This window comes from Musa acuminata, chromosome BXJ3-1 (genome assembly GCF_036884655.1).
Source record: "Musa acuminata AAA Group cultivar baxijiao chromosome BXJ3-1, Cavendish_Baxijiao_AAA, whole genome shotgun sequence".
Classification (NCBI taxonomy): domain Eukaryota; kingdom Viridiplantae; phylum Streptophyta; class Magnoliopsida; order Zingiberales; family Musaceae; genus Musa; species Musa acuminata.
In genome coordinates, this window is record NC_088349.1 from 15,860,910 (window position 1) to 15,930,909 (window position 70,000).

Here is a 70,000-nt window from a genome sequence, read left to right on the forward strand (position 1 = left end):
GCCTCGGACTCCCGTTACAACGACCGACGCATAGCTTCTTTTCGGGGGGGAATATGATGAGGATAGTAATTATGATAAGACTCGGTTGACGTCAGCCGACGCCTCACGCCTCGATCGGCGCAACTGCACTCGATCAACCGAACCGGAACACCGGCTGAGGTGCATTAACGCCTACTCAGGCTCGGTTCTTCACGCCACGCCAACGCCCATGTCAGACGCTATCAGCCTGCCTCCTGCAGGCGGGCACATCAAACAACAGTAAGCTTCCCTATAAATACCCTCTCATTCATCAGATGAGAGAGAGGAGACACAAAACACTTCTTCATCTGAAACCCCCTCCACATCAACTAACTTGATCGTCGGAGGGGTCGGGTCGAGCTTCCCGAATTGACCTTTGTGCAGGTGCGAAGCCGAGGGTCCCCATCGGACGCGCGAACGAGGAGTTCCTGCCCAGAGGAAACGGCGACCCCGTCGCGATCAGACCATCGCACCAGACCGATCCCGCGGGCTCAAGGAACGTCCCGGAGAGATCCCCGTCGTCCGGACTCGAACCGAGCCGCGTCGGCCCCAAGGCCACGGCTCCCAGGTTGTTTACACCAACAAAAGTATTGAGATCTCTATACAATATTAAAAATCAATAAAGAGAAAAGTTTTGTAGAAGCAACGAGATCAAATATTTCATTTTCGTATATATAGAAATCTCAATCTAGAAAAGGTAACTAGAGAAGGTAACTAGACCTGACTATAAAGGATAATCGATAATTAGACATAGATGATAAAGACTCGTGTTGAATGTAATCGAAAAGCTTTGGCTTTCTGTTGGGAAGAAACCTGTTAATGCGGAATAATTCTTTTCCCTCTTTGTGTATCAAAATAGGTTCCTCATCAAAATACCAACTTGATATCAAAATGCTAATATCAATCAGCACAGCATAAACAATAGAGCAATAAATCAATCACACAGTGAGACCAAATCTTTTTAACGTGGAAAACCCAATGTGGGAAAAACCACGGGACCGTAGTCCACCTCAAACTTCCACTATCAATAATAATGATAACAGGTTTACAGTAGGCCTTCTCTAGAATAACTAGAGGATCAGAATAACATCAAGATCACAGGAAAGTACCTTAGAGAGGGTAAACTGTAGATCAACACCGTTAGGATTGTAGAGTTTGCTGCAAGGATTCTCCACATAAAATTTGGGCCGAAACTGATAACGTTTGGCCACCGATCGTCAAGCAGAAAACTCAGAAACCTAATCTTTCTCTCTCTATTTCTCTCTCCTCTTCTATCTGCACGCCGCAAGCTGCACGCTGCAGACTGCACGCTGTACGCTCACTGTGCACGTTGCCCTCTCACTCTTAATTACTGATTTGGGCTCAATAGGCCCAATTGTCCAAGCCTACATATGAGCTGGACCAAACAATTCTCCCCCTCCAGCTCATATGGTGGGCTGTATCAAGCCCGCTCTTCGCCTACATGCTTCAAGCTTCTCCTTAGGCAAAGACTTTGTCAACATATCTGAACCATTCTCATTGGTATGCACCTTTTCCAATTGTAATTCTTTCATCTCAAGCACATCACGAATCCAATGATATCTCACATCAATATGCTTGGATCTAGAATGATATGTTGAATTCTTGGAGAGGTGAATGACACTCTGACTGTCACAGTAAACAGTATATACTTCCTGTTTCAAGCCCAATTCCAGTAGAAACTTTTTCATCCATAAAGCTTCCTTGCAGGCTTCAGTAATTGCTATGTATTCTGCTTCTGTGGTTGATAGAGCAACACACTTCTGTAACTTAGATTGCCAAGAGACTGCTCCTCCTGCAAATGTCATCAAGAATCCCGAAGTGGACTTCCTGGAATCAGTATCACCTGCCATGTCTGCATCTGTGTAGCCTTCTAACACAGGTTCATCACTGCCAAAACATAAACACAACCTGGAAGTACCTCTTAGATATCTTAATATCCATTTCACTGCTGCCCAATGTTCCTTTCCAGGATTTGAGAGAAATCGGCTAACAACTCCAACTGCATGAGCTATATCTAGCCTAGTACAAACCATAGCATACATCAAACTGCCTACTGCAGATGAGTAAGGCACTCTGGACATTTCTTCTTTTTCTTTCTCACTTGTAGGACATTGTTTCGAACTCAGTTTGAAATGACCTGCAAGTGGAGAACAAACTGCTTTGGCTTTACTCATATTGAATCTTTCAAGAACCTTTTCAATGTAGGTCTCCTGAGATAGCCAAATCTTCATTTTCTTCCTATCACGAAGAATCTTCATGTCAAGTATTTGTTTCACCGATCCTAAGTCTTTCATGGCAAAAGACTTACTTAGCTCTCTTTTAAGCTTTCCAATTTTTCCAACATCATGGCCAACAATCAGCATATCATCAACATATAGCAGTAAAATAATAAAATCATCATCTGAAAATTTCTTCATAAACACACAATGATCAGATGTGGTTCTATCATACCCTTGGCTCATCATAAAGGAATCAAACTTCTTATACCACTGTCTAGGTGCCTGTTTGAGTCCATATAAGCTTTTCTTAAGCTTACATACCAGATTTTCTTTTCCCTTGACTTTGAAACCTTCTGGTTGCTCCATGTAAATTTCTTCTTCTAAATCACCATGAAGAAATGCTGTTTTTACATCAAGTTGCTCAACTTCTAAATTCAAGCGGGCAGCCAAACCAAGAACAACTCTGATAGAGGACATTTTCACAACCGGAGAAAATATTTCTTCAAAGTCAATACCTTTCTTCTGACTGAATCCTTTCACAACTAGTCGTGCCTTATATCTTTGTTGTGAGCTATTATTTTCAGTCTTCAATTTATAAACCCACTTATTCTTGAGAGCTTTCTTCTCTTTCGGCAGCTTTACCAAGTCATAGGTGTGGTTCTCAAGCAGGGATCTTATCTCTTCTTGCATGGCTTTAACCCACTCATTCTTATTCTCATGTAGAATAGCTTCTTGGTAAGTTTCTGGCTCTCCCCCGTCAGTAAGCATAACATACTCATGTGGAGGATATCTGGTACAGGGTTGTCGCTCTCTAGTGGATCTTCTCAATGGAATCTCAACTGGTGGTGGAGGTGCCTGTTCAGTTGGTTCAGCATCATCAACTGTAGGTGTATCATCACTAGTATTCTCACCATGATCTTCTTGTTCATCTCCCCCATGATCATCATGAACTACAGGTGAAGGAACTGGACCCAAACTCCAAGGAATATAAACAGAGGTTTCTGGCTTCTCAACATTATCACCATCATCAAACAATTGGACTTCAAGAAACACAACATCTCTGCTTCTAATAATCTTCTTGTTCACTGGATCCCATAATCTGTACCCAAACTCTTCATGACCATATCCCAAGAAGATACATGCTTTTGCCTTATTATCAAGCTTGGACCTCTCATCTTTGGGAATATGAACAAATGCTTTACACCCAAAGACTCTCAAATGATTATAAGATATATCTTTTCCTCTCCATACTCTCTCTGGAACATCACCTTGCAGAGGAACTGATGGAGAAAGATTTATCAGGTCAACTGTAGTTCTCATAGCCTCCCCCCAAAATGACTTTGGTAACTTGGCGTGGGAAAGCATACACCTAATCCTTTCTTCAATGGTTCTGTTCATCCTTTCTGCCACACCGTTCTGCTGAGGAGTTTTAGGAACTGTTTTCTCAAGCCTGATACCATGGAACCTGCAATAATTCTCAAAAGGACCCCTGTACTCGCCACCATTATCTGATCGAACACACTTTAGCTTTCTACCAGTTTCTCTTTCAACATTGACATGAAACTCCTTGAAAGCATCGAGTACCTGGTCTTTGGATTTCAAAGCAAAAGCTCACACTTTTCTAGAATGGTCATCAATAAAAGTAACAAAATAAAGAGCACCTCCAAGAGTTCTAGTTTGCATAGTACAAACATCAGTATGAACTAAATCAATAACATCAGATCTTCTAGATGATGGGTATGTCTGAAATGTAACTCTATGTGTTTTTCCAGCTAAGCAATGATCACAAGATTTAAGAGATGTACCTTGCAACTCTGGTAAGAACTGCTTTCTAGCAAGAGTTTGAAGTCCCTTCTCGCTGATATGTCCAAGCCTCTTATGCCAAAGATCTATACTTTCACCTTTTCGAATTGCATTAATCTCTCCTTTGTGTAGCTTAGCTTCCATGACATAAAAAGAGTTAATCTTCTTTCCTTTTGCCACAATTAGAGAACCTTTAGTGAGTTTCCATTTACTTTCACCAAAATAATGTGCAAAGCCCTCATCATCAAGTCTTCCTGTAGATATCAAGTTAAGACGAATATCTGGAACATGCCTTACATCTTTGAGTATTAATTTGCTCCCAATACTGGTCTCCAAGCAAATATCTCCAATACCCACAATCTTAGATGTACCATTGTTTCCCATTCTGACATTACCAAAATCACCAGCATTGTAAGATCTAAAGAAATCACCATGAGAAGTAACATGAAATGAAGCACCAGAGTCAATTACCCAATTACTGTCCTGAGCTACAAGGCTAACACAACCTTCATCACAGACAATAGTGATATTACCTTCAGTAGCAACTGTATTGATCTCTTTCTCATTTTTCTTCATTTCATTCTGTTCTCTCTTCCAAAACCTACACTCTTTCTTCATGTGACCTGGCCTATTACAGTGAAAACATTTGATATCTCTTCTAGACTTGGATCTTCCTCTATAACCATATGGATTTCTGCTATGACTTCTTCCACGTCTTTCTTGTTTTTCAGTAACAAATGCCCTAGAAGAAGATTCACTCTGTTCTTTCCTTCTGGCATCTTCATTTAGCAAACTATCTTTAACCATATTTATAGTTAGAGTCCCCTCTGGCGTGGAGTTACAAATAGTCACTACATACGTTTCCCAACTTTCTGGTAAAGAGCTGAGAAGTAATAATCCCTGCATCTCATCATCTATATTCATTTTCATAGCAACCAACTTGTTTGCAAGACTCTGAAATAGGCTTATGTGTTCAACAATGTTACCACCACCATCTTTATACTTCAAATTTACAAGCCTTTTGAGGAGAGAAATTATATTTCCCACAGTCTTTTTCGCAAAAAGGTTTTCTAACCTTTGCCATACAACATCAGCTCTGGTTTCATCTGAAATATGCTCATGCAAGTTTATATCCATCCATCTTCTAATATAGGCAATAGCTTTTCTATGTTGAACTTCCCATTCTTCATCGTCCATAGTAGAAGGTTTATCTTTAACCTTGATAGGCTTATATAAATCTTTGCAATAGAGCAAATCTTCCATCAGACGCCTCCAAGTGGAATAATTTGATGAGTTCAATTTAATCATACCATCTGACTCCATTTTAATCATACAAGAAAACTAGCACCAAACAACCTGTTGCTCTGATACCACTTGTTGGGAAGAAACCTGTTAATGCGGAATAATTCTTTTCCCTCTTTGTGTATCAAAATAGGTTCCTCATCAAAATACCAACTTGATATCAAAATGCTAATATTAATCAGCACAGCATAAACAATAGAGCAATAAATCAATCACACAGTGAGACCAAATCTTTTTAACGTGGAAAACCCAATGTGGGAAAAACCATGGGACCGTAGTCCACCTCAAACTTCCACTATCAATAATAATGATAACAGGTTTACAGTAGGTCTTCTCTAGAATAACTAGAGGATCAGAATAACATCAAGATCATAGATCTTGCCTCAAGCATAGCATATCTTCATCTAGGATGGATCTCCTCAAAAGATAATTCTGGATCTCACAGAGTAAATATCGCAGGAAAGTACCTTAGAAAGGGTAAACTATAGATCAACACCGTTAGGATTGTAGAGTTTGCTGCAAGGATTCTCCACATAAAATTTGGGCCGAAACTGATAACGTTTGACCACCGATCGTCAAGTAGAAAACTCAAAAACCTAATCTTTCTCTCTCTCTCTCTCTCTCCTCTTCTATATGCACGCCGCAAGCTGCACGCTGTACGCTCACTGTGCACGCTGCCCTCTCACTCTTAATACGCTGTACGCTTACTGTGCACGCTGCCCTCTCACTCTTAATTATTGATTTAGGTTTAATAGGTCCAATTATCCAACCCTACATATGCACTCATGTAGGCTTTACATAGTGTGTTATTTTTGCAAATAGAGATAGATTATTTTTGTGACTTAATGCTTAATAGCAACTTCTTTTGTAACTTTAAACTTATCTTCTTAAAGAAATACTTCGGTAATTTAACCGATTAAATACGAATTATTTGTTTAAGTGAAGGCATGAGAAAACGGAACAAAAAATCATCTAAATAAGAAAATGGCAGGATGAGACATGAAAGAAATATAGACTTGAAGAGATACAAACAAATCGACTCATTATATTTCGTGCATAAGTATTTGCCCATTGGAATCGGAGGTTCGGATGGAGTTTCTTCACATGCATGCACCTCGCAGGAATGAACAGTAACGATTATAATAAGAATGCAGTCACTGTTTGAAACCACTCGAACAAATCTTGTTAACATGAACACAACTTTGCTTGCTTGTACTTGGAACATTTTGTGGTTGATTGAGAAGCCAAAGTTGATGAATTGATTAATGTTCTACTTGTGTTTGCGTGTGGAGTCTCTGTCTCCACTGTAGAATTATCACCATATCTTGCTTTCATATCAATATGGTATTAGACATTCGTTCCATCCTGGCATCATCCGGTTGCATCGTATGATAGTGATGCAGTCAGTTTAAGCAACACCAACACTTTTCATAAGCTTTTTGCAGAAAGTTCCGATCTATGTGTTTGATAAGCAACACCAACACCACTGCATTCACAGAAAGAGAGAGAAAGAAGAAGACGATCTGTATCACACTGCACCGAGGAGTACTGGTGGTGGAAGAGTGGGGTTCACAGGCAGATAGATGGAGACAAGAAACATTCCACAAGGAGCCCAGAGGAAAGGGCTCCCTCCCCCACGCCACCGCCAACTTGCATCAGAGCCGAGTAGCCAACCTCCAAACTCCAGAGCATAGGCTGCCGTGACGACCTGTACCGATATTTATACGCCCAGTTATGTGCGAAGGTAACGTACATACATGTGCAGGGAACCCTGACATTGGCCTCGGCTCCCTCCCTCTCGTTCTTTACGTCGCCGACACACTTGTGGGTCAAACCCCTCAGGCCATTCCATTATAATTAATGTCACCCTCTCCACAACTGCAGATTTCCATGATATAGACCGCACAGGGAGAGAGAGAGAGAGAGAGAGAGAGAGAGAGAGAGAGAGAGGAGATTCCATTCCAATCTTAGGCTACGCTCTGTAGGTTCTAATGCAATGCCAACATACCTTATTGGATAGCATATTGCATTTATTGCAGGGAATAATTGTTCCTTTAAGGTTGTATATATAATTCCTCAGGCTGGTTCGGGAAGCTCAGTGGCTTTTGTGTGCCTTCTGCTGCCTTGAAAGAAATGGAGCTCGACGAGCATGGCTTCTTGGAGGAGCTTATGTCCCTGAGGAGAGACGCGTGGGACTCGTTTCCGGCTGCAATGGGGGAGTTCTTCTCGTGCGACGGGAGCTTAGACTGCTTCCAGCAGACCCCTGGGTTGGTCCCTCCCAGTTTCACGGCATTCGACGCCGGCGTCGCCATGCCGGTGGAGCCTAATTACGACTTCTTGAGCGAAGTGTACTGTCCGCTCGGCGGCGTCTACTCGGCGACTGCGGCGGCGCCGGAGATCCAGTCCTCGTCGGTGCGGTCGACGCTGGATGACGGTGACCATGGGCAGAGTGCTTGCAAAGTGGAGATGGGCCAGTCTGCGGAGGCGTCGGTGATGTTTGGACCGGGTGGCGATGTGGAGAGGAAGAAGAAGAAGAAGCTGGAAGGCATGCCTTCCAAGAATCTAATGGCGGAGCGGCGGCGGAGGAAAAGGCTCAATGACAGGCTCTCTATGCTGAGATCCGTCGTTCCAAAGATCAGCAAGGTATGTGGATGATTCCTTAGGTTCATTCGACCTCCAGATTGCACTGACACAAATCTGCGTCCACAAGATGGACAGGACGTCCATTCTCGGGGACACCATCGATTACATGAAGGAGCTCCTGGAGAGGATCAAGCACCTGCAGGAGGAGATCGAGGTCGGCCCGGAGCAGGCGAATCTGTTGAGCATCATCAAGGAGTTGAACTCCGATGAGGTGTTGGTGAGGAACTCCCCCAAGGTAGGTAACATTTGCCGGTCTCGTGCTTGGCTGAAGCCACACCTCACTGACCGACTCTGAATCGACCTCGTAGTTCGACGTGGAGAGAAGGGAGAACGACACTCGAATAGAGATCTGCTGCGCGGCCAAGTCCGGTCTGCTGCTTTCCACGGTGAACACCCTGGAGGCGCTGGGGATGGAGATCCAACAATGCGTCATCAGCTGCTTCAACGACTTCGGCATGCAGGCCTCTTGCTCCGAGCTGGTAAAGATCAGTGGCCCTCGCTCTTCTCTTGATCTTTGCGACGATTTAGCTGCTAAAATCTTGAACTGCTGCTGGCGGCGGCGCAGGACATGGATCCGAGGACGGTGGTGAGCGCCGAGGACATAAAGCAAGCACTGTTCAGGAACGCAGGATACGGAGGGAGGTGTTTGTAAGGAGGAGATGACGCCGGGTCTCGTGTACATGATCTCTCCATTACTGTAATGGTTTAGTACTACTGGTACGGAAGGTGACTACCAATGTGAAGGGTGTTTGTGTAGCTACTTCGCATTGTGACGGCAGATAAGATTGCTTTGGTGTGAGAGGATTTGTGCTTAGAAGATGTGTGTTGTTGGCACCGATCTGTATCCTGATGACTGCTTTAGTCTCCATTTTCACTGAGACATTCATATTCAATCTAAGCAAATAAATGTGTACATATATATATATATAATGAGAATATTCATACATGATAATGGTTAAAAAAAATTAAAGAATGGTTTAATATTGTTAAGAATTATCCATAATTTAGAAAGGTTAATTTCTTGATTGAATTGGCGTCCTATATCATGATCAATTTGACCATTTGCATTGGTTTGACCTATTTAGTACGATGTTCGGTATAATGATGCATTAATCAATCAGATGTATCTACGAGGAAGAACAGATTGATGCGTTAACCGTGTGAGCTTAGGGCTTACGTGCTTTAGAATCGGGAAAGATGAGATAAGTACTAGTAGATGAAGGATCGGGAAAGGCTGCATGTATGGATGTATGTAACAATGTATGTTACATGGCATATTTAAGCTTTCGCATGTTGTGATTGAGATGCGAAATATGTTAGACTCAATCTTTATGTTATATCTCATGTGCCAAGGGGGGGGACCACGGCAAAGTAGTAATATCATATCAACTTTATAGACGGTCAAGATTGAGGCAATCAGGGAAACTGGAACTGTTGTCTTTTCCGTTGGCCTTTGCGAGAAGCTGTCGGAGACTCTTACCATATCGCAAACGCTGCAGAATTGAGAGTAATCTTTCTTCGCCTCCCACCCCCGTGAGGCTCAAAAGTGAAGGGGAGTTGCGACCCCCCTGTTTGAGATCACTTGGAACTATTGCTATATCCAACGGCGCGGTTTCAAAGGATTGAAGTGATGTCCATCTCGTGAGTGCCGTACAATCCGACATCTGAATACGTAGCTACAGCTTTATGACGCTAGCAATGGATATGTTCCTCTGCCAAAAGAGAAAAGATACAATGGCAAATTTTCTACATTTTTTTTTTTGCAAGATCATCTTTTTGGTATATTTTTTTTATTTTTTTAAATAATATTACTCTTGTCGTTCGTGCCATCATGGCCATCTCCATCTCTAGTCTTGTCCTCATATGTCGTCTCCTTTTTCGTAATTCATCCATTAACGCCTTGGCCTCCTCATGAGAGTCTCGTTCAATTCAACAATAATAAAATAATAAATTAAAAAAATACTATTACAAGAATTAAGACATTTTGAAGGGAATTTTTTTTTAATTTTTTTTTTAATTTACCCAAGAAACAACAGGATTAATCTGATCCGATCCTCATCAGAGTCTAATCAATCCAATTTGATATACACCAGAAAGCCAACGATTTAATTCAAATCCAAGCCATGTCACATGACGTTTCCAAGCCTGCAAAACTGACATTGATTGCCATATGTTTTCCGTGACATAAAGTCGGTTGAATTGACCGCTACGTATATGATTCTCTGCGAATCTAATTTCAATATATATATACCCTCAAGTTGTTATCATATGATACAGCATAGCTCTAAAAAGATGTTCTACATAAATACAATGATCACAAGCGAGAACCAAAATGCCTGTGAAAAATGTAATCTCCAGAAAACCACATGACTTCAATGATCATCACGAGAAAGAACCAAAAAACGTGTGAAAAATCTACCATGGCCCTGTCATGACCCTGCTCTAGTTCCCACTTACGGTGACGATGCTGCAGACACATTTGTCCATTCACCGAGCAGGAGCACGCGTAATACAAAAGGCAAACAAGCAAATATCGACAGCAAGGCTACCAAGCAACTCTTAGAACCAAGCCATCCACCATATATACATCTTTCCGAGGTTTTTGAGTGAGATAGCCTCATCGATTAGGCGTTGAGCCTGTCCTTCTACAGCCAAGGGCAAAGAGGGTGCTGCTCCAACCCCGACCACTATTCCTTGAAGACGTGCCTTGATATTGCTGATGGCCCTCTGAAATTTTTGCACATACAGAATCATTAGACAACCTAGTAGTGGTTACAAGTCTGCTCGTCAAGTAATGGTGGATAAAATATAAAGATATATATAGTATATAACAAACCTGTGCATGAGGATTTTGAACTTCCACTCCGCTTGATTTGTGAGATTTGGTCCATTCCACTAAGGGATCATGCAGGAAAGTTTCCAAAACACTCATCAAAGTCTCTCTGTGTGTTCGTAGAACTGAAAGTGTGATCTCGCAGACCTTCAAAAAGACACCTTTGTATCCAGTAATGCCCAGACCATCGATCATGTTCTGCACAAAAGCATGTGAGCAGCGGAAGGAAAAAGAGGCAAAAATAAATACCATAAAGAATTTACCTGGGTTAGCCTGAAAGGCACCAGCTCAGGCTTATCCAGTAGTAAACCTTTGTCAAATAAGCAACTAAAATCAACATGAATGCAGTCACCAGTAGTTGAGTCAAATAGAATGTTCTCACCATGCCTGTCACCTAGACCGACAATGTGCCCAACCATGGACCAAACAGCACAGGTATGTGCATAAGCCACCCTTGCTCGAAACCAAGCAGCTGGCTCAGAGAATGTGGTCAAGAACCATTTGTGGAAAACAGGAGGGAACATGGGAAGGATTTGTGATTTCAACATCTCCTCTTCAGATGTCTTGCACTGATCATATATGTTCTTGACTTTAGGATTTGTCTTCTGTCTGTCAAACTTTCCACAAGTTATGTAGATGTCCTGAAGAATGTGACGGAGGCCACGAGTATGCGGGACCCACTCCACCATCCCGCAATCCTCAGTAAGAGGGATCACAGCAAAGGTTCGTATGTACAGCTTTCTTCTGCGGCTCTCAGGAAATTTGGATAACAGACGATTAATCATTGTAGTGAATTCCATCATCCGTGCATCTTTCCGCAAGTCATCCTTTGGCTTGCAGAGGAACGGACGCTGAACACCATCACTTCCAAGAAAAACCACCTGAAATTCCAAATTTATCATCCCACCAAAATTGGATTATCATGGAACATACATGCAACTCAATGAGAAACATATCTCTTATTAGCACGCTTTTCCCTCAACAGTCAGAATACCAGGATTAGTTAAATGTGATGTATTTGTCATTGACAAGTAACTTTTAAGTGCATAAAGGAAATGGTCATGAAACCATGTGAAAATATTTTGCCTGACGTGCTGTGTATGTTGCTCTAGAATTTACTTTTATAAGAATCAAGAAAAAAAAAGGCATCAAATCAAGGATAGGACGGATATGCCCCTAGTAGCCATATAAGTTTGTACAAAAAAAAATCCTTAGACACCACAAAATTGCGAGAGCCTAAAACTTCTATCTTTCTCGCCGATCATTTGACAATAACTAACAAAATCATTTTCTTAATTCCATCATCTTATTTTCTTATAAATTATTTTTACTTTAAAATAGAAAATACGTTGACTTGACTATATATCTTGAAGAAATAAGCAATAAAAGGAGATGATAATCACGTTAATAAATCGTATTTGAAGTTTACATTATGCAAATGGGTTTCAGATTATCATAAGTTCAACTTGTGCAAGAAGTCCCATCTAAATACTTATACTAAATTTTGTGATCTCAGTTGTTCTCCACCCACAATATAGGGACACCTTACAATGTATCTATCTTGTCGGCCGCACGTTGGAAAACCAATAAGTATGATTGGTACCTTTTTCGGTCGCTGAAGAGAGGAAAGGATTTCGGCCTCATCTCCTATGCCAGATATCATAGCATGATTAGAGGCTGAAAATACATCAAAGCTAGGAGAATCCATAAGACTTGCATCATAAGTCGGTAAAGTGACAGTAAGAGCCTGCTGGACTGGTAATATGATTCCTAGAGGCATCATTCTCTTCAAGGTACTGAACTCAGTTGAGATATTAATTGTTTTTGCCTTTGGCTGTCCAGGATGAAAGCACAACTTAATCAGGTGATCAATCAGGCTGGCAAATTGAATAAATAGGCCACTAATTTCACTCCCAATTCGAGATCTTCTTGCAGCTTGTATTATCTCAGCAGCAGCGTCACGCCTTGCAGCAACTGTTGACTTTGAAACTGCAGCCATCATCCAAAGTGCTTGCTGTGGAAATTCTTGTAGAACTAATGTAATTATATGTTTGACAATTCGAACTATTTCTTGACTCTGGTGGCAGATGCGAGAAACCAATTGAGATAGTACTGTTAGCCATTGATATGTCGGCAGATCCTTTAGACAACCCCGCAAAATGCTCAAGATCTGACAAAACAGAAAATGAGCATCGCAGCAATTAGAAAATAAAAAAAACACTGAAATATGCAAGAACAAATTTTGTTTACCCTTGTGAAAACAGTTTTCATAAGTTTATCAGATGAAGAACAATCTCTGTAATATATGCTTCCAAACTCAAACCAGAGTGTTAGCAATCTTGGCAGTGCTTGAAAAAGGTTCTTGTGTCCTTTGTGAAGTCCTTTCGCATAAAACAACAACACGTCAGGTAGGTAAGACCACCATGGTTTTTCCTCCGTTGATGGATTCAAAGAGCTACCAGCAATACAGGACTGCATTGCAAGATTATCTTCTTGGCGCTTCCTAGCATCAACAAGAAGATCATCACAATATTTTGCCATGAAAAAGTATCCCTTTTCCCACTTGGGTTGCAAGTCCCTCACTCTAGAATAATTCTTCAAAATCTCTTCCTTCTGCTTTTGACCTGTATAGTGGATCCATCTAGTATAGAGGAGAATGATTTTAGCCAAATCTCGATTCTCCTTCGACGCTTGTGTGGTAATAGGAATGTCTGGATCTGGGACAAATGGCTGCAATTCAGCTATAGCATGATCAGACTTTCTAATAGTCCAGAGAAGTTTAGCCTTCTCCATGTGAACATTTGGAGCACCTGAAGCATGTGCCTCTAATATAGCCCGTTGAGCAGTCTCATGGTGACCAGCAGAACGACAAAGCTTCGCATATTGAAGCCAGCAGGTTCCAACTTGAGCACCCAAATTATTCGTTCTGAAAACTAACCTGCGAAGAGCTAACAGTGGCTCTCTCGCACGCAGCGATGGTTGTGTGATCCTCAAACGATTTTCCCAGTCCTTAGTCACCTTTAAAAATTTTGGATCATCCAATGTGAAAGTTGTTCCAAGAAATGAATCTTCCCCAAGAAGAGCACTGTAATCTTCCAACTCACATAGCATGTGAAGTTTCACTATGTATGGATATGCACGCACATATGAGTCCATACCAGCTGCTGCTAATGGAGCAAGTAATGCTTGTTTAGACTGTGCAATTCTCTCAGCAACCAAGAATTGGTCTTTATTCATCATTGCCTGGATTATCTTGGCGAGGCCCATGTCAAATGAAGCATTGCTCTCAGAGTTACTACAGACTAGACCTTCTTTTTCTGCAGCAGAAAGATATTCATCCATCAGATCCCATCTACCCAACCTCCATGCTGCCTGTACACCTTGCATGCACCATGTTTTCTCATACTGAGGTAACCTAGATTTCAGACCATCTACATGTGTTACCATAGCCTGAAGGTGGCACATGTTAAGCATGCAATTGAGAACATCTGAATGTCTTTGAACTGAAGAAGGCTCCATCTGCAAGGCCTGTTCACATAATGTCAATACTTCTGCCCAATTTCCTGCTTTCTCATTTATTAGAAGTTGATCTTGCAGTTTTGATACTTTCCGCAGATTTGCCAAACCAGAAAGGCCATCAGGCTCATCTAAACCACTGTATATCTCCATCAAAAACGAAATGTCTTCAACAGAAAAGAGATCGTCTAAATTGCTTCTTGCACCAGCTGGATCCAAGGAACCTAACTTCCCAGGCTTGTTTAAAGATTCTAAACCACTTGTGGCAGCTGGATTGAAGGAACCTGATGTCTCCCGAACATATGACTCAAAATACATCAATGCACGAGCATGAGCTTGACATCTGAAGGAGGCCTTAGCAAGGGTAACTTTAGGAATGGAAGATAACAGCTCAACTACATTACCTATAGCCTCATTTTCAACTTTCAATCCCAGTGCTTTCTTTGAGGCTGTAGTGTGAAAAGTCTGGGACAGAACAGTTTCTTGTCTGAGATCATCAACCCATTGCCCCAGATTATCAAGAAGAGTAAAAACAGCCTGTATGCACACTTCACTCTGTCCACCAGCAGCTCCATGCACTGCAGCTCCACTGTTCCCTGAAGCTGCAGCATTAAGAACAGTTAAGATTTCCTCGGTTATGCTGTTCCTCGCCTCAACTGTGCCATGGCAAACAACATTCAGTACTAAATAAGGAAGCAAATAGGCAGCTGTCTGCATGTCATGTCGTACTATTCCACGGCATGCACTGAAAATACTGTAGCGTGTACCAGTTGAATATGCAGTTAATTTCCTGATCCAAAAGAAAATCCACCTCCGGAATGACATGGAAGGACGATAAACAGGGCCAATACCTGCTGAATCAGTTACAATTGGAAGTTGGAACCTTGAAGTTAAACATGGTGCAATAATTTCCTTAACATAATTAGAAAAGCGATCCCACAATCTTTGACCCCTGGTATTCACCTCACTACCACCAGCAACCCTATCCTCAGATGTACGTAGATTTTCATTGCCTATATTCTCACTAAGTGATGCTTGACAGCCTGCTAGCTTGAGAAGCTCCTGTATAGCCAAGGCAGCTGAATCCTGGACAATGGTATCAGAAGCAGATCTGAATGTCCTTGCTAGATGCTTGTGAATTAATTCAAAAATTAGATCATCGTCAGAGCATTCAATCTTAAATCGCTCAGAAGCTATTCCTTTAAATTTAGCTGGGTCTACAGCACCAAGGGCACCTAAGCAATCTGCACAGACTAACTTCAACCGTTGGCCGACTGCTGTCCTTGATTCCTCTGCGCACCCTCTTAATAACGATGAAATCAAGGAGCTTATGACATCCAAATCTACAATTGACTCATCAGCAATCAGTGCAGTAACTTCTTCTCTTCTCAAAATCAACAGTTTGCTTAACTCACATGCCATCATATATCTTACATTTAGACTCTCATGATTAAGGCCATCAACAGCATCTTGCAATTGATCATGCAGAGACGTTGATCCCCTTGCCTCTTGTATGACTTTGTTCACTTCAGATAAAGCTGGAATGGTGGGCAACAGAGGAAGCTCCCTTATATGTTGCCTTAGTAACAGCCGATTCTCAACAACAAGATCTTCCAAAATACAAACAATTTTCTTTAAATTAATAGAAGGGTTTTCTTTGCATCTTTCCAAGCATGGAATAAAGGCAGCTACAATCTGTGAGATAACATGTTTGGTGCTGGAAGGTGAAAGTTTAGCCAGCTGCTTAATAAAAAAATGCAACACACTGAGACCTTCAGCTTGAAGTGCTTCTTTATCAATGGCATACATTAAAAGGACCATAATTTTGGGAAGATGTGTACTGAGGTAAGGACCCATCATCTCAGTCAACTTTTCTATCCGCATCAAGGCTTGTTTCTGAAACCAGATATCTTCAGAATGAAGCATTTTCCTGTCAATGCTATTAAGGAGACCAACAAAATGATTCTTGAGAAATCCTGGAAGGTCATTTGAACATGTCAGGATTTTGGCTATTTCTTCAACCATCATAGGAATTCGAGAGGTCCTGAAAGACAACAAAAATAACAAGAACTTAGAATGAACGGAGCATTATCTAATGCCTAATGCATGAAGTAGAAATGTTAAATTTATCACCTCCTCTCGGTCTCATCCATATCCCCTTCCCCAGAAAAGCATAAAAGTTCATCCAAAAGTGCTGGTAAAGCAGCTGCAAATAATTCTTTGTTACCAGATCCTGTTTGAACATGATAAAATTCCAATACAGAGGATAGCTCCTTCCCATCTGCATGGAGAAGAGCAAAAGCAAGCACTTTGGGCAGCCAATTGACAATCAATGGTACAACATCTGTATTTAAGTGGATCGCTAGTTCATGCAAAGTGATAATTGCTTGATCATTATCCTTGTGTGAAACAATAAGCTTTGGTATGACAAAAGGGACCATTTTCCCAATAAATTCCTCAATCTTTATACCAAGAACAGCCCCTGCAAATTCTCTAATCATGGCTGGGCGACTCACAAGTCTTGAAGAGAAATATTCATAAAGCTCATCACGAATGCAAGAAAACTTGGAAATGACTGATTCAAATCCTCCTTTACAAGAGAAATGGGGGGACTTTTGTATAAATCTTGATGCAGTCATTCTAATTATTTGATTACAGTTGTCAAGCTGCTCGATAAACAAAATAAGCGAGTAAAAGAACATGGGGCCACGGATGTCACTAGAATTCATAATGGCAGCTGTTGATTCCAAAAGTGTCATTAGGACCTCAGCATCTTCAGCAGCTGCCAAAGAATGTTTTAGTTTGTCCATAAATCTTTGTTCATTGGTATTGTCACTTCCTTCCACATCATTAAACAATGGCTCCAAAATATTATTCTCTAGGAAGCAACTTATCTCCATGCAAAAGGCTTCCCTCACGGCCTTTACCTTGTGGAGGAGTAAGTAATCAATACACTCACTCCACTTCGTTCTTGTACTTAGAAGAGTATCTTGAGATGAATGCCTTAGAATTCTTGGTAATATTTGAACACATGCAACATAGAATTCTTCTGATGAATCATCATATAGAAACTCAAAGAACAGTGTCTGAAATCTAACAAAACCAGTGTCACAATCAGATTTTATGCTTTGCTGATTAGGCATAGATATAGTGTTAGAAGATAGCCCTTTATTGTGCATTACTCCCATGTCACAATGAGGGCACCGAAATCCTCTCAGAAGATCCATTGTTTTTGTCTGCCTTTCATAGTGATCACCTAGAAATAATTTGCAAGGACTTCTATTCTGATAGTCAAAGGTATCTGAAGAGCTATGCAAACATGACATATAGCCAAGTGAAAAGAGAATACTTTTACCAATTTCGACACTTCTATATCGACCCACTGACCTGTAGCATTAAGCGGCTATTCATCATATCTTGAATTCAATAAGATGACATTTATATAACATACTGGAAGAATTAAAAGGTCTGTTGATCATGCATTTCAATATTGATTGTGTTAGTACCTTTGTGCTGTTACAAGATCTAATTACCAAATACCTTTCCAGTAAAGCATCGTCAGTCTACTAAGTAGTGAATCAACAAAACAAAAAACCCCTTCTATAGGAATGTTCACAACACAATTAAAAAATGATATGATTTTTTTTATGGTACATCTAATTACAACCATTTTATCAACAAAGAAGCATAAACCACTTATAAGGTATCAGGTCTTCGAGTTTACTGATTATCAAGTTGGATCAGATCTACATAAGTTGGCATCGGCTGCTACCCAGTCCTGCATATACTTGCAAAGTAGACATAGTCATGATGTTGGTCATATCTAACAAAGTTTAAACCCATTTCTGTTTGAGATGTTATTATCAAGTCAAGCTAAATTAGGTAACTACCAATCAACTCTAAAGTCAGCTTTCCACTGACAAACATGGTGATGAATTTGAAACTGATTGACAATCTTAAAATATCTAACCCAAAAGGAGGAAGTTACTACTGCAGAACAAAAAGAATATAACATGAAACAAAATCAGACATCAGAAAATAATGAGTAGACCTCAATAGAAGAAGACAAACAGCAATGGTAAAGCATGTCAAGCGTACATCTACTCACTCTAGTTTTCTTAACATGCTTCCCAGAAAAATCTGACCAGAAAATAATATGATCACTGGCATTGATGTAATAGCTTCAATACAGACTTCTTCACTTTCATCATGCATAGCCAAGTCCAGCACTTCAAGATCACTTTCATCTTTTAGTTTAATGCCAATCTTGGAGAGAGATTGTACGCACAGACATTTTACTTTCCTGACTAGAAAAGCTTCAGCAATGAAAGAATTATTGGTCCAAGGCAGTTTCAAGAATTCCAGAAGATCAGCATATTGTGGATAACTACAGCTCCCGCTGTCTGCATCAATTGAGTCATCATCCTGGAACAACTTCATCTGTGACTGCAGAACACCTGAATGATTGACAATAGGATGATGCAATTTGGTATTGGGATGTGCAAGTACTTAACATTGTAGTCTTACAGTTTAAAAGTAAAAGCAAATCTTTAAGAAACTATATCATGCTCAGATTGCTATATTAGTATAAATATTTCGCCCAAAAACTGGATATATTAGGCAGTAAAGGAATATGGAGCCTCCACGTAATTCGAAAGCACTAAGTTGACGAACTTACACATAGACCCCAAATTCTTATAGTGCATACATGGATAGCATGCCATAACCAAACAACTGAGCTTGATATATATCAAACACATGGTGCCATGAATCATACATCACCACACATGCATATGGCCACAAGCAAGGACAAATGTTTACTAGCTGAAAATATGACTTTGAAGTTCAAGATTATCCCATGTACAGGACACTGTACAGGATCAGAAAAGTAATGGGTTAAACCAACAATCTCTCATCTTTTAACAGTTCTTACTCCATGGGTACCGCCATACAGGACACCAACCATCTTTGTTGTACCCAGATGCAACAACATACACAACAAGGTCAAAATTAAGGTGTAACAGTCTTTCACCAGCTTCTCGATTAGCAATCAGAACCTTAGTGAGAACATTTTTTCATTTAGCATGGTAGAAACATATAATATGGAGACCAAGGTGAAGGGATCCTATAATCTTTGCAATCTTAGGTTACCAATGTGAACTGAAGAGAGAAGAGAGTAAGAATGCTGATGATCATAGGCTGGTGCTGGATCCTTGAAATGAAAGGTGAAAAATATTCTCAGAGGAAACACGACAAAAGTGGAGGATATATATGACCTCTGAAATATGGAAGATAAAAGTTAGACATGCAAGGTGTTGCTCTTTTTTTCCCCCTTATTTCTTACTTTGTTCCCATTTTCATTTTGTTGTTTTTGTCTTCTTTTTTCTCCTTTAAACTTTTGTGTAAAACTTTTTGTAAATAAATTCTTTCTGGATGGTTTCCCACAGTTGGTTCTTTAAAAAATTTTTGAAAATATTGAAAAAGAAAGAAAGGTCACAGTGCTGTACATTTGTTATTATTCACCAAAAGAACTTCCTAAAAAACTATGCTAAAATGAATGCATAACTGAATCATCCACTTGGTAAACAATTTAAGCAAAAGAAGTGTATCAGCATCATAAAAACAGCAACATAAGAGTCAGCTTAAAGAAAATGAACACCACCATCTATCTAAACAGCATTATATTATGTACCATTGCAATGGTGTCACAATCTACAGTTCATTACTGGCAAGTTCTATGGCTTGCATTAACTGATCGCCTATAAGTTCGTGGTAAACAAGCATTTGCAGGAAACTAAAGGCATAATTATCCCATGAATGAACTGAGTTGATTATTCCTCCAATCTAATGAAAAGGATGACAGAATATTTAGGACCGCACCTTGAAGACACAATATGCTGTGAACTGCTTGTAAATAGGTAGGCAAATCAAATGAAAGTAAGCTTGAATTCTTTGCCTGTATCATAAAATCTTCAATTAGGCCAAAGAGTTAACAAAGAAAAATGAAAATAAATGCTAAGCCATTAGTTTGCAACACTTTTGTCTGATTATTATCGGCGAACCTGCTTACATATCCAAGGCATCCAGGAAAACAATTGATGGAAAATTCTAGAAGACAAACTGTCATTAGGATAAGCAGAAAAGACGAGGCTGAGAATGCTAAGAGCTCTTATTGTTGTTTCTGGTTTTAGTGCAGAAGTTTTCGTATGAACAGGTTTTGATAATTCAAGAAACACAGAAATTGATCTCCACAGCTCATTTGCAAATTCTTTCTTGCGTTCATTCACCAAAGAAGAATTACATTCAACATCTACAGCAAAATCTGAAGCATCCAGTGTGTTTGCTTCTGCTGCCTTTTGACGCTTACACTGAACTTTGACAACAGTGTCAGACAATCTTTTCTCACCAACTTTAGGCAAATGAGATTTCTTAAGACTGGCCAATGACATGCCAAAGTTATGATCATCTTCAACCTCGGAAACATTGTTGGAACAAAGAATATCAATTGCCACCCGGATACACTCAATCAGTGGTACACAAGGTCTTGGCAAGCATAGCATCTTAACAAGGTTTACAGGCTCCCAAATTTGCAGAGGGCAGCTTTTAACAATTCGTATATAAGCACTGCAGATTGCTACCTGATAGAATTAAGTCAGTACCATCTTGGGAATCCAAAAGACAATTAAACAATACCAAAAATGTATATAGATTGACCTGAAGTTCAGGGCTTTCAGTGCTCTCTAAGGATCTAGAGAAAACATTAACAACGTCACCAGCTGTCGATTCAAGAATGTCATGCTGACAAGACAAATGCAGTACATGAAGGCATGCACCCATAGAAGAATCATATGCAGTGTTTCTGCAAAGTGATAGTGTATCACAAGAGGGGAAAAAAACTTTAGAAAAGAAACAGAAAAGTTATAGACTTGACAGTTATGTAGATTTAAGAACAAGGAAATTCTAGATAACAAAATTCCCATAGGCAATTTTTGGGGATATAAATTGATCATGTACAGATGCAGCTATAACTTAACCAGAAAATATAAAGAGCATTGCAAAATATCCTGTTAATGTGAGTTCGAATATACCATGCCACAAACGATTATTTCAGAAAGGGGCCTCCTCCTCTGGGAGGCCCTGGAATCCATAAAACATCTGTGCAGCAGATACGGTGCACGTATCAGACAGGTATAAATTATACCATGTCACGAGTAAATATTTCAGAAATGAGCCTCCTCATCTGGGAGGCGCCAGAATCCATAAAATATCTGAGCAGCAGATTGGGTGTACATATCAGGTTGAAGTTACATATTTGCATTGTAGTGCCACCCTTAACGGGAACTGCTTCTGGGTTCTTCACTTTGCAAATTAAGAATAAACAAAGAAAGTATTGCACATTGCAATTATGTATTTATGGTCAAGGATTAAGTTAGTGCCATTACTAAATGATTAGTATACAAAAACAAGGCTTCTCGATAAAATAAGAGATAATAGGATGTAAGGAAGGCCTAAGCTAGACCCTTTAATATAAATAATATTTACTTGGAATATAGAATGATAGAGTTCACTTATGCAATTTAAACAAACATATCTAACATGGTAGCCTAAGTGGTACACATATAAAAGCAGATTTCTGAAGGAAACATAATAATCACTGACCCAGGCCAATGTGATAAGTAGTTCAAGTTCTTGAGGAAAAAAACATCCATAAGTAATAATCATAGTATCTGGGTTAGTTTTTAAGGCTTAACAATTTAAAGGTCAACAAAGTTATGTAAAATTCATGTGAGTAGCTAGCATATGACTTCAGAGAACATTGTATGACTTCTGAAAATCAGTGCTTAAATTTTTCTCGGACTATGAGTTCTTATATAGTATCATGACTTCATTTTATTTGTATCATGCCTAAAACTCCACTTTCTTCATTGTTCGTCAGAAGGTTATTTCCTTGTAATAGTCTAGATCATCGGCTAAAATCAGCATCATTATCCATGCAAAATGAGAGAGATTGTTATGAAAATATAGCTTCTTATCAGGCCTTGCTTTATTCTGCACCAAATGACGTTTTACTAAAAGAAATATTGCCAAGAAAAAGCATGCCACTGATTACTCTCCAATAACACTCGTCTTATATACATCCTTAAAGAATCAAATTGTAGCTATCAACTTCCAAGTTCTGACAATTGAAGCAAATCCAAACATAAGCCTATGAAACTTAAGTACTAGCAAGAAACAAACTTGGCATACCTGAACGCCACAAATTCCTTGCCATCTTGACCCAATATGCATGCTATTGAACGGATGATATTTTCGACAGGAATTATATCTGCATCTATTACTGTTGCTGCTAAACGTGCAAAATCAAAACAAGCCTGTTTGCACAACAACAAATCACCATGGCGTACATAAAAACAAGTTGAACAACATGAATACAGAATTCTATTGACAGATCTAATCGAGAAGAACTGACCTACCATGTGCAAAGTTGCATCCCCATAGCACAGAAGAGAGCAGACTGCATAAGCAAATGAGACATTGACGAGCCCTTCCACATAGAGTGTTCCTTCCATTAGACACTTGTTAACAAGTCTAATATTCCACGCTGCAAATGGTTGCCATCTTGTTATGTCAGTCAGATCAACTAGTACACCCGGGCCATCCAGAGGTCGGCAACAAGCTGGAAGCTCACTAAAAAGTGCAGGCGAGTTGGAAATCAGAGCAAAAGACTCGTTGAAACACTTCAGTGATACTCCATCAGAAAATGCTCTTGATTTCTTTACATAACTCGATGCAATATAAACAACATCTGTGTAGTTAACCCAAGAAAATATGAAAAAGAACGGACATTTGGTACAGAAATGTGGAAATTAGTAGCACGAATTAACGAACTGTACCTTGAACGACCACCATGGCATCCAAAAAGAATATGCGATAGGCTTCACGGTCTCCAGTACGGAGCAGCGAGAGAAGAGAGGCTATAGCCTCAAAGATGACTCCATGGCGAGAACTGTGAAAGTAGAACGACCCCGCTTAGGGTTGTGATACTCACAAGGCAAAAATGATGGAGCATAAATTGATCTTTTCGTTCTAGGGTTGCGAGTGGGACCGAAAGGCAGGTTCCGCAAGAAATGGGAGTACGCGACCGATGACGGGAAGGACGGCGGCGGCTCGGCCGTGGTAGAACACACCGGGGAAGTTGCGAGCGGTGTGGGACAGCAGCTTGAGGACCGCGGTGACCTCCCTCTCGTTGGCTGCCGGAGACCTGGTTAACTTGACGATCAAAGAGGAGGAGGCAGAGAGAGAGGGGGGTTCCGGTACCTGTAGAAGAGGGAACGACATAGGCATGGAGGAGATTGGGCAGGACGGTGCGGAACTTGGTCTCGAGGGGGTCTTCTCCCGAGGATGAGGAGGAGGGGGCGGATGCTGAGGCGGCGATCCGCTCCCGCAGCTCGTGGATGAGGTTGGAGAGGTTGGCCATCCTCTCTTTCCTCCTCCTCCTCCTTCTCCTCTTTTATGCCCGAGATTTCTCCCACCCTTTTGAGAGGGAATGGGTTGAGGACGTTTCCCTCGACTGAACGATCCGGGATGGGCCGTTGGGCGTCGACCCATATTGGTATGTTCCAATTGAAGCCCTGTTCTAACCAACCCATTCGTGAGCCTAATTGATACCAAATAATACGGATTGAGCCTAATTGATACCAAATAATATGCAATCGTAGCCCTGTCCTGACCCACCCAATTGAAACCAAATAATATGGATTGGACCTAATTGATAGGAATAGAATGGACTTGCCCTAATTAACATTTCTTCCCCTTCGCTCATTATTGCTTTACTGGAAATAGAACACTTCCACAGGTTCATCTCTTGCTTTGAGGCCGATGTCCACCCTTGCAGAACCTGTGCAGTGATACAAGCCGAAGACAAACCTTGTGCTTCAACTCTGTCAGATGATAACGAAGTATACTGTATAAATTAGATGCTATTGGATAAGCTTGTGGATCCAAATAGCTTTTCTGCTTCAATGCTCCGTCATCCTTCCCATTGTCATTGACTGGTCCCCGTTATCTGCTACGATGTGTCTCACCAATAATGTTATTCCTTGTCCATGGAATCAATCACTATATATCTATTATATGCACATATAGACACTTCTCTCATGATTCAATCTAGCGGTGTTTATAGATCTTTCTTCGGATATAAGATGAATTTATTAATGTATTGACTTCCTGGATAAGCTAAACAAATGAGCAGAGTCGAGGTATAAGAAATATCATCTGTAGCTAGCAGAAGACAAACTCGAATCTCTTGAACCTGAATTGGATTGACTCATTCCAATCAACTACATTTTTGTCAACGCTTACCGATCGCCATGTCACGATCTGATATCCCAGAGCGAGAGAGGAGAGGGGGGGGGGCGCAGGAAGCAGCCATGGATAAGGCCTGCACGTATGGTTGCATCGTCGCGGTGATATCATTCTTCTTCTTCGATGGGTTGACAACAAGGTTTGGACGGTGGTTGAAACCCGCGGTTGCCGGCCGCCGCGGCTCGAGTAAAGTGACCAGGCTGGAACGGCACGTGCCGCGCAGGAGCTCTGTCGGTGGCCCTTCGCCGCCACCAAGAGCCGTCCTTTCCACGTACTCACCCTGACGACGACAATACTTATGAACGCTCATGTCTCCCTCCTCGGTTTCGCATCAGATCGAAGGAAAACGGAGGAAGTAAAAGGATTCTGAAGAGCGCACGCACTCATCGAATCGCCGCGGTCGTCTCTGCAAAACACCCACGTTTCTTAGACATTAATCTCAGCTGGATCGGGGGCGTTTATCAAACTCTTGTCATCAGGTCTCCTTGAGATTATCCAGTTCTTGTCTCTCTCCAACATCAACCAGCTGAAGTCCGTTTACTTTTATCTTTTATTTATGCGAATTAATGCCATCTTATGTGATCGCATGTAGATGATTCGAGCAAAAGAAAGAAGAAAAATGAAACACTAATAATCCTGAGACGTTCACTTTGACCAGATCTTAGGGAGGGTTGCAGTCAAATTGGTTAGAGTCTCGAATCAATAGAATGAGACCTCTTTATACTCGAAGTTAGTAGACATTCAAGGTTAATGTAAAATATTAAGTATACATAAATTGCATTTGGAGAGACATCTATTTATACTATAATATAGCTAAAATTAAAGGTATACTCTTAGAATTTGGTACTGTGACTATACTAAAGTGATTATCTATACTTTCATGAGATGCTACATATATTTATCGGGTTTCGATTTAATATATTATAAATAATAAGTGATTGTTTGATTTAATATATTCATTTATAAATGATAAGTGATAAACATAGTATTTGATCCTAAACCTTGCGATGAATCGATAAATTTTTTCGAGTCGAACTCAAATTTAGGATAAGAATTATATTTTAAATCCTCCCCTAAGGTAAATTTAGAATACACTATCACGAAGATAATAATTGATTAGGAGAAAATATATATAAACTGTTCTTGCTATACTAAGCTCAAGTAGTTCAGAATTCCATATAATGAAATGACCACACACATCAACATCAAAATGATGCTGCACAATCCTAATAGCGTGTTTAACTGCATTGTAATTAGAGCTGCATTGACTTTTGGCGTGGGAGATCAGGATCAACTGTGATCAAAGATCAACGACCTAGCCGAAATCTTAGCCGTCCACTTCATAAATATCATTATCTCCAACAAAATCCAGCGGCTAATCACGTTACACGTTTGGTTTAATCCTGTGCAAGCTAATGATTGGAATATTCCTCTAAACATTCCGTACTTAGTGGTCTGCCCTTAGGAAGGGAAGCTTCGTACCAATGCACGACACTTATGACACCGCTGGATGATGATGATAATAATTATTATTATTATAATGGAGGATGCGTTGGCTTCCTTATCCTGCAAAAAGATATATGCACAACGACATGGTTGGTCTATGTCAAATTCGTTCATCAATTCAATTTGCTCATTAAAATATATATTATCAAGCTCTAGAAGGAAAGATTGATGCAAAGTGATTAGCTAAGGCATGCTAACTCAAGGCTTGAAAAGAGAATATCGACATTTAAATTAGAGAGATGATGTGAGGTTAGAAAATGAGTGTTTTAATCAATGAGCGAGAGAGTGTCTGGGTAATATTCTATTTTAATTTAACTATATTTTTAGGAATGGATTTCCTTATTTGATTTGTTAGGAGAATATTTTTTATGGATAACTTAGATTATATCTTAGTAAATTTAGGATTTATTAGGATTGATAAATATTTTAAGCATCATAATTAAATTCAAATTACTCGAAGGACTAAAATCAAGAACTCAATCATTAAAAAAAAATATCTTATTAAATTAGGGGTTTGTTTTAGTGAATTTAGAAATGATCGAGATAAGAGTTTTGTATGCTTATATGAGGTATATAAGAAGATTTCGAGAATGAATTTAAGTTAACAAAAGAGAAAATTATTCTTGGTATTTAGCATTTTTTTTCTTACCAAAATTTTGATTTATTTCTTGATTATTGATGACTTGATTTCTCTTTTTGATTTCAAAATTGATGTGAAATATTCGACTTCATATTGTTAGTGCTAAATGAAAGAAGACTCGTAATAATGGCAAAATACTAAAAGCCAAGAAAGAGAGCCCCATGTACATGTAAAGCAAGGGAACAAAAAGCACAGAGTCGTCCACCACCTGGATAATGCCACCGCCATCCTCATCACATCCGAATCGGACATTGTTCGCAGACGGAAGGTCACAAGAGGCATCACCATTTTAGACATGTAAGGAGAGAGAGAGAGAGACGAGTTTTAAGTCAGTGATGATGCTGACTCATGGCTCATTATCTGGCGTGGGTCAGAGCTTCTACTTGAGAATGTTGGAGCTTTTTCTCTAACTTGCTTCACCTAACTCGTCTCTTATCAACGTTATTATATTATAAAAGTAGTTCAGATGTCATCCTCAGCTTTATTTTTCTTTACTCTCTCTCTCTCTTAATTGTTTACCCATATTTGTATATGAACCCTATTTCTTTTTCTTTTGTTATAAGTTGCAACTTGGGGTGAGATTTAAACCGGATTACTTATAGATTACATCTTGTAATTAATTAAATTTAACATCATAATTTTTATATTTTTAAAAATTATATTAGAATCTCTATAATTATAAAAACAAAATATTAATATCCCTAATTTTATAAGATTATTTTTTTTAAAAAAAAATTAATTGGAGTAATGGATTAAATGTTTCTTTTTTTTTGTAAGTATAAGGATTTCAATGTAATGTTTAAAAATATAAAAATTAAAATATTAAAAATAACTAATTATATGGATGATATGCAATTAGCCTACTCAAATCATTGACTTTATATAATGCACCTTAACCAATTGAATGTTTCACCAAAGATAATACATAACATTCATTTAATCTTTTTATTTGGAACGCCTTACACTTGTGGGGATGTTAGAGCACAAATATAATGTTGCTTTATAGAAATTAATAATTTATTTTCAGATGCCTTGTTATTTTCTTTTTAAAATTCTAATTATTTATATATAAAGAAATAAAAAACTTAGAAATACAATTTCACTTATTAAAATTTTGAAATTTTTCTTTTTTTTTGGTTTTTTGGAGATAGGAAGGAAAAGAAAAATAAAGTTTATTGAACCTATCAAAAAATTGATAGATTGAAGAACATAAATGAAAATATGAATACAGTTGGGTCGACCTAATGGAATTTTGGATTGCAATTGATGATTTGATTATTAGCCAATCTCCAATATCTACTCTTAGCGAAATTAATTATAATTTTTTTTTTATTTATATTGCTATTTTTAATTCAAAAAAATTATATATATAAACCGATTATAATTAATTAAATTAGGTTTTCCGACGAATAAATACTAAAGGAATTAAATAATGTAGAGGCTTTTAATTTCAATTTTGGAGGGATGTATGCCATATGGAATGTTATTTGCATATGGTGCAAGGATATATATGTAAAACAACCATTTTAAAGCTAATCCCTTCTTCCTTCTCCTATCCCACTCGCCTCGTCTCACGTGGATCATGGGCGATCGCCACCCCAATCTCCGTTTCGATCCATCCATCGCCTAAGCAGAACCTTTGGACGAGAAGAGAGCATTAACCAGCGGAAGTTCGAACTTTTTTGTGGGTTTCCCTGGGTTTCTTTGGGGGGTTTGGATTCGTGAATGGCGATGGAGGACACGACGGAGAGCTGCAGCAGCTGGGCTGCGGTGGATTCGTCCCAGGCCCACACCAGGCAGCAGCAGCAGCGACACAAGTTGGACGTCTACAACGAGGTCCTCTGCCGCCTGAGGGAGGACGGTCGGCCGGAGGTGCAGTCCCCGTCGTTCGAGGACGGGTTGTGGAACCACTTCAATCGTCTCCCGGCTCGGTAGATCTCACGTTGCGTCCGCTTCTGTGGGTTTATCTTATTTCTTCTCGTTCTTGGATCATTAGTGATGGTGTCGTCGATTTGTTGACCTTTTGATCTTTTTCGTCGGTCGGGGCCCTGAAATATAGTTCTCCGTTCGCCTTTCTCGAAAGGGTTCTGTTCCTGGTTGTTTCTAGTCCGAATAATCCACGCATTGGTGATACTTGCTGGCGTACATTCTTTATCCACTTGTTCTTAGGATGTGACCAGTCCAATTCGAATTCTCGATTGAGTTTTAATGTCCTGTTGGTTATATGGCATCATTGTTTGACAAGAGTGTACAACCGAAGTCGCCGATACACTTTACCTGTATTGGTCGAACTTGTTGCCGTGCTTTTCCCTCGAATCAAATGTTGATCTGTTGGCCTTTTCCTTTTGCAGTTACGCATTGGATGTAAACGTAGAGAGGGCAGAAGATGTCTTGACTCACAAAAAATTGCTGGAACTGGCTAAAGAACCTGCAAATAGGCCTGTCTTTGCTGTACGCTTGGTGCAGGTAAAAGCTTCAGCAGCTGTTCCTTCATCTGGATGTTGCTTTTACTTTTAAGACTCTACTCAACGAAGGATGAATGTAGTTCCGATGGATTCTAAACAACTGGTATAGCACTTTCGTCGCCCTCTCCTTCAAATTATCGAGCATGAGTTACTCAGAACCATCCAGGGCTTGAGTGGCTGAAACAAACATTGTTTATGTAAACAGAATGAGAAACAACAAGCAACAGTCCCTTTGCATGATTTTTCGGTTGAAATCTTGTATATAGAGGGCTAGTATATGTCACATGATAGGAGGAAAGAAATTTTTGCATATTTTGGTTAACATGATAGTAGCAGATGTATTAGTTTCTATCTTTCACCTTGTGAATTGAGGTTGATGTTATCACCAAATAATATGTTTGTAATACTTTTGATGGAAGCTTGTATCGAGCAGTTATCCTTTAGCAATTGGTTTTGCTTCTGTTTTCAATTTAAAATTTTTCTAGCGTTTCTGATATCAATTGTTAAGTTTTTTTATACTTTTCTTTTAATATATTCATTATGCTATAGGTGGATCATGTTGCCACCATAACTTCGGTGCACGGTTTTGTCATTTGTGGTGTGTACATATCATTTGTCTGTTTTGCTGAATAATTAGCTGTTATTAGCTTTATTTATTTCCAAAGAGTTGATATACTTCACATGCAGTTTATGATGTAATGGTGGCTATATATCTTTGTATTGGTTAATTTGTGACTAAGCCGTGTCTAATTTGGCTTATATTGTTATTGTTCTATGATCTTTCATGCATTTACTATGTTGGTTTTAGGAACTTTTGAAAACTTATTGGTTTTCAGGTATTTATTCATCGGTTACTTCATATTTATCTGAGTGGGGAAATGATATGGGTTCTCTAGCGATTTTCTTTTCTTTTCAAAATTTCATTCATTAGTTCTTCCTTTGAGAAATGTCATCTCAGTTAATTTACTGAGTGACGCAGGACGGAAACGAAAATAAAAAATTACTACTAGAAAAGATTCTAACAACTGACCTGATGAGGAAAAACAACTCCTTATGGTGGAGAAACCTTCACAATACTTGAAGATATTACTTTTTGATGATTTCATAGGCTTAGAGGAGGTCTTTATTTATACTAATTCTAGGTCTTGAAAACTAACTAACTAATAATGTGAGACTATTGAAAGAAATATAAAACATAAAATTAACAATATGGGATAAATAAAATTGATAAGTGGCAACTTTAGGCTCCTTAAGAATAGTCTTCTTCTGCTTGTTCTGCATTAATCCCCTCCACTTGAGAAAAACTCACTCTCGAGTTTATGTCTAGATATAATGGATTCTCACTTGCAAAGTAGTTAAATAAGTCTGTAACATTGAAGGTCTTTGAGCCTCCCCAATCATCTAGTAAATCAATCATATAGGCATTATTATGATTTTCTTTAAGACCTTGTAGGGACTATATTTCTTCATGTTCAATTTGTTGCAAGTGCCTATGTGGAATATCTCTTTTTGCACGTACACCATACCATATCTCCTTCCTTGAATACATTCTCTCTCCTATGCTTATGAGTTACTTATGTGTACCTAGCATTAGTAGCTTTCAACTTTTTGGGTGTCAACAAAGCCAGAATTGCACATGGGCTCATACTTTCTCGAATATATATCCCTTCGGTATCAACTCTTTTACATTCTCTCTCAATATTTCATTCTCTTTTCGGTTCATCTGGTAGTGAGATAAATTTGGTAGCCTTGCTCCTGGAGCCAAATCAATTTGGTGCTGAATATCTCTCATGGGTGGAAGTCCATCTGGCTCTTCAGGGGTAATCTCTTTGAATTCTTTCAATATCGATCTTAGTTCGTTTGGAATCTTTGCTTTAGGTGGTTTTTCTTCCTTTACAATAAGAGCATACCATACTCTTATTTCTTTAAAATTGACAATGAATTCTTGAACAAAGTTAGAAATAGATAAGTGAGACTTCCCCTCCACTTTGGAAGTGTTGGTTTCATCTCCCTTTTTGTTAATCGGTAGAATGAGAATCTTCTTTCCGTTCTACCAGAATATATAGATATTTTTTCTTCCAAGGTGGGTTGTATTCACATCATACTGCCATTGTCTTCCAAGTAGTACATGGCATGCATCCATGTCAATTACCTCACATATAACTTTCTCCTTGTAGCTTTTCCCAATTGAGAGAGAAACTCTACATATCTCAGTTACAATGACAGTTGGGCCTTCTTTAATCTACCCTAGCTTGTATGGTGTTGGATGAGCTTCTATGTGCAATTTTAAATGCCTCATCAATGATTTGGATACAATATTGTCATAGCTTCCGTTGTCTATAATCATGCACACACTTTGTTATTAACACTGTATTGAGAATGAAAAATTTTCTTACGCTGAGATGGATCTTCTTGCCTTGGGGTGAGTAATAATCTTTTCACAACACATTCATCGTGTTCCCCTTCTTTCTATGCTATTTTAGCATTGTCAATATCATCAATCGTATCATCTTGAGCATCTCCTTCAAAGTTATCTTTGTGATCTGTAAGGTTGACAGTCTTACGAGCACGACACTCGTTGGAACGATGACTAGGCTCCCCACATTTGAAACACTTCCCAACCAGGGGTCGAGCATATGGATTATTTGTGATAGTCGGGATATGCTTAGCTTGCCTTGTTGCTCCTCCGGTATTTGTGCCTTGAGTTGTAGGTTGCATTGATTCAGTCATAAATTGCTCCTCTTTGTCAAGAACATGTGGTGTTGTCAGAGTAGAGAATTGCTAGGTTGCAATTGGAGGTCGAGTCAACAACATTTCAACCTTTAATGCCATATTGTGTGCTTCATCTACTGTCCTTATCGGAATTAAAGACATCCTATCTTTAATTATAAATTTTAGTCCATTGACGTACCTTTCTGTTTGCTAGTCTTCTAACTCTGATTATTTACATCTAGCTGAAAGGCATAAGAATTCATTAGTATACTCGGTTACAGATCGAGTGCCTTGGATGCAGTTTTGGTATTGTTAGAACAATAGTTGTTCATAGTTTGGGGAAGGAATCTTCCTTTGAGAAGTTGCTTCATCTTTCGCCATGTTTGTACTGGTGCCTTTCCTTATCTTCTTCTATTATTTTGTAATGTACCCCCACCAAGCTGCTGCACCTCCTTTTAACTTGTATACAATAAGCTTGACTTGTTTGTGATCAGGAACATCTATCACCTCGAAGAAGGTCTATACTTAATAACTCCAGTTAAGAAAAGCTTCAATGTTGAGGTGGCCATTAAAATTGGGGAGATCTGTTTTGAGGCGATAATCCTCAAATAACCTATTTCATCTGGATGGTGCTTGATGTCATCTGTACCTTTCACTATTCTGAGTTATCATAATATACTGTTGGTTGTTGTGGACGGATAGTATCACGTTGGTAGAAGTGTCAAGGTTGAGTTGTACTTGCACCTCTTCTTTGGTTGGTTCTGTGATGGTCTACAATTCTATCTTCTTCGTCTGACACATCTTCATAGGTTGGTTGCCTACGCTGGATTGCAGGCCCGTGTTGATGATTAGGCTGGCCATAAGCATCAACTCTGGCACGATTGATCATACCATCATCATAAACTCTGTTGGCGCCTAAACCTAAGTTAACGAGCATGTCACGAATCTCTCAGAGTTCCCGGATCATCCTCGCTTCTTGTGCTTCGAACTCTGCCCATAGGGTTGGCCCTCCCCGATCATTACTGTTGGGGTTGTTGCCATTGCTTCCATCACGAAGGCCATCATCATCGAACTTGTTACTGCCATCGCCGACAATGCCGTTGCCGTTGTCGCCATTATTACCACTAGACCTCATCTTGATGGGCTATAGGGTTGTACTTGTACTTAACAAATTAAGTTTCTGATACACAAGATCCACTATACGTGGCGAGTGTAGAGCATACTCGTTATTTTTCTGACCAAAAACCTATTATGCTAACCAAGAGCAAGGCTTTGATATCAACTGACGTAGGACAGGAACGGAAATAAGAAATTACTACTAGAAAAGATTCTAGCAACTAACCTGATGAGAAAAAAAACTCCTTATGGTGGAGAAACTTCCACAATACTTGAAAATATTGCTTTTTGATGATTTTATAGGCTTAGAGGAGGCCTTTATTTATATTAATTGTAGGCCTTGAAAATTAACTAACTAACAATGTGGGATCATTGAAAGAAACATAAAATATAAAATTAACAATGTGTGATAAATAAAAGTGATAAGTTGCAACTTTAGGCTCCTTGAGAATAGTCTTCTTCTTCTTGTTCCGCATTACTGAGCTAGTCATCTGATTGAAACATTATATGATGTCTAGCTTGAAAAAAGTTGCTAATTTGTACTAGATCAAACTAATGGTGCAGGTGATAAAACCTGAATGAGAATATGTTAAACAAAAATAAGGTAAACACTTCTCGTAGAACCTTATTAGGTAAATTAAAACCCAGGTTAGTTGAAGACTAATACTTCTGGTCTTCTTAGGTTTGAAATTGCTAATTCTAACAGGGGTAGAAATTTTTGGAGTCTAGAGCTTTTGGTTGTTTCACTAAGCATAGGTAGAAACAAAATAATGTTCAGATCATTTACCACATAAAGCAATAATTTGATGGCACTTCTTTTGTTTGTTTTCAAAACAAATTCTAGCAAACTTTTTCGACTTTCCCGCACAATAGATTTTGGGTTTCTTGTGAACATTACGTTTCTGAACTTCCATATAATAATAGGATTTAATGAATATTCTGCTTTAGTGTCTGCATCTAGTTTATTTGTCCTTGACTTGGTTGTAGTTGACTAGTGGTCCTTTCACTTGATCAATTGCTTCTTTAGGTTTCTCCAGTTCCTGATGGAAGCCAAGCTGATTTTTCTGATTCTAATGCACCAGGAATAGGAGATTCTCAGTCTGCTTCAACTTACTTTAGGCAAAGGTGCAGTTTTTTTTCCTACTGCATGTTCTCTAATTGTGAAATTTCCTAAGCATACCTTTTTACTTCCTTTTCTACCTTGTGTTATCGACACTTAACTTCCTACTTCTCTTTCTTGTTCCCATTGCTATATTCAAGATAACGTTTTCAATCACCTACACAATCTTCAGTGTTCATCCTCCTCCTGCCTTTGGTTCTTCGCCTAATCTTGAGGCTCTTGCTCTTGAAGCCAGCAGGCAACAAGTTCAAGATGAAGATAACTTTGCCAGTGCTCCACCTTATCCCAGGTGTTGTTTCTGTGTTCTCTGTTCTCTTCTGCATGTTGTTCCATGATCTTCACTGTAGATTACAAGACACATTAACTTCATTCAAGTTTTAAGCACTTCAAAAAAAGTTCAGGAATTAATTAGACCCAAATGGTAGGTCCCATTATTATTTTCAAATATTGTATTTTTATATTTTTCTGTGCTAGTTGTACTGTATTTAATGAGCTTGTTTCTTTTTCCATCTGATATTTATCTTCACCATGAAATGTCGATTTTATTTTGTTGCAGGCCAATGCATGAAATCACATTTTCCACACATGACAAGCCAAAGCTTCTAAGTCTGGTAAACTAACTGCTTCCCCAGTTATATCCATCATACAACATTTTCTTAATACATGTTTGCAAATTCAGAGACTGCCCATCTTCTTAAGTAATTATATATCTTTTGGTTTGTACCTGTCATTTGCTGAATATGTTATACCTATGTTGAAGAATAGATCAATGACATGGAGTTTTGGTATATATGAAATTGATACACTATCTTTAGTCTCCGGAAGCAACTTCATAGGATTTAGTGCTTCGACTTGGTAAATCTAGACACCAATGAGTGATGTGACATGTTGGAGTTAGTCCTTTTGGTCTTATGACAGGTTGTAGCTTGTTTGAATTTTTCCTCTAGCAACAAGTTTTCTATATTTGGGCTCTGCTTATAAACATGAAGTTATAGATTATCATAAAAGGTGATAATATTCTATTGCTCAAGCCTCAATGAGTAGCTCAAATCTTGAAGAGTTCTGGTACTATCCCGCCCCATTGGTATTTTTAGTCTATTGGTTGGTTGACTTGCTTGGGTTACTTAAATTTGTTATGAGTTAGGTTCCAAAGTTGTTTACTATTTCTGCCTGCAACTTTTCAGGGAATCAGGTGGATTGGTTCAGAACTTATGAGAACAAATTTATCTGATTTTGCAAGATATAATGAAACCAAAATTTCAGCATACAATGTATATTTCCAAGTTGAATGTTCTGCAATTCATAATACTTCTTTTATACAAATACCAAGTATTTCTTCTTTCCATTGGTTTTCCAGTGGCTAATGCATGGCATATTATGTAACAAATTAATCTAGATAGAAGGCATCTAATCTTTTGGTTTTTCTTGTATTGACTATTGAGATATCTTTGTAAATCTCTTTATTTTTTTGTACTTCCAGCTGACTTCCTTGCTTGCTGAACTTGGCCTTAACATTCAAGAAGCACATGCCTTTTCAACAAATGATGGTTACTCCTTGGATGTGTTTGTTGTTGATGGTTGGCCTTGTGAGGTATATTTGTAAACTTTTGAATAATCTGCATTAAATACTTGGTCTAGTTGACAGTCAGTCATCTATCCTTCTTGAACTATACTAATTTTTGACAATTTTTTCTTATACATAATTTGGATTCTCATTTTAGTTATTTTAGTATTGGTATAACAGGATATACACATGTACAACAATTATAGTCATTTACATGGTTATCACTGGGTAGAAATAGTTTTGAGTATGTGTGATGTATGAAAATTACTCCTCAATTGCAGGTGATGATGTTTTTATCCTTCACTCCGAAAGGAAAGGACATATTTTAAAACATAGCTGTACATAAAAGGAGTTAACTGAAGCTACAGTATTGGCATGCTTCGATGCACTTATTGCCATGGGTCATAGATGTTACTTTGCACTATGATATTAGAAGCAATCATAATGGTTGACAATTTTATCTAGCTGCAATATTGATATAGATTTGATTATTTTGATCACTTCAGTTTCAATATCCCATTCTTTTTTTATTTGTTTAGAAGTATGTGAATTGTATATGCTAAAAGATGGATGAATATTTTAGGTGGGAACTCAGGCTGTGTAGCCTGAGCCGTGAGTTGTGCTTTTACATATTTGCAGTAGAAAATTAGGGAAGACAGATACCACTCATTTATCTAGAAATGACTCATTTGGTATTATATCTACTAAGGTAGGCAATACCAAATGATACCGCCCGGTACGGGCGGTACGTACCGGTCCGACGGCATACCGGTGCGCGGACCGCCCGCTACAGGACGGAATGAAAAATAATAATAAAATAATATATATATATATATTTATATATAAATATTTTAGAAAAAGGCGACGCAACGTCGTCGAGGCACCTCTATTTCGGATTATATATATATATATATTTATATATTTAAATAAACGAGGCGACGTCGCCCTGCGTGGGGAAGGAAAAGGCGACGTCGCCTTTTAAATAAAAAGATATATAAATATATATATATATATATATATTAATTTATATATATATATATAAACGAGGTGATGTCGCCGAAGCGACGTCGCCCCGCCTGAGAGAAGAGAGAGGCGACGTCGTCGAGTTATATATATATTATATATATATATATACCGAGCGGTATACCGCTCGATTTACTACTCGGTATACCGTTTCGTACCGTACCGAGCGAACGTCGAAACGTCGGTACGGTACAATATTGCGAACCTTGATATTTACATTAAATTCATTGGTCCTCAATTTGAAGATAAAGTCTTTATTGTTCAATTGAATTTTAGTTTCTTCTATCATATAATTCATGAAGGTGCTTTGGAAGTTTCATCTGAAAATGTATGTTAAACATGAAACTTCACTACTTTATATCAACGAATATAAAATTCTTTGGTTGTTGGAGATGATTGGCCAAGGTACTTCATGTTTTGGCAAATATCAATGATAAAAAAAAAGTCTCTAAATTTTGTCTTTTACTTGATGTCTTGATTCATAGTGATCAGTAAAAAACTGAAATATATAAGTCAGAGGATTCACTTAAGCATAAAAATTATATTTTTGGCACTTTATTTTAATTAATATTTCTTAATGATAGTTAATAGTTGAGATTCAAGAATCCAGTGTAGTGTTGACATAAAAATTCATGAGCATGATGTTTAAATTTATGCATGAATTCTAACAAGGTGTTATCATTAACTGTCAACTTATACTTACTATAAGAGCATATCTATCTTAGTTTAGGACAAAAAATTGTCTCATTTTTTATAGTTTATTTGAACCCAACAACATGATTTTTTTGGTTTGGACTGAGAATGTTTTCCAAATTAACTATCTTTACACTATTCTATAATTTGGTTTCCTTTTGTTACGGATAATTACTTTGTTTCTTTTTAATGAATAAATACATTTTTCACTGGCTTGGTGTATAGAAAGGGCCTCTTTACATGCCTTCTCCGGTATGAATCATGCCTTTGTGTATTATTTACATTTAATATTGGTAATAATTCTTCAATAATCTTTTTCTTGGTGAAAAATTTCGAACATAAAAATGGATAGATGTCATATCCTGGATTTTTTTTTTCCATATCTTTCCACACATTTAGGTCAAATAGATAAACATCACTTTATTCTTCGTTCATAAATATTTATTACAATTCATTTATTCGTTAAATCACAAGTAGAAAAGTAAACATAGTGATGTTAACTTTAAGAATCATCCAAGTGACTCTATATAGCGGTAGAGGAAGATCTGCTCTCCAATGGAATCTGATTTAGTACTATAGGGAGGCTGCTCTGAAAATCAAAAATAAAGAAAATTCAGCAATGCTGAGTAGGAACCCTAAAAGTTAACTCAAAATGAATACATGATCAAAATTCAATCAATCATCCCATTGTCGTATATCAAATACCTGAAGGAGCACTCCCCCAACAGTGGATGGAGAGGCTTTATCCTATAGGATGAGTTTGTGTTCTCCCAACAGCGGATGGATGCAAAATCATATCGCACTCTCAACTGCGGATGGAGAGGTGTCCCTCACCCGCCAAAGTGGGGACACGTTCCTCCCAACAGCGGATGGAGGAACCATCCAGCCGGCACGTCTGACGGCCCACTAATCCCCGAAGGGAATCGCCATATCTGCTCTCGGTAGGGAAGTAACATAATCTCACACTGGTCATATCCATATCGGGATGAAATAACATATTTAAAACATCTCTTTCAAATATCATCAATATCAAATAATACAAATTTGCCCTCAATTGACTTGAACCTTAGTTCAATCGATCCAATTGAACTCAATTTACTAGAACCTAACTGAACCGATCTCTAATCCTCATATAATTGGTCTGGAACCACCCTAGACTAGTATAATTTGGACTAGATTAGGTTCAATTTAGGTTAAACTGATTTGAATAAGTCAATCAATTCGAAATCACCCTGAATCGATCTAGACTAATCAAGCCTAGTTTAGTTCAATCAATATTTGGGCTCAAATCCAATAACAACATTGGGCTAGATCAGTGATTTAAAAAGGCGCTCGGGCGAGGCGAGGCGAGGCCCGAGCGCCTCGCTAATCTCCCAGGCGGCGCGCTTCAAACAGGCGCCACCTGGGCGCTCGCCCGAGCCCAGGCGCTGGGCGCTTCGGGCGAGCGCCTGGGTTAACCAAGGCGACCGAACCAGGATTTTAGGTCTGGTTCGGTCCTGGTTCGGTCTCTGATGGTTAGTTGGTTCAATCGAACCAACTAAAATCGATATAAGTGAGAACCCAACCCTCGCCGCTGCCGCTCCCGATCCCGATCTCGCTGCTCGCAAACGCTGCCTCTGTCGCCACTCACGCCTCCCGCTGCTCGTCGCTCCTGCTCCCGCTGCCGCTGCCGCTGCCGCTGCTCCCGCTGCCGCTGCTCGCCGCTGTCGCTGCTCACAAACGCTGCCTTTGTCGCCGTTCGCGCCTCCCGTTGCTTGCCGCTCCTGCTCCCGCTGCTCGCTGCTCGCAAACGCTGCCTCTATCACCGCTCGCCGCTCCTGCTCCCGCTGCCGCTGTTGCTGCTCGCAATCGCTGTCGCTGTTGTCGCTCGCGCCTCCCGTTGCTCGCCGCTCTTGCTCCCTTTCCCGTTCCCGCTGCCGCTGCCGTTGCTCGCCGCTGTCGCCGCTTGCCGCTGCCGCCGCTGCTGCATCCTCTTTTCTCAGTCAACAGGCTTATACTGTTAATATTAAGTTTATTTAAAATGATTAATTTTCAATACTGTTAATAGATTAATAATATATTATTTTGATTTTAATGTTGTTAATTTTCATTTATTTGAAATTATTGCTAGGTTTCAACATAAATGACAAGTGTAGAGAGCAACTCAATAGAGTTTCCAATGGTATCAAAAAAAGATCCTGCATGGAAGTATAATTATTTGAAGGATCCGAAAGATCCTAATGCAGTAACTTGCATATTCTGCGATAAGACTACTAGAGGTGGTATTTTTCGTGCAAAACAAATCTACTAGGAAATTTCAAGAATGCAACAGCTTGCAAAAAGTGTCCACTTAAGGTAAAAGAAGAGTTGCTGAGTTATATGAATGAAAAGAAGACACAAAAGAATGAATCTTACGGGAATTTACTAGAAGACAATGTTAAACATCTCAGGGATGAAGAAGAAGATTATTCTATGAGTATTAACCCAAGTGAAAAAAGAGTATACGACAAAAAAGGAAAAGAAGTTATGAGTACTAAGAAAGGTAAAAAAGGACTGATGGATCTATATATGTTTCAAGGATCCCAGAAACAACAAGGGCAAGCAGGAGGCTCAAAATTTAGACAAACAAATATAAGTGATGCTTGTGATAAAGAAATAAGAGGAAGAACAATTCAACACATTGCTCGCTTCTTCTATCAGGCTGGTCTTCCCCTTAGTGCAACTCGTTTAAACAGTTTTAAGGATCTGATTGAAGCTATTAGAAGATATGGTGCAGGATTAAAACCTCCAAGTTATTATGAGATGCGAGTTCCATTGCTGCAAAAAGAGTTGAATTATTCAAATGACTTACTAAAGGGTCATAAAGAATCATGGGCAACACATGGTTGCTCTATTATGTCAGATGTTTGGACTGACAGGAGGCGCAGGAGTATAATTAATTTTATGGTTAATTGTTCTTTAGGGACTATGTTTGTGAAGTCAATAGATGCTTCATCTTTTGTAAAATTTGGAGACAAGATATATGATTTACTTACAACTTCGTGGAAAAAATTGGAGAACAAAATATCGTTTAAATCATAATCGACAATGAAAGTAACTATATTTTAGTTGGTAATATTCATCTTTTGAATTTTTTAATTATTTTATCTTCAATTAAGTATGTTAAACTCTTAAGTCTTATCATTTTTGTTATCCTTTGTCTCAGGTAAATTGCTTGAATAAAAAAGACAACACTTGTATTGGACTCCATGTGCAGCACATTGTATTGATTTAATGTTGGAGAATATTGGAAAGATCTTAGAAATCAAGAAAACCTTAGAAAGGGTAATTTTTGTTGTTGGATTTCTTTATAATCACATTGAGGCTTTGAATATGATGAGAGAATTTACAGGGAATAAAGAATTAGTGAGACATGGTGTCACCCGATTTGCTACTTCATTCTTAACATTACAGAGCGTGTATCGTCAAAAACATACTCTGAGAAATATGTTTATCTCTGAGAAATGGGTGACAGGCAAATGGGCAAAAGAAATAAAAGACAAGAGGGCTGCTGATATCATCTTAATGTCATCCTTTTGGAATCATGTAGTTTATATATTAAAGGTAATGGGCCCTCTTGTTCGAGTCATTCGGTTGGTGGATAATAAAAATAAGCCTGCAATGGGATATATTTATGAGGCTATGGATAGAACAAAGGAGACGATTAAAAGATCTTTTAATGAAAATGAAGAAAAATATGAGAAAATTTTTTATATTTAATATAAATTATTTAATATGAGAAAAATATGAGCCTCCATTAAAGGAAATCTATTTTTATTTTTATATTTATTTAATATAAATTATTTATATTTAATATACTGACAAATATGATATCACTCTATTTGGAATGCTTAATAGTTATTTCCTAATTTGTATTAACAAACAAGGAAATAGATTAAGATTTCCTAAATTTCAATGGCAAATAAGGAAAAAATTTAATTCCTAGCTTAATTATTTGATTTGATTACAATAGAATTCTCCTTAGAAAAACTGTAGACATTTTTATATATTGACATAGATATACCCTTGCATTTTACATGATATGTACAGGATCAGAATAAGGTTATGAATTATTAAGTGGTGATGAATATGGTAAGTCAGACTAAAATAACATGGTATTTGGTGATGTGCCAGGGAACTTTTAGTTAACTAGAGGCCTTGAGGTTATATTCAAAGGAGTAATTTTCACAATAATAGACATATTTTTGCATCATCGTGAATGAATTTCTATTGACCCAATTTTTTAGAAATGATTGTGTATAAGTAATTTTTTTATTATAGAAAAATGCTAATCCTTGGTCTATTCTTAATACTTTATTGGTGCTCTGACAAGTTTGTTGCTCAGATATGATTGTTTTTGCAACATTTTGTTGGAATATGATGTTAATTCACTTATGAGTACTATAAATTCTTTCATGGGTTGTCTCTAGATAATTGTTATGTGTAAGTTTTCACTAATGTTTTAGCCATCAAGGAAGAATGCTTACTTGCTCTTCAAAGCATGTAGGAAACTGATCGACTCAAGGACTTGTTGCAAAAGGAAATTCACAAGATGGGGGTAACTTTCTTTCTTTATTTTTCCCATTAGTTTGAATCTTGATTGACTCCATTGTCGATGGACTTCGTTGTTCGTAACCATCACCTCTTTGAGGTCAAATAGCTCAGGTTTGCAAAGGATTGTCCTTGACCATTACATTTTTATAAATTCATGACTGATTTAGTTGCTTAGGGGACAAAAACAGGATTGTTACAATGGGACATGGTCCCTTTAATGGACAATTTGTTAAGCAACTTTTTGTTGCTTGTTATTTGTTTTTCTCACTCGCAAATTTAGGCATTTGGTGAACTTAGTATTTATATTCTTTTATTTGCATTAGTCTGGTTCTGGCCAGGATTTTTTGCTTAAAAATGTTGTTCTCAAACTTTTGACTTTAGGTCTAAGAAAGTACTTAGTGAAAGCACAATAAACAAGGAGTATTAATAAGTCACAGGAAGTGTAAGAGGAAACTGTGGAGAAAGTTGCCTATTTGAAATTTAGTGAGGCTGTGGTGCTGAGAAGCTCCTTCTGCTGTGAGGTTTCAAGGATAGGTAGAAAGAAATAATATGAAATCGGACTTTTAGATGCAAGCCTTAAGAGTTGAACAAATAGTATTATGTTATATAAATACTTTTAAGGTTACGAGATTTAATGTTTGAAAGTATATGCAAGTTATTGAAGCAACTGTCCTGTCATTTTTGGCTGTAAAAAATAGACCTTATTTGGTGCTTGAGTGAACTAGTCAGTTACCTCTAAATTGATTGCACATTGGTTCAACTTTCTAACTGTTTTTTACTATTAGAACCCTGCTTAGCTTAAAGTTCTTATCTGAACTTCAAAAGATGGCATGCTTATATTATAGGGTCTCTTGTATTTTTTCATTGTATGCATTCATTTTAGAGAAGAGGTTATTTGTATTTTAGAATTGGAGCAATAACAAGAGAGACAGCGGTGTTCTGTTTAAATCATAATCATGAATCTTTGCAGACAACCTTCACTAGGATTTCCATTTTGACATGATCAGTAATTCTTTCCCCATAAATCAACATACATGCCTCATTATCTTTTCAAGTGAGAACTACCTGCATGTCATTTATTTTTTCTTTGAAATCTTGTATAAACACTCAACAGTAAACAGCAGGAAATGATAAGAGGAGTCATATGTTTCTCTCTGGTGCTAGTTTAAATATATGGTTCAGTAGTTGATTCTTATATGCATAATATTCAGTTTCATGTTGCTTCAATATATGGTCCTTTCTAAATTTACCTCATCTACTTTGTGACATTGTTTGGTGATGATATCTTTTTTTTTATGTTTTAATCTTTTGTTAGAAGATTGTGATCTTAAGTTTTGTGATCTTAAGTTTGTTGAACACCTTCCTATATAGAGACAAGCATGGTCAAAGTCTCATTCATCGTCTCCTCAAATTAAGAATGCACAATCTGGAGAGAACTTTCTGCCTGACCATGTCCAGATACCAACAGATGGGACTGATGTTTGGGAAATCAATTTTCAGCTGCTGAAGTTTGGAAATAAAGTAGCATCTGGATCATATGGTGATCTGTAAGTTTCACTAGTTAGTTTACCAACATATATTAGTAGATTAAGTTAATGGGATGCTTAACACTTTAAACTGTCTAAACACCAATGCTTTTCTTTTTCAGTTATCGTGGAACATACTGTAGCCAGGATGTGGCAATTAAAGTATTAAAGCCTGAGCGTGTTAATGTTGATATGCAGCGAGAGTTTGCTCAGGAAGTCTTCATCATGCGGTTGGTTCTATTTGTACAATTAATCAGTATTATTTTCTCAACATCCAGTGGCTTGAGTGTATATAGTGCTAATAGTACTATATCATGTCTTTTCAGGGACTTTAGGTATGACATGCTTGTTATATCATGTCTTTTCACATAAATCATGCTACAACATATTTCGATGTGCTTTGCTGTGTTTCCGTTAGGTTTTGCAATTACATGCTTTATGTGTGTGCTTTGTGCTACATTGTTCTTAGTCATCAGTATTTATAATTTTACAGCTTTCAAGCTTAAGTTCATCCTTAATTATCATGAGAATATTTTAAATGCAAGCCACAAATATAGATTTTCTTGTGAGTAGCCAATAGAGACAAAAAAGTTCATTTGAGTTTTATGTACGCATGTAGGATGTACCAACTAAGACATCTGGGACATCATCAAGATTTTGCCTTTCCGATCTCTCTCTTGCTCTCTCGCTTCCCTAGGATAGAAATCCAGCTGTTTTTGGGCATATACATGTTTTTTAATGAGTTGATATGAGTCTTTCCATAGATATTTTCTTTTAGATAATCTAATAAGGAATAACTATTTCCAATAAAATCATTAATTAGGAGAAACAGAGTGCCACTAGTGTCAGTCAATAGTCTGCATCAAGTTGCACCCTGTGGAGGCACCACATTGAAGACAATGGATGGGACTTAATTTGGATGCAGTGGAATCCATTCATTTGTAGTCCCAGTCTGTATGGTTTGGATTCATCAGGTTTGTCTTTTCTATTGCCATGTAGCAATCAGATAAGATATTCTTTTATCCTTTTCTAGGTGGTGTTTTGCACTGCATTAAACTGTTTTATGCATGTGCTGACATACATTGACTACCATATCAACCAGGCTTCCTAGAGGTTGTTCCTCTTCTATTTTATTTTTCTCAACCTTCTGCTTTATCCTTGTTTTCTTGGTGTCGCAGAAAGGTTCGTCACAAGAATGTGGTGCAGTTTATTGGTGCTTGTACAAAACCTCCTAGCTTATGTATTGTTACAGGTATTAATATCTGGTGATGCTTGAGTATGTGTGGCTATTTGTTTTTCTAGATTGAGATATGTTGCTGTTATGAAACTTCTTCATTTTCTGTATTTTTTTTTTCAGAATTTATGTCGGGTGGAAGTGTTTATGACTTTCTTCATAAACAGAAGGGAGTCTTCAAGCTTCCAGCTTTATTGCGAGTGGCAATTGATGTATCTAAGGGGATGAACTACTTGCACCAAAATAACATTATCCATCGGGATCTGAAGGCTGCCAATCTTCTGATGGATGAGAATGAGGCAAGTGATTTCAGCACATTCTACCAGCTGGTGAGACTTCTGGGTTACTTGTTTGTATTCTTGTCAGGCAATGTGGGTATGTGGTCCCCTCCATTTGTCTGCTACTTTGGTTGAGCACATGTTTGTAACATGTGCATCTGGAGAGCGAGGAGTCTACTAGGTGAATTTGAGCGGTAGCTCAATCATTTAGATTCTAATTTTTCTTATGATCAGCGTAAGTACAAGATTCGGTTTTACATTGTAAAATGCCACACAAATATCATTAATCAACACCTAAAATCAAGGTATACAATTTCGAATAATACCACTCATATTAGACGGTACGTATCGGTCCGTCAGTTGACCGGTACACAGACCGCCCGTTACTGGAGGGTATATATATATATATATATATATTTAGGCGACGTTGCGTCGCCTCGACGATGTCGCCCGAAGAAGGAAAAAATATATATATATAAATAATATTATATATATAAAAAATCTTATGTATATATATATATATATATACCGAGCGGTATACGGAACGGTATACTGCTCGGTATACTGTACCGTACCGTACCGAGCGAATGTCGAAATGCCGGTATGGTACGGTACGATATTTCAAACCTTGCCTAAAATATTGGTTTGGTGGTTATGTACTAACTCGTTTTTCAAAGATTGAGGGTTTGAAATCACACCCCTGACACCTTAAACATTGGATTGGTAGTGGTATACTAGAACCACTCATCAAAAGGTTGAGGTTCAAAATCTCATTCAATATATTCGAAGAAACGAGTTATGTTAGTTGGTTAAGACTTTGACTGTATGATAGTAAGGTCTTGATTGAAAAATCATTAAACAGATCAAGAACAATTTCAATGTGTGTTGACTTGGAAATCTGCATTTTGACATGTAAAGAAAAACCGATGTTACCAAGCCACACATATGATAGTTTTTTCCCCGAGTAAAATGGGAGATGATGGATACATTATCTACACAACTTTCTCCAAGTCAGCTTATTTTGCAATTTTGGGTGAAAGAATTCTTGTGTTAACTAATTTTACTCTTTTATTTATGAATTTTGTAGTGAACTTCCTTGTTAGATGCATGTGATGTTTGTAGAATTAGCACAAAATTACTTCAATTTTGTGTGTTTCTTTGTGTATGATACCCTAGCACATAGATGTAGGTGTATGATTGCTGGTGGCCTTAGGTAACATTCAAATATATGAAGAATGTTAATGCTTGAAAGGTTGATTAGGAAACCACGTTATATAGAATTCATGAACCTATTGGTAAGTGGATGGAATTAGTTGACAGTTCTTGTTAACATTTGTCAGGGCTCGCTGTCAATAATTAACGAGCCAATCAACAAGTTGAGGCTAGTTGATTAGGTGAAGGTTAAATTGCTTTGTGTCATTTTGTGTTGACCTGAAGATTAAAACTTCAGTTGCATTTAAATGATTTTTTTCTCTCTTTATGTTAGTGGATTGTGTATCTTCCCTGATTCAGTATCAAATATTTCTGTTACATACAAGTCGTAAATATTTCTATTACATGAAACTGATTGTTTTATCTCTAGATACCTTGCCTTATGTTTTGGCCTATGTAAATTTGTATCAATGTAGCTGAATTTGCTTTAGTTCCCTCAACTAATCTACTTATTCATCGCAGGTTGTTAAGGTTGCAGATTTTGGTGTAGCACGTGTTAAAGCTGAGTCTGGAGTTATGACTGCTGAAACAGGCACATATCGCTGGATGGCACCTGAGGTTATGATCCAGTGCTAATTTTTTTAATTCAAGTTCTAGTGTTAATTTCACTTCCTACCACATTGTTGCTTTTATTTGTCTCACACCATAATTTGATCATAGTTTATACTGTTGACTGCACTTTTCACCAATTTTGTCAACATATGTGCCAACAGATATGGAAATTGTCGGAGAATCAGCATTGCTACTTTGTCCTTTTCATTATTTGTTTCTTGATCTATATATGCACTTGCTCAACGTTCCCAAGGTTCTGCATGCCCTTTCAGTTTTGTTTCCACAACACAAAACTCTCTCAGGGAGCTTTTCGATTTCCTGCCAATCGGGTTTTGAGCTCAAGCCCATCTTTTCAGTAGTTCTATGGGTTTGGTATTAAAAAATCATGATTCTGGTGTGGGTCTCCATGATAGGTCATGCAGTTGACTTATAACTTTTGAGGATGATGATTATCTTTTGATACAATTTGCTTGCTCATTTAGTTTTTTTTTTTGGGTCATTGTATGTGGTAAATTTTGATACTTTTTTGAACTTCCAGGTTTCTGTTAAAAATGCTAATCCTAGAAAAGATAGTTCTGAGTCTTCTGACTTCAAGAGAATGTTAACTGAAATTTATGGTTCACCCATGATAAAAACAAGGAGCTTGTTGAGCTTTAGATCTAGATCTTGCAAGGAACTTTTTTTTAAATTTCATTTTGATCTGAGTGTTCTACAAATTAGTACCTTTGTGGTGTTGAACAAAGAGTAGTTGCAAATTATTTCTAATATTGCCAGTGTCTTGAAATAAATGTTTAGCTGGAGTTGTGGATCACTGTCAGTTCCTTGTTTAGGAATATGGAAGATAAAGAAGAGTTGGGAGGTTAATGATGGCTAAGGATCTGTGTATACACTGGAAAATAGCACACTGATGGCATTGACTTAACTCTTTGCTAGGCAGAGTTTACTACCACTCTTGAAAGGTCCTTTTCTCTCTCTGATAGTAGAGGAAAACAAACCCGACAGGCACATTTAAGCAAATACGGCTGTAAAATATGGAGATGTATACATAATCCATATACTATGGGTTCAACTGTAACTGGCTATATTTTCCATTAAAACTGTGTGCAACTATAGACTTATCTTAATTCTGCAAAGCTTACATGGTGGCATGATTAGGTCTCTTGAATATTGTTTAACTTGATTTAGTTGTATTGGTATCCTGTCTTATTGGTTCTTGGCAATTCAGTTGGTTTTTCCTTGAATATTCTGTGGTTTCATTATTTATAATTCAGATCTCCAACGAACCAACAAATTCTGCACTTCCTCTATATTTAGGTCATAGAACACAAGCCCTATGATCACAAAGCTGATGTTTTTAGCTTTGGAATTGTAATGTGGGAGTTGCTTACAGCTAAGGTAACTTCAACTCATGCAGTACGAATTCTTTTTTTTTCACTCAAAATGAAACTTCATATGAAGTTTAGTGTGTCTATATTCTATTTTTCTGTGCAGCTCCCATATGAATACTTAACCCCACTTCAAGCAGCCGTAGGCGTTGTTCAAAAGGTAACCTCACCTCCTGTTTCACTTATGTTGTCAGAACTATAACAATCTATAATACACATTCATAGGAATCCATCATACTCATCCTTCCTTTTCATCAAGATAATATTGTTCTACCAAATTCTTGACCAACTTAACTTTACATGATACCAACAATGTGACTTGTTGTAAAAATTGTTTTTGTCTTTTGCTTCATGTATTGATTTCTGCACTGGATTGGAACAATTAAAAAACTAAATCTCCTTGCCACTTGCATTGAAGCCAATAAATCATGCATTCCTATGGAGCACAAACATGTGTAAACAGTGTTTTATCTGACACAATATGTTCTGATATGAGGGGTCTTGAATAAAGCAGAGTATGTTATGGCTGTATGTGTTTGCAATCTATCTTATTAGACTTATGAGGGATCTTGTGAAAGCAGGTTATGCTACTTATGACCGAATGTTTTGCAATCTATTTTATTAGAACTCTATACCTATGACTTAGATTAGGTGAGGAGATCACATGAACAACATAGCTTGTTGAAAAGTAGAAGCTAATTTATGACAAATACTTCCAAGTATGCAAGAACTAGTAAAGGTGTATTTAAAGTAAAGATAAGATATAATCATGCATAGGTGATCTTTATACTTTCATATCAACATGAAGATATCTTGCTCCCCTTTTCACATAGAGCAGTTTTTTCCATCACCATAAATCATTCAACACATGATTGCTTGCCATACATGACTGGTTTTATCTGATCGATGCTCCTACAGAGTTCCAACACCATATTGTATGGGTTTTAATCAGCGTAGAACTTGGATCCTCTAATCACTAAAATTAACTTAACTAGTTATTAAGGAAAAGAATATACTACTGTAGGAGTTGCATACTTGTATTAGTATCAGTGCTTCTCTATGTTTCTTAACATATATGTTTGAAAACTATATATGCGCTTGCACAACATTCTTTTTGACTTCAATTTCTACTCTATAGGGTTTGAGGCCTACCTTACCAAAGAATACTCATCCTAAGCTTGATGAGCTGCTGCACAAGTGTTGGCAACAAGATCCAGCTGCCAGGCCTGACTTCTCAGAAATATTGGAGATACTACAGCTTATTGCTAAAGAGGTTCATCATCTAAGCCTAGGATTCTGTTCCTAAATTCCAAAACTTCTTTGACATGATGGTTTTGAAACTATCAAACAGGTCGAAGATGAATCCGATGACTGCCGTAAGGATAAGTCATCCGGTGGATTTCTTTCTGTTCTACGACGTGGCCACTGAAACTTCATTTGATCAAAATGTAGGTACGATCTCATCACCGGCAATTTCCAGCCATAGATAGAGATAGTACCTTAAAACTGTACAGTGTTCAAATTTCATAGCTTGTTTTTCCTGGTTCTTAATTTTTATGCTTTTAATTCTTTTCTCTGTGTTTTTGTTATTTGTTACCACTTCGTAAGGTGGAATGTGATGAGTAAGAGGACTCTTGTTTTTTTGTCATCTAACAATTAATTTCAGTATGTTAGACTTAAATATATTCTTTAATCTTGCCACATACAAAGGATTTTATTTTTTTTATTTGTGCCAATTTCATAGTTTACGGGATTGATTAGTTATATATTTGTGAAAAACTCAATGTTATTGCTCAAAATTTTGCAGGAAAAATAGAAAGAGAAAAAGAGAGACACAGAATAGCGTCAAAACAGTCAACATCATTAAACCATGAGATCTAAATCTTGGAAATCATGTCAGGAACTTAATGACTTGGCAATCGAGAAAGAACGGAACCCGTAAAAGAGATGGGGGTTCACCACCATGTCCGTCGATGTCTACTCGTAGCGGCCGCGAAGATTAGGGGACACCCACCAAGTCGCGTCCGACCCGTCAGACCGCCACTCGAACCTTTGCCCCTCAGCCTGGTTCGAATCGGCGATGACTCTGATCTCACCGTCTCCCAGGCTGAGCAAGCCAATGCTGAACACCGACTCTTCCTCCTCCTCGGTCACCTCGTCTCGGTACACGAAGTACATGTTGTTCCCCTCGAACCCCGGGTAGTCCCCAGCATCGACCGACACCGAGTGGCTGGTGCCCAAGAAAAAGATGCGGTCTCTGATGAGGTGGATGTCGTCCACCTCGACGGCCTCCGCGTCCCTGTTCCAGTCTCCTGGGTCGAGCCAGAAGACGCGGAAGCTCTCGATGTCCCTCCCGTCTGCAGTCCTCTTGGAGCACCCGGTAACCAGCAGCAGTTCTCCGGCCGACGGAACCAAGTAGGAGGGTAAACGATTCTGCGGCACGCTGATAGGCATGACATCACATGCGATCATCGTCACCCTCCCCGGCGGGCCTGGATCGACGTCGAAAATCCCCAACATCTCAGTGTCATCGTAGACGGCGCACAGCCTCCTCGTGCCGTAGGGCACGACGTCGACCAAACGGAACAGAAATCGTATTCCGGGGGCAAAGAAATAGAGGTCCAAGATAGGGCCGTTGACGTTCGCCCTCCACGACGGGTCATCTGGTCGGCACGAAAAGCATTTCTTGTGCACATCGTTGAGGAAGACGATGGCCACGAAGTCCCGGTCGAGGGTGGGGTCGGACGACAAGACAGCCTTGTCGACGATGGCGTCGGACTCGACCGGAAGATTGTGGCAGTCCGTCTTGACGGTGTACATTCTGACGCCGTCCTCGGATTGGGCGGACGAGATCAGCACGTCGGCCGGGAGAGTGGAGAGGCTGGGGAGCGAAATCTCTTCGGCGGTGATGGGGTTGAAGAGGGAGACATCGGAGGAAGCCTCGCAGATGAGGATGAGCCACCCGAAGGAGGAGCCAATGCAGAACTTGTTGACGGTGTTAGGGAGCGGGCGAATGCTTCCGGAGTAGGAGGCGGCCGAGAGGCGGAAGGCTGAGCGGATTCTTGGTTCCGAGGGGGAGAGGAGGAGGAGGAAGGGGAGCTGAGTGTGCAGGTGGCTAGGCCGAAGGGGGAGGGCGGAGCGCCACGGCTTGCAGACGGCCCGGAAGCTAAGGTAGTCGGCGGCACTCGTCAGAAAGTGGGAGGTGAGTTTGACGAGCCGGGGAGAAAGCCTTTCCCACATGTCCTCTTGGGACTTGGTCGGCTGCGTATCTTTTCTTTCTCTTACTCTTCCTCTCTGGTCTTTCGGACTGGGGCTCCTTCTTCCTTTTATGTTCTTGGAGTCTTCTTCCTGGGTTAATAGTTTCTTGAAGGGGAAGGTGGTACGGATAACAAAAGGAGGAAGCAATGATAACGACGATCATGACTTCTGTGTAGACCAATGACGTGGCAAGATGAGTCTCCTCGATAGCACACGGGGCGATGACGACGCTGACTTTTACTTTGACTAGCGACGTGGAAATATAGTGAGTCACGTCATAGCACAATGAATTGACCCTCGATCCAGAGCACACTGAGTCTCAACTTGCCTTGCTAACTAACCTCGACGCCTTAAGAGCACAATAAGAAAGCCAAAGAATACTATGGGTATCTCTCACAATTGGTTGATGCCAGAATGTAAGACGTCAGCAATCTCTAGTTCTTGCCCCTGCCAAGATTGGGGGCCACCCACCAGGGGATGTCCAACCGGTCCGACAGCCACTCGAGCCCATCCGGCTCAGACCCGCCGGAATCGATAACCTCCGTGATCTCACCATTTTCCAGGTTGACCACGCACACGGTCGACACCAGGGTATCTTCCCCCTCCAAACTCATCTTCTCTTCCTTCACGTAGTAGATGGCATTCCCCAGGAACCCTGGGAAGTCCCCCGCGGCGACGCACACCGAATGGTTCGTACCCAAAAACAACATACGGTCGCCGATGTCCTGCACTTCGATCGCCTTCGCTGGCCGGTCTCCGTCGCCTGGATCGAGCCTGAAGACGCGGAAGCTCCTGGTGTTCTTCCTGGCTGCACTCCTCTTGTAGAACTCGGTAACCAGGAGTAGTTCTCCAGCCGACCCAATCAAGTAGGTGGGTAAACCACCGCGCGGCACGCAGGGCGGCATGGAGTTCCATGCGATCATCGTCGCCCTCCCCGGCGGGCCTGGGTCGACGTCGAAGACTGCTAAGTAATTTTTGTCATTGTAGATAGCGCACAACCTCCGCTCGCCGTAGGGCACGACGTCAGTCAGGTTGAACACCTGCGGCACTCCTGGGAAAATCCAATGGAGATCATCGAAAGGTTCGTTGACGTTGTCCTTCCACGATCTGTCCCCTGGGCGGCAGGTAAAGCAGCGCTTGTATATGCCGTCGAGGAAGACGATTGCCACGAAGTCCCGGTCGAGGGTAGGGTCGGAGGACAAGACGGCCTTGTCGACGATGGCGTTGGACTCGACCGTAATGTTGGGGTAGTCCGTTTTGATGAAGTAAGATCCGATGCCGTCCTCCGATTGGTAGAACAACAGTACGAATGATTGGAGGGTGGAGAGTGGGGGGAGAGGAATGTCTTCGGCGGTGACGGGGTTGAAGAGGGAGACCGCGGAGGTGGCTTCGGAGATGAGGATGAGCCACCCGTAAGAGGAGCCGATGCAATACATGCTGGTGGTGTGAGGTAGGCGGCGCATGCTTCCATTAAAGGCGTTGGCGAGGCAGAAGGCGGAACTGTTTCTTGGTTCCGGGGTAGAGAGGTAGAGGAGGAAGGGGAGCTGAGCGGGGAGGTGACGGGGCCGGGGGGGGACGGCGGAACGCCAACACTTGCAGACGGCGCGGAAGCGGATGTAGTCGGAGGCGCTTCTCAAGAAATGGGAGGTGAGCTTGACGAGATGCTGGCGAAGCCCTGTCCACATAGCTATTCGTGGGACATGGTCGGCCATTGTGCGTCCCCTCTTTCTCAGTCTCTCTACCTCTATCTGTTAAAACTCTTGCAGATTCTAAACTTGGGGTTGATCTCTTTAGGGGATCGGCTTCCTTGGAACTCTATAGGGGTTCCTCCCTCCAAGTTGCTGCTCAAAGGCTGTAGAAAAGATTCATCTATTACTTATGAAAAGAGGTGGAATACATGACTATTTATAGGGCTTCTAAACTCTAACTCATAATAGGACTATTACTTAAGACACCTACTTCTAACCAACTCCTAATAGGACTCCTAATCAAAACTCCTACTTCTAACCAACTCCTAATAGGACTCCTACTCAAGACTTCTATTCCTTTACAACTCCTTATTCGTCTCTAAGAAATAACCTCCTAACCCTACCCGGCCACTTCACCTCTTTAATAGGGGTCGACTTAGGTAGGTTTTACATGAATGTCCCTCTCAATTAGGACTCTCCTAGCTAGAGTCCTAACAAACCCGTCCTCTTCAAATCAGCTTTGTCCTCGAGGCTGACGATTCATGAATTTTGGGAATTTGATCTTCAAGTCATCATAGTTCTCCCAAGTGGCATCTTCTATTAGTAGGTTTGTCCACTGTATTAGCAATTCAGTAGTGGATCGTCGTCGTTGAGTCACGATCCGTCGATCAATAATGGCACTTGGCTTAGTCTGAAGTTCTCTTTGGGTAATCATATTTGGTGGGTGGCTTTGGGCTGTCTCCAAGCACCTATTTACAACTTCCGTCTGCCCGTCGGTTTGTGGGTGATATGCCATACTCCTTTTCAATTTAGTACCCTTATAATGTAATTCTTTTGAGTCCCAATTGTAATGAGCCATGGGGCTTGGTGTTTCCTCCAATTTTTTTATAATCTTACTAGTCTCTGAATCTTCCTGCCATTCCATATTAATATCCTTAAGAAAGTCGTTGGTCGGAAGTGAAACGGCTAAAACTTCAACTTGCTCGGGTAGCTGCGAAAGCGCATCTACAAGAACATTCTCTTTCTCCTTTTTGTAAGTTATTTTATAATCAAATCCAAGAAGTTTTGTTACTCATTTTTGCTACTCAGGGGATGATATCTTTCGCTCTAAAAAGTACTTGAGGCTTTTATGGTCAGTTTTAATTTGAAATCGTCGGCCAATCAAGTAGGGTCTCCACCTCGTTGCTGCGCTCACAATGGTGAGCATCTCCTTATCATATGTTGACTTATTTTGATAGGAGGGAGATAATGCCTTGCTAGTATATGTGAGTGGTCGACCATCTTGCATGAGAATGGGTCCAATTCCGACTCCAGATACGTCGTCCTCAATAATGAAGGGTCGGTTGAAATTTGGTAGTGTTAGCACCGGCGTCGTCGTCATGGCTGCCTTAAGTTTGTCGAAGGCAGCGGAGGCTCTGTCCGACCATTGGAATACATCTTTTTTCAGTAAGGAAGTAAGTGGTGCACTGATCTCTCCATAGTTTTCATGAACTTGCAATAGTAGCCTGTTAAACCCAGAAAGCCATGTAGCAATTTTATGTTCCTCGAGGTCAGCCAGTTTTGCATTGCTCCAATTTTGAAGGGGTCTACTGCCACACCTTCCTCTGATATGATATGCCCAAGATATTCCACCTTCTTTTGAAGAAAGCAAAAATTCATATTGGTTGTTGTGTGTTCAAAAGGTGGTTTTCGGTATGTCTTCTTCGCATACTCATATTTGATGATACTCGGATCGAAGGTCCAGCTTTGTAAAGATTTGTGCTCCCTTTCATCTAGCAATTCATCTACAATTGGAATAAGGTATTTGTCCTTGATGGTTATGCTATTGAAAGCTCGGTAATCAACACATATTCGCCTTGTTCTGTCCTTCTTGCGTACAAGTAGCACCGGTGAAGAGTAGAGGTTGAAACTTGGCCGAATATCTCCTGTTTCAAGCATCTCTTTTACAATCCTTTCTATTTCATCCTTCTTGAGATGTAAATACTGATATAGCTGAACATTTGCCTAGAAGGATAGTTATACAATGATCATGCCGACGGGTAAGAGGTAGGTTGCGCGGTTCGTCAAATATATTTGAAAATTCAGCAAGCAAAGGAAGTAGATTTGGATCTTCAAATTCTATTGGCTCTCCCTTAGTTTGCCGCTCAAGTTGTACCAAAAAGCTGCTGCATACTTTATGCAAAACCTTATCCATTTGTTGTGTGCAAATCGTTGTTATGTCGCCCCTACGTTTCCCGTGCAATGTCACCTGTTTCTCCTTACTGTAAAATTTCATAATTAGTTTCATAAAATTTCAGGAAATATCACCTAATGTCGTCAACCATTTAATTCTGAGCATGGCCTCATGATTGTTAAGAGGGAGAAGGAAGAAATCTGTAATTATCTCTTAGTCCTGCAGCAATAGTTTCTCCTGCGGGCGCCTATGATCACAATTCAAAATCCGTCCGTCGGTGACCTTAGCATCAAACCTGCAGCGATTCTCGATAGGTAATGCTATCCGAACAGCAAGCATACTATTTAGGAAGTTAGTAGTACTGCCCGTTTCGATGAGAATAGTGATCGGTTGTTGTTTAAGAAGGCCTCCAACTTTTATCGTTTGAGGGTTTGAGTAGCCGGCTAGTGCGTGTACTGCAACTTCAGTCAGTTGTAGCTCTTCTTCCACATCTTCTTTATGTTCAAGGTTCTCTTCTGAATATTCAATGACCTCTTCTTCTATTGGTTCAAACATAAGAAGTCTCCCTTTCATCGTTTGTGGGTTTGAGTAGTCAGCTATTATGTGTACTGTAACGTCGGTCGGTTGTGGCTCTTCTTCCGCATCTTCTTCGTTATGTTTAAGGCTCTCTTTTGAATGCTCAATGACCTCTTCTTCTACTGGTTCAATCAAAATAAGTCTCCCTTTTCTACAGCAATGCTTGTAACTCCACGGCTCGTCGCAATGCCAACATAACCGCTTCGCAGATTACTCCCGAAGCTCTTCTCTTGTCAACTTCTTTAGTGCAGGAACTCAATCGACAGTAGGTGGGGCTGAGGGCTTCAGTATTTCTGGTTGAGGAGCAACTCTAGTCCTCCAAGCTTCATGATTCAATCGCTCCTCTTGATGTCGTGCGAAAGAGATGGCTACCATAAGTGTGTACGGTTGTCGCGCTTTAACTTCTCCCCGGATCTCCGGCTTCAAGCCCTCAATGAAGGTCCTCAATAGTTGTTTTTGAGACCAATCATGAGTTTGATTAGATAACCTTTCAAACTTGGTTTGGTAATCCTGAATGGTAGAGGTTTGTCGGATCTTTGCTAGTTGTCCGTCAATATTCTCGTAATCGGTTGGTTTGAAGCGAATTGTCAATCCTTCTTTGAATTGCCGCCATGAAAGGACTCCATAAGTATGTTCAAGCCAATCAAACCACTGTATAGCATCCCCTTCAAGATGTATTGTAATCAAATCAAATATTTGAGATTGAGATTTAAATTTTGTTTTCCTTACTTGCCATCATAATTTAGGAAATCTTAATCTACTTCCTTGTTTGTTGATATGAATTAAGGAAATAACTATTAAGTATTCCAAATATGATGATATCATATTTGTTAGTATATTAAATGAAAATAATTTATATTAAATAAATACGAAAATTAAAATTTATTTCCCTTAATAGAGGCTCACCACCTCCTATTTAAAGGGGAGGGATTTCTCTCTTTCGTTCCTTACCTAGTCGAGCCTGGCAGCGGGAGGAACGAGGAGTTACACCCTGTTGACAAGAGAACGAGGAGTTACACCCTATTGACAAGAGGTAGGTTTCCCTACCTTTCTTAAAAGTTTTAGCTTTTATTTTGATTCTTTAAATGTTGAAAGTTTTATAGTTTGAAAAATGTGTATCAATTCTTTAAATGTCAATTTTTTTTTTGTATTAAAGTAATCAGTTAAAGTTTTCAAAATATTCTTTGACCCATGATTAAGGTTTTTATTGTAGAATTAAATATGTTAAAAAGGTATATATTTTATATGATATATTTTCTGTATTACAGTTTATCTTTAATCTTATCTGGATTAAAATCTTGTTAGACTAGAATATGTTATCTAAAATCCCTTTTTGATATCCTTTGATCTGAAATTTAAAATATATTATTCTGGATGATTTAAAATATGACTAGAATATGTTGAAATTTTATGTGTTGAAAACATGATTTTTATTTGAATTTAGAAAGCTATTTCCTTGTGTTAAAACTTATCTCCTAGTCCCTCTTTTAATGTCTTATGATTTCTAGTCAAATTGAGAATGTTATTTCTTTGTATTAAAACTTTTCTCCTCATCTATCTTTTAATGTATTATTATGTTTTCATATATGTTGTTAATGAGTATATGCTATGACTAGTCCATGGGCCAAGGTTGGGCCAGTTTTATGTAATGCATGCTCAATCATGTATAATGCACATGACCAATAGATGGACTGGCTCAATCTAGCCCAATATTATTGTTGAACTTGAGCCCAAATATTGATTGAATTAAACTATACTTGATTAGTCTAGATCAATTCAGGGTGATTCCGAATTGATTGACTTATTCAAGTTAGTTTAACTTAAATTGAACTTAATCTAGTCTAAATTATACTAGTCTAGGGTGGTTCCAGACCAGTTAAATAAGGATTAGAGATCAGTTCAGTTAGGCTCTAGTAAATCGAGTTCAATTGAATCGATTAAACTAGAGTTCAAGTCAATTGAGGGTTAATTTATATTATTTGATATTGATGACTTTTGAAAGAGATGTTTTAAATATGTTATTTCATCCCGAAATGGATATGACCAGTGTGAGATTATATTCCTGCCAAGAGCAGGTAGGGCGATTCCCTTCGGGGATTAGCGGGCCGTCAGACGTGGCGGCTGGACGGTTCCTCCATCCGCTGTTGGGAGGAACGTGTCCCCACTTTGGCGGGTGTGGGACACCACTCCATCCGCTGTTGGGAGTGTGATATGAGTTTGCCTCCATCCGCTGTTGGGAGAACACAAACTCATCCCATAGGATAAAGCCTCTCCATCCGCTGTTGGGAGAGTGCTCCTTCGGGTACTTGATATACGCCAATAGGATGATTGATTGAATTTTGGTCATGTATTTATCTTGATTTGACTTTTGGGGTTCCTACTCAGCGTTGTTGAATTTTCTTTGTTTTTGATTTTCAGAGCAGCCTCCCTCTAGTACTAATCGGATTCCAGTGGAGAGCGAACCTTCCTCTACCGCTAGGTAGAGCCACTTGGATGACTCTTGAAGTTAACTTTTCTATTTGTAATTTGATGAATAAATGAATTGTAATAAATGGTTATAGATGATGAATAAAGTGATGTTTATTTATTTGGCTTGTGTGAAAATATATGAAAAAAAAAAAATTCAGGATGTGACATGTATAGCTGCAATTTTCACCATAGATGCATTTGCGGTTTTATGGTACCGAAAATATCGCTCCGCGCGCAGGATCCAACCAATTGGGTCTCCTTCTTCCCATCTAGGGAAGTCTACTCTCATGCATGAATAGTTGGGGTTGGTCATAGAGCTTCCCTTCTCTTGGAAGTCATATCTTCGGGCTTGGTGCGATTGGGCAAAGCTCTCTCCTTGATGTGATTTCTTCGGGCTTAGTGGTCGGCCCAATCTGAGTTTGGTAAAGAGCATCTGAATCTTATCCTCCATTCGGCTTTGAAGGCTTCAAATTTAGCATTGATTATCTCCTCAGATGCCATAGTATATGCCGCCAAATCTGTGATGTTCAGATCTCTCTTTTGTTGTCGGGTTAAAGACATGTATTGGTTGAGAGAGGTGATGGTCAAAAGGGTTGGTGGATTGGTAGATGTAGGCTACGGTTTGGGCTTATTTTGTGGCGATTTTGGGTACAATTTGAGGGTGTGGTTTGGTAGAGTTTTAGGGCTGTTGATAAAAGTTTTGGATCTGTAGTAGATGGTAGCAAAGGTTTGATAGAAATCAATGGAAGTTCAACAAGTATGTGCTGTCTTGTAAGAGTAGAATTGTCGTCGAAGAAATAACGGTTTCTCGATGTAATTTCCACCAAAAACTTGAGAGAATTGAGAAGGAAATCGATAGCAAAATCACATAATATATGACAGCAAGGATATCTAATTTAATCAAGAAAATTTCGGTAGTATAACAGCAAGGAAATTGGTGCAAGTTGCGATTGCAGAATTCTCGTCGAGAAATTTCAACGGGTTACGATGAAAATTTACAGCACAACAAAATCGTTTTTAGAGATGAATTTCTTAATAGATTAATCATAGATGGAAGCCAAGATGATCTATGAAGTGTATAAGAAATTTTATTCAAAAAGGATTGCAAATAGATGGGTTAAGGCAACAATATGCGGCTAAAATTTTCTACAGCATAGATTTTTAAGTATAGCTGATTGGACGTAAAAGATCAGTGGTTTATATTGAGAATTTTTTTGATGAAACCAAAGGGAATTCAACTGTTAGGAAGTGTCAAAGCTATCATAAAAATTTCGTAGAGATTTGGATAGAAACAACGTAGTATCAAGATCAAACAAACAGTACTATGCGGCTGAAATTTTACAGTGTAGATTTTCAAGTATAGCAGATTAGACGTAAAATATCAATGGTTTATATTGAGAATTTTTTGACAAAACCAAATGAAATCTGCTGTTAGGAAATGTCAAAGATGTCATAAAAATTTCGTAGAGATTTGGATAGAAAAAATACAATAGCAAGATCAAACAGACGGTGCTATACGGTTGGAATTCCGTAATGTATCTTCCGTCGTAGAGAAAAAAACTTTATGACGAAAAGTTTATGCAGTAATATAGAAATAATTTTTTTGGGATTTTCAAATAAGGATAACTAAATTGCAGCAGTAGTAAGGTAGAAAACTAGAACCTGTTGCAATTCACGGGGAGATCAAAGGATGATCCGTGGTGGTGGAGATGACGGCGGAATTTGGCAACAATCTCTTAAGCAATTGTGGGAATTGCTTTGGGCGGTTGTGGAGGGTTGATGGATGGCTGTGGAAGGGCAGTGAGACACCAAGAATACTGCTCTGATACTAAGTGTTAGAACCCTTACAGATTCTAAACTTGGGGTTGATCTCTTTAGGGGATCGACCTCATTGGAACTCTATAGGGGTTCCTCCCTCCGAGTTGCTACTCAAAGGCTGTAGAAAAGATTTATCTATTACTTATGAAAAGAGGTGGAATACATGACTATTTATAGGGTTTCTAAACCCTAACTCATAATATGACTCTTACTTAAGACTCCTACTTCTAACCAACTCCTAATATACTCTTAATCAAGACTTATACTTCTAACCAACTCTTAATAGGATTCCTACTCAAGACTCCTACTTCTTTACAACTCCTATCTGGTCACTTCAGCAATGACCATTGGACGTCCGTCTGCTATATCTGCCACTTGAACGGCTTCGCTTCAGGCGTGTGCGAGTCAACGACGTCGGCTATCACCCCATTTTCTAGATTCAGCTCGTTGACGCCCTAACACCCGCACAGCTTCAGTCTCCAGACGCCTCTCCTCTTCGATCATGTAGTAGATGGCATTACCCGGGATCCCAGAGCAATCTCCGGCAGCGACGGACACGGAGCAGCACGTGCCCAAGAACAAGATACGATCCCCGATATCCTCCAGTTCCACGGCCACCTCCGGCCTGCCTATGTCGCCAGGGTGGAACCTGAAGACTCGGGTGCTGTCGACGATCTTTCCATCTGCAGTCGTCTTGTTACAGTGGGAAGCCAAGAGCACTTCTCCGGCCGACGCAACCAAGTAGAAGGGAAGATCGCTGCAGGGTACGCAGGAGGGAAGGGTGCCCCCACGCGGTAGCGGTCAGCCTCGCCGGCGGGCCATTATTGACCTCGAAGACCGCCCAATACTCGTTCTCGAAGATGACCGCACATTCTACGCTCGCCCACCCCCCCCCCCCCCCCCCCTCTCTCTCTCTCTCTCTCTCTCTCTCTCAAAGAAATGGTTCTCTCTTTTCAATGTTCTCTCGACAAAAGTTACTAATTAGTGTGAAAAGTTCAGCTCACTTCTGAAAAATGATGATGCAAAGGAAGCTATAGTTCAAGATTTTAATCATCCAAACAATCTTTTTGTTGTAGAATTTATAAGATCATTAATATATATATATATATATATATATATATATATATATAATTGACTCTTTTCAAACTTCCTTTCCTTGCAAGGAATTACTTGAAATATTTTATGAATAAAAAAGAATTAATAAATAATATGACTCACTATAAAGGAATGTCTTACTAAAAATAGTTTCGATACGTAAGCAATGGTCATGGTCAACTAACATTAATATAAATAGTAAAATGATCAATAGCCATAAAAGAACTAAAAGTACGTTATTTGAATACCAGAAAAAGCTACATCAAAAAGATAATGCATATAAGAATTTACTTGACGTAAATAGAAAGATTCAATTAACTTGAAGAATTAACAAACTGGGTTAGAAAAGAAAACAAATTAATGCTAAACCTTAAACCTTAAACCAAATATAAAAATATAAGCGAATTAATATGATTCAAATATTGTTTCAACGAAAAAAAAACCTTAAACCGTAAAGAGATAGGAGAGTCACATCACCATGATGATCTCTCCTAAAGAAAACCTAAAAAAAACTTGTCCAAATATAACAAAAACAGAAAGTAATAATAATATTAGAATTCCAAAATTACTGTAGTTGACCAAAGTTATTGAGGGTTGACCAGTCTAACTTCCTCTTACCATCAGAACAGTAGCAAATCTCTCTTCTTCTTCGCTTCGCTTCGCTTCGCTTGCGTTGTTGTTGTTCCGTAGAGCTCCATTTATAGAGTGAGGGAAGGTGGAGATTTGTCGCATATTGAATCGTATAAATTATACCTATCGTCGATTGCATATTGAATCGTATCGTTCCGTCAATTTCTTATGTATATCTAATGGGTTAAGTATAATTTCTTGGTAGATTTGTCGCAACAAATCTCCTTTAAGCAAATTATTAAGCTTATATATTTCAGATTTGTCTCTTGCAGCAACAAACATATCATCGGTGTACAATCGTAAAGATACTATAAAATTGCTTGTCCTTTTATATAGTATCAAAGTGTCACACATATTGAATTACAATTAGCATGCAAATAGAAGTACATATAATATGTATATGTGACTCTTACCTAGTGATATGATTTATGATGTCTATACTTCATAAATATGATAAATGATATGTTAATATTTTTAGCTTTTAAAGTTGAAATTAATCTATGATATAGTTGAAATTAAAGTTGAAATTAGTCTACCATAAATATGATTTATGATGTCTATACTACATGATCATTCAATGCAACAAGCCTAAGTGTACTAGCGAATTTGAGTATAAGATTAATCAATAATAATAATTATGCATATAATGACTAGAAGTAACGGTTGAATTGTTAACTACCTTAAATAAATCTCAAAACTTAAATGAGTTTGATCATGATTAAAGTAAGGAAGTTTGAGTTTTAAACATCGTATATGTTAAGGATAATAAATTAGTTAGGTATGAATGAAGTAATGAAAAATTAAATAGAGATAAAAATAAAAGAGAAGTGTTATACTAAAAATATTAGGATGCATAAGTGAGATTGAAGGATAAGTTTAGACCAAAAATATACTGTATCGTATCATACCGAGCGAATGTCGAAATACCGGTATAGTACGGTACGATATTTCAAACCTTACCTAAAATATTGGTTTGGTGGTTGTGTACTAACTCGTTTTTCAAAGATTGAGGGTTTGAAATCACACCCCTGACACCTTAAACATTGGATTGGTAGTGGTATACTAGAACCACTCATCAAAAGGTTGAGGTTCAAAATCTCATTCAATATATTCGAAGAAACGAGTTATGTTAGTTGGTTAAGACTTTGACTGTATGATAGTAAGGTCTTGATTGAAAAATCATTAAACAGATCAAGAACAATTTCAATGTGTGTTGACTTGGAAATCTGCATTTTGACATGTAAAGAAAAACCGATGTTACCAAGCCACACATATGATAGTTTTTTCCCCGAGTAAAATGGGAGATGATGGATACATTATCTACACAACTTTCTCCAAGTCAGCTTATTTTGCAATTTTGGGTGAAAGAATTCTTGTGTTAACTAATTTTACTCTTTTATTTATGAATTTTGTAGTGAACTTCCTTGTTAGATGCATGTGATGTTTGTAGAATTAGCACAAAATTACTTCAATTTTGTGTGTTTCTTTGTGTATGATACCCTAGCACATAGATGTAGGTGTATGATTGCTGGTGGCCTTAGGTAACATTCAAATATATGAAGAATGTTAATGCTTGAAAGGTTGATTAGGAAACCACGTTATATAGAATTCATGAACCTATTGGTAAGTGGATGGAATTAGTTGACAGTTCTTGTTAACATTTGTCAGGGCTCGCTGTCAATAATTAACGAGCCAATCAACAAGTTGAGGCTAGTTGATTAGGTGAAGGTTAAATTGCTTTGTGTCATTTTGTGTTGACCTGAAGATTAAAACTTCAGTTGCATTTAAATGATTTTTTTCTCTCTTTATGTTAGTGGATTGTGTATCTTCCCTGATTCAGTATCAAATATTTCTGTTACATACAAGTCGTAAATATTTCTATTACATGAAACTGATTGTTTTATCTCTAGATACCTTGCCTTATGTTTTGGCCTATGTAAATTTGTATCAATGTAGCTGAATTTGCTTTAGTTCCCTCAACTAATCTACTTATTCATCGCAGGTTGTTAAGGTTGCAGATTTTGGTGTAGCACGTGTTAAAGCTGAGTCTGGAGTTATGACTGCTGAAACAGGCACATATCGCTGGATGGCACCTGAGGTTATGATCCAGTGCTAATTTTTTTAATTCAAGTTCTAGTGTTAATTTCACTTCCTACCACATTGTTGCTTTTATTTGTCTCACACCATAATTTGATCATAGTTTATACTGTTGACTGCACTTTTCACCAATTTTGTCAACATATGTGCCAACAGATATGGAAATTGTCGGAGAATCAGCATTGCTACTTTGTCCTTTTCATTATTTGTTTCTTGATCTATATATGCACTTGCTCAACGTTCCCAAGGTTCTGCATGCCCTTTCAGTTTTGTTTCCACAACACAAAACTCTCTCAGGGAGCTTTTCGATTTCCTGCCAATCGGGTTTTGAGCTCAAGCCCATCTTTTCAGTAGTTCTATGGGTTTGGTATTAAAAAATCATGATTCTGGTGTGGGTCTCCATGATAGGTCATGCAGTTGACTTATAACTTTTGAGGATGATGATTATCTTTTGATACAATTTGCTTGCTCATTTAGTTTTTTTTTTTGGGTCATTGTATGTGGTAAATTTTGATACTTTTTTGAACTTCCAGGTTTCTGTTAAAAATGCTAATCCTAGAAAAGATAGTTCTGAGTCTTCTGACTTCAAGAGAATGTTAACTGAAATTTATGGTTCACCCATGATAAAAACAAGGAGCTTGTTGAGCTTTAGATCTAGATCTTGCAAGGAACTTTTTTTTAAATTTCATTTTGATCTGAGTGTTCTACAAATTAGTACCTTTGTGGTGTTGAACAAAGAGTAGTTGCAAATTATTTCTAATATTGCCAGTGTCTTGAAATAAATGTTTAGCTGGAGTTGTGGATCACTGTCAGTTCCTTGTTTAGGAATATGGAAGATAAAGAAGAGTTGGGAGGTTAATGATGGCTAAGGATCTGTGTATACACTGGAAAATAGCACACTGATGGCATTGACTTAACTCTTTGCTAGGCAGAGTTTACTACCACTCTTGAAAGGTCCTTTTCTCTCTCTGATAGTAGAGGAAAACAAACCCGACAGGCACATTTAAGCAAATACGGCTGTAAAATATGGAGATGTATACATAATCCATATACTATGGGTTCAACTGTAACTGGCTATATTTTCCATTAAAACTGTGTGCAACTATAGACTTATCTTAATTCTGCAAAGCTTACATGGTGGCATGATTAGGTCTCTTGAATATTGTTTAACTTGATTTAGTTGTATTGGTATCCTGTCTTATTGGTTCTTGGCAATTCAGTTGGTTTTTCCTTGAATATTCTGTGGTTTCATTATTTATAATTCAGATCTCCAACGAACCAACAAATTCTGCACTTCCTCTATATTTAGGTCATAGAACACAAGCCCTATGATCACAAAGCTGATGTTTTTAGCTTTGGAATTGTAATGTGGGAGTTGCTTACAGCTAAGGTAACTTCAACTCATGCAGTACGAATTCTTTTTTTTTCACTCAAAATGAAACTTCATATGAAGTTTAGTGTGTCTATATTCTATTTTTCTGTGCAGCTCCCATATGAATACTTAACCCCACTTCAAGCAGCCGTAGGCGTTGTTCAAAAGGTAACCTCACCTCCTGTTTCACTTATGTTGTCAGAACTATAACAATCTATAATACACATTCATAGGAATCCATCATACTCATCCTTCCTTTTCATCAAGATAATATTGTTCTACCAAATTCTTGACCAACTTAACTTTACATGATACCAACAATGTGACTTGTTGTAAAAATTGTTTTTGTCTTTTGCTTCATGTATTGATTTCTGCACTGGATTGGAACAATTAAAAAACTAAATCTCCTTGCCACTTGCATTGAAGCCAATAAATCATGCATTCCTATGGAGCACAAACATGTGTAAACAGTGTTTTATCTGACACAATATGTTCTGATATGAGGGGTCTTGAATAAAGCAGAGTATGTTATGGCTGTATGTGTTTGCAATCTATCTTATTAGACTTATGAGGGATCTTGAGAAAGCAGATTATGCTACTTATGACCGAATGTTTTGCAATCTATTTTATTAGAACTCTATACCTATGACTTAGATTAGGTGAGGAGATCACATGAACAACATAGCTTGTTGAAAAGTAGAAGCTAATTTATGACAAATACTTCCAAGTATGCAAGAACTAGTAAAGGTGTATTTAAAGTAAAGATAAGATATAATCATGCATAGGTGATCTTTATACTTTCATATCAACATGAAGATATCTTGCTCCCCTTTTCACATAGAGCAGTTTTTTCCATCACCATAAATCATTCAACACATGATTGCTTGCCATACATGACTGGTTTTATCTGATCGATGCTCCTACAGAGTTCCAACACCATATTGTATGGGTTTTAATCAGCGTAGAACTTGGATCCTCTAATCACTAAAATTAACTTAACTAGTTATTAAGGAAAAGAATATACTACTGTAGGAGTTGCATACTTGTATTAGTATCAGTGCTTCTCTATGTTTCTTAACATATATGTTTGAAAACTATATATGCGCTTGCACAACATTCTTTTTGACTTCAATTTCTACTCTATAGGGTTTGAGGCCTACCTTACCAAAGAATACTCATCCTAAGCTTGATGAGCTGCTGCACAAGTGTTGGCAACAAGATCCAGCTGCCAGGCCTGACTTCTCAGAAATATTGGAGATACTACAGCTTATTGCTAAAGAGGTTCATCATCTAAGCCTAGGATTCTGTTCCTAAATTCCAAAACTTCTTTGACATGATGGTTTTGAAACTATCAAACAGGTCGAAGATGAATCCGATGACTGCCGTAAGGATAAGTCATCCGGTGGATTTCTTTCTGTTCTACGACGTGGCCACTGAAACTTCATTTGATCAAAATGTAGGTACGATCTCATCACCGGCAATTTCCAGCCATAGATAGAGATAGTACCTTAAAACTGTACAGTGTTCAAATTTCATAGCTTGTTTTTCCTGGTTCTTAATTTTTATGCTTTTAATTCTTTTCTCTGTGTTTTTGTTATTTGTTACCACTTCGTAAGGTGGAATGTGATGAGTAAGAGGACTCTTGTTTTTTTGTCATCTAACAATTAATTTCAGTATGTTAGACTTAAATATATTCTTTAATCTTGCCACATACAAAGGATTTTATTTTTTTTATTTGTGCCAATTTCATAGTTTACGGGATTGATTAGTTATATATTTGTGAAAAACTCAATGTTATTGCTCAAAATTTTGCAGGAAAAATAGAAAGAGAAAAAGAGAGACACAGAATAGCGTCAAAACAGTCAACATCATTAAACCATGAGATCTAAATCTTGGAAATCATGTCAGGAACTTAATGACTTGGCAATCGAGAAAGAACGGAACCCGTAAAAGAGATGGGGGTTCACCACCATGTCCGTCGATGTCTACTCGTAGCGGCCGCGAAGATTAGGGGACACCCACCAAGTCGCGTCCGACCCGTCAGACCGCCACTCGAACCTTTGCCCCTCAGCCTGGTTCGAATCGGCGATGACTCTGATCTCACCGTCTCCCAGGCTGAGCAAGCCAATGCTGAACACCGACTCTTCCTCCTCCTCGGTCACCTCGTCTCGGTACACGAAGTACATGTTGTTCCCCTCGAACCCCGGGTAGTCCCCAGCATCGACCGACACCGAGTGGCTGGTGCCCAAGAAAAAGATGCGGTCTCTGATGAGGTGGATGTCGTCCACCTCGACGGCCTCCGCGTCCCTGTTCCAGTCTCCTGGGTCGAGCCAGAAGACGCGGAAGCTCTCGATGTCCCTCCCGTCTGCAGTCCTCTTGGAGCACCCGGTAACCAGCAGCAGTTCTCCGGCCGACGGAACCAAGTAGGAGGGTAAACGATTCTGCGGCACGCTGATAGGCATGACATCACATGCGATCATCGTCACCCTCCCCGGCGGGCCTGGATCGACGTCGAAAATCCCCAACATCTCAGTGTCATCGTAGACGGCGCACAGCCTCCTCGTGCCGTAGGGCACGACGTCGACCAAACGGAACAGAAATCGTATTCCGGGGGCAAAGAAATAGAGGTCCAAGATAGGGCCGTTGACGTTCGCCCTCCACGACGGGTCATCTGGTCGGCACGAAAAGCATTTCTTGTGCACATCGTTGAGGAAGACGATGGCCACGAAGTCCCGGTCGAGGGTGGGGTCGGACGACAAGACAGCCTTGTCGACGATGGCGTCGGACTCGACCGGAAGATTGTGGCAGTCCGTCTTGACGGTGTACATTCTGACGCCGTCCTCGGATTGGGCGGACGAGATCAGCACGTCGGCCGGGAGAGTGGAGAGGCTGGGGAGCGAAATCTCTTCGGCGGTGATGGGGTTGAAGAGGGAGACATCGGAGGAAGCCTCGCAGATGAGGATGAGCCACCCGAAGGAGGAGCCAATGCAGAACTTGTTGACGGTGTTAGGGAGCGGGCGAATGCTTCCGGAGTAGGAGGCGGCCGAGAGGCGGAAGGCTGAGCGGATTCTTGGTTCCGAGGGGGAGAGGAGGAGGAGGAAGGGGAGCTGAGTGTGCAGGTGGCTAGGCCGAAGGGGGAGGGCGGAGCGCCACGGCTTGCAGACGGCCCGGAAGCTAAGGTAGTCGGCGGCACTCGTCAGAAAGTGGGAGGTGAGTTTGACGAGCCGGGGAGAAAGCCTTTCCCACATGTCCTCTTGGGACTTGGTCGGCTGCGTATCTTTTCTTTCTCTTACTCTTCCTCTCTGGTCTTTCGGACTGGGGCTCCTTCTTCCTTTTATGTTCTTGGAGTCTTCTTCCTGGGTTAATAGTTTCTTGAAGGGGAAGGTGGTACGGATAACAAAAGGAGGAAGCAATGATAACGACGATCATGACTTCTGTGTAGACCAATGACGTGGCAAGATGAGTCTCCTCGATAGCACACGGGGCGATGACGACGCTGACTTTTACTTTGACTAGCGACGTGGAAATATAGTGAGTCACGTCATAGCACAATGAATTGACCCTCGATCCAGAGCACACTGAGTCTCAACTTGCCTTGCTAACTAACCTCGACGCCTTAAGAGCACAATAAGAAAGCCAAAGAATACTATGGGTATCTCTCACAATTGGTTGATGCCAGAATGTAAGACGTCAGCAATCTCTAGTTCTTGCCCCTGCCAAGATTGGGGGCCACCCACCAGGGGATGTCCAACCGGTCCGACAGCCACTCGAGCCCATCCGGCTCAGACCCGCCGGAATCGATAACCTCCGTGATCTCACCATTTTCCAGGTTGACCACGCACACGGTCGACACCAGGGTATCTTCCCCCTCCAAACTCATCTTCTCTTCCTTCACGTAGTAGATGGCATTCCCCAGGAACCCTGGGAAGTCCCCCGCGGCGACGCACACCGAATGGTTCGTACCCAAAAACAACATACGGTCGCCGATGTCCTGCACTTCGATCGCCTTCGCTGGCCGGTCTCCGTCGCCTGGATCGAGCCTGAAGACGCGGAAGCTCCTGGTGTTCTTCCTGGCTGCACTCCTCTTGTAGAACTCGGTAACCAGGAGTAGTTCTCCAGCCGACCCAATCAAGTAGGTGGGTAAACCACCGCGCGGCACGCAGGGCGGCATGGAGTTCCATGCGATCATCGTCGCCCTCCCCGGCGGGCCTGGGTCGACGTCGAAGACTGCTAAGTAATTTTTGTCATTGTAGATAGCGCACAACCTCCGCTCGCCGTAGGGCACGACGTCAGTCAGGTTGAACACCTGCGGCACTCCTGGGAAAATCCAATGGAGATCATCGAAAGGTTCGTTGACGTTGTCCTTCCACGATCTGTCCCCTGGGCGGCAGGTAAAGCAGCGCTTGTATATGCCGTCGAGGAAGACGATTGCCACGAAGTCCCGGTCGAGGGTAGGGTCGGAGGACAAGACGGCCTTGTCGACGATGGCGTTGGACTCGACCGTAA

General features: G+C 39.3%; 8 protein-coding genes across 22 annotated transcripts in view; 3 read left to right on the forward strand and 5 right to left on the reverse strand.

Annotated features, from left to right (window-relative positions):
* The first annotated feature begins 7,287 nt into the window (after positions 1-7,287).
* LOC135628250 (transcription factor BHLH3-like) lies at positions 7,288-8,886 on the forward strand. The gene is made up of 4 exons (XM_065134842.1): positions 7,288-8,006; positions 8,074-8,241; positions 8,315-8,485; positions 8,572-8,886. Exons 1-4 carry the CDS (start codon positions 7,497-7,499, stop codon positions 8,656-8,658), a joined length of 936 nt encoding a protein of 311 aa, XP_064990914.1. The 5' UTR covers positions 7,288-7,496; the 3' UTR covers positions 8,659-8,886.
* A 1,333-nt stretch (positions 8,887-10,219) lies between these two features.
* Positions 10,220-24,322, reverse strand: LOC103998689 (serine/threonine-protein kinase ATR). 6 transcript variants are annotated; one of them, XM_065136608.1, is made up of 15 exons: positions 23,674-24,322; positions 23,250-23,362; positions 22,830-23,161; positions 22,603-22,727; positions 21,070-21,214; positions 20,418-20,993; positions 20,236-20,311; positions 18,464-18,812; positions 16,489-17,742; positions 13,090-16,399; positions 12,443-13,009; positions 11,222-11,720; positions 11,103-11,149; positions 10,843-11,037; positions 10,220-10,733 (listed from the first exon to the last, which is right to left on the reverse strand). In XM_065136608.1, the coding sequence occupies exons 1-15, from the start codon at positions 24,003-24,005 to the stop codon at positions 10,566-10,568; spliced, it is 8,088 nt and encodes a 2,695-aa protein (XP_064992680.1). In that variant the 5' UTR covers positions 24,006-24,322; the 3' UTR covers positions 10,220-10,565. The 6 variants fall into 6 exon arrangements, with proteins under 6 accessions (XP_064992680.1, XP_009418518.3, XP_018684248.2 ...); XM_009420243.3 differs by adding an exon at positions 23,462-23,606 and having other exon boundaries at positions 11,103-11,720; positions 23,674-23,917; XM_018828703.2 differs by having other exon boundaries at positions 11,103-11,720; positions 23,674-24,318.
* A 4,079-nt stretch (positions 24,323-28,401) lies between these two features.
* On the forward strand, positions 28,402-50,263 carry LOC108952067 (serine/threonine-protein kinase STY46-like). Of its 8 annotated transcripts, none has more exons than XM_065137454.1 (17): positions 28,402-28,797; positions 29,218-29,332; positions 34,187-34,284; positions 34,452-34,568; positions 34,836-34,890; positions 35,760-35,870; positions 42,085-42,135; positions 43,503-43,678; positions 43,780-43,992; positions 44,836-44,909; positions 45,015-45,220; positions 46,844-46,939; positions 48,248-48,328; positions 48,425-48,478; positions 49,457-49,591; positions 49,670-49,766; positions 50,126-50,263. In XM_065137454.1, the coding sequence occupies exons 1-16, from the start codon at positions 28,592-28,594 to the stop codon at positions 49,745-49,747; spliced, it is 1,866 nt and encodes a 621-aa protein (XP_064993526.1). In that variant the 5' UTR covers positions 28,402-28,591; the 3' UTR covers positions 49,748-49,766; positions 50,126-50,263. The 8 variants fall into 8 exon arrangements, with proteins under 8 accessions (XP_064993526.1, XP_064993527.1, XP_064993529.1 ...); XM_065137455.1 differs by having other exon boundaries at positions 49,670-49,770; positions 50,126-50,258; XM_065137457.1 differs by lacking the exon at positions 50,126-50,263 and having other exon boundaries at positions 34,518-34,568; positions 49,670-50,032.
* Positions 50,264-50,295: 32 nt separating this feature from the next.
* Positions 50,296-51,558, reverse strand: LOC135629203 (uncharacterized). The gene has a single exon (XM_065136398.1). The coding sequence runs from the start codon at positions 51,556-51,558 to the stop codon at positions 50,296-50,298; it is 1,263 nt and encodes a 420-aa protein (XP_064992470.1).
* A 331-nt stretch (positions 51,559-51,889) lies between these two features.
* On the reverse strand, positions 51,890-53,299 carry LOC135629686 (F-box protein SKIP23-like). The gene has a single exon (XM_065137462.1). The coding sequence runs from the start codon at positions 53,286-53,288 to the stop codon at positions 52,011-52,013; it is 1,278 nt and encodes a 425-aa protein (XP_064993534.1). The 5' UTR covers positions 53,289-53,299; the 3' UTR covers positions 51,890-52,010.
* A 9,716-nt stretch (positions 53,300-63,015) lies between these two features.
* On the forward strand, positions 63,016-67,447 carry LOC135628939 (serine/threonine-protein kinase STY46-like). 3 transcript variants are annotated; one of them, XM_065135951.1, is made up of 6 exons: positions 63,016-64,123; positions 65,432-65,512; positions 65,609-65,662; positions 66,641-66,775; positions 66,854-66,950; positions 67,310-67,447. In XM_065135951.1, the coding sequence occupies exons 1-5, from the start codon at positions 64,082-64,084 to the stop codon at positions 66,929-66,931; spliced, it is 390 nt and encodes a 129-aa protein (XP_064992023.1). In that variant the 5' UTR covers positions 63,016-64,081; the 3' UTR covers positions 66,932-66,950; positions 67,310-67,447. The 3 variants fall into 3 exon arrangements, with proteins under 3 accessions (XP_064992023.1, XP_064992025.1, XP_064992026.1); XM_065135953.1 differs by having other exon boundaries at positions 66,854-66,954; positions 67,310-67,442; XM_065135954.1 differs by lacking the exon at positions 67,310-67,447 and having other exon boundaries at positions 64,018-64,123; positions 66,854-67,240.
* Positions 67,448-67,479: 32 nt separating this feature from the next.
* LOC135629204 (uncharacterized) lies at positions 67,480-68,742 on the reverse strand. Its single transcript, XM_065136399.1, has one exon. The coding sequence runs from the start codon at positions 68,740-68,742 to the stop codon at positions 67,480-67,482; it is 1,263 nt and encodes a 420-aa protein (XP_064992471.1).
* Positions 68,743-69,194: 452 nt separating this feature from the next.
* The window catches only part of LOC135629205 (F-box protein SKIP23-like), a 1,278-nt gene continuing 472 nt past the window's right edge, over positions 69,195-70,000 (reverse strand). Inside the window, exon 1 of the mRNA XM_065136400.1 lies at positions 69,195-70,000. This exon is cut by the window's right edge and continues 472 nt beyond it. Within this exon, the coding sequence (XP_064992472.1) occupies positions 69,195-70,000 (806 nt within the window).

What these genes read in the sequence shown, in the direction of transcription:
- LOC135628250 (XM_065134842.1), top strand. Translation starts at nt 7,497, where the DNA reads ATGGAGCTCGACGAGCATGGCTTCTTGGAGGAGCTTATGTCCCTGAGG. An exon ending in TCGTTCCAAAGATCAGCAAG is followed by an intron (nt 8,007 to 8,073) that starts GTATGTGGATGA and finishes TGCGTCCACAAG; the next exon opens with ATGGACAGGACGTCCATTCT. An exon ending in TGGTGAGGAACTCCCCCAAG is followed by an intron (nt 8,242 to 8,314) that starts GTAGGTAACATT and finishes TCGACCTCGTAG; the next exon opens with TTCGACGTGGAGAGAAGGGA.
- LOC103998689 (XM_018828703.2), bottom strand. Translation starts at nt 24,005, where the DNA reads ATGGGTTGGTTAGAACAGGGCTTCAATTGGAACATACCAATATGGGTC. An exon ending in TGTCGTTCCCTCTTCTACAG is followed by an intron (nt 23,363 to 23,673) that starts GTACCGGAACCC and finishes CTACTTTCACAG; the next exon opens with TTCTCGCCATGGAGTCATCT. An exon ending in TGAAAACTGTTTTCACAAGG is followed by an intron (nt 13,010 to 13,089) that starts GTAAACAAAATT and finishes CTGTTTTGTCAG; the next exon opens with ATCTTGAGCATTTTGCGGGG.
- LOC108952067 (XM_065137454.1), top strand. Translation starts at nt 28,592, where the DNA reads ATGGCGATGGAGGACACGACGGAGAGCTGCAGCAGCTGGGCTGCGGTG. An exon ending in AGCCAAAGCTTCTAAGTCTG is followed by an intron (nt 34,891 to 35,759) that starts GTAAACTAACTG and finishes TTGTACTTCCAG; the next exon opens with CTGACTTCCTTGCTTGCTGA. An exon ending in TCAGCACATTCTACCAGCTG is followed by an intron (nt 45,221 to 46,843) that starts GTGAGACTTCTG and finishes TATTCATCGCAG; the next exon opens with GTTGTTAAGGTTGCAGATTT.
- LOC135629203 (XM_065136398.1), bottom strand. Translation starts at nt 51,558, where the DNA reads ATGTGGGAAAGGCTTTCTCCCCGGCTCGTCAAACTCACCTCCCACTTT.
- LOC135629686 (XM_065137462.1), bottom strand. Translation starts at nt 53,288, where the DNA reads ATGGCCGACCATGTCCCACGAATAGCTATGTGGACAGGGCTTCGCCAG.
- LOC135628939 (XM_065135951.1), top strand. Translation starts at nt 64,082, where the DNA reads ATGACTGCTGAAACAGGCACATATCGCTGGATGGCACCTGAG. An exon ending in ATCGCTGGATGGCACCTGAG is followed by an intron (nt 64,124 to 65,431) that starts GTTATGATCCAG and finishes CTCTATATTTAG; the next exon opens with GTCATAGAACACAAGCCCTA. An exon ending in GGGAGTTGCTTACAGCTAAG is followed by an intron (nt 65,513 to 65,608) that starts GTAACTTCAACT and finishes TTTTCTGTGCAG; the next exon opens with CTCCCATATGAATACTTAAC.
- LOC135629204 (XM_065136399.1), bottom strand. Translation starts at nt 68,742, where the DNA reads ATGTGGGAAAGGCTTTCTCCCCGGCTCGTCAAACTCACCTCCCACTTT.